Raw genomic sequence first — 70,365 nt, 5'->3', positions numbered from 1 at the left:
AGAAAATGGTCTATAACAGTCATAATGTAATTATACCAAGTCTATGATAGACACATGGTCTTAAAACAGAAACATACAGTAAGAGACCACCGCCTCACTGAGAGGTCCTTACACCCTATAGAAAGACCCTGCATTATAACCAAACTTGTGAATGAGAAGCCATCTTGATCTTTGTCAGGTTCATGTAGTTGCAGTTTCCCCATCAATGAAATTCACTACATTGTGTTGAAAGGTAATTATTTTGTATATATATCAGATGAATTGGAATAAAGGGGGAAAACACATACAGTATCAGTGTCGTTGTGACAATTGACAATAAAGTACTGTATTTCTAATTTAAGACAAGACAGTTTAGATAACCTGCAAGTGTATTGTGGTAGGCCTAAATACAGGAAGGTCTTGCAACAACTTGATGCTGTAAGTTTAGTTCTGACAATGGCCTTGACTCAAATCAATAACATGGGAGGAGGATCACTTTGATGTGAAAGAGGTGGAACAATGCATCAATATGAGAATGGCATAATAGAGCTACATGTATCTCAGGTTAAGGTCAGAGCTTTATTTGGCGTACTGGATGTGACCCATTGAAGGAGGTGCATCATGTTGGATCTAGCTCCATGTGATATTAAATTGTTTTATATCATCACATTGAAAAACACAGCAATAAAATAATACAGCATAGAAATGCAATCAAAGTACTGTGCACACACAGACATGAGCAGCGCGCGCACACACAGAGACAAACATGAGCAGCGCGCACACACACACACACAGAGGAAGGTGGTGTCAAACAGTGTTGAGGTAAATACCACACCCTTTCATGTAAGAGCCTCAGTATACAGCCATCTTCTGTCTATCTATCCTCAATCATAAGATGGCCGACACATGGATGTTTTTTCATATCCATACTGCCGAGTGGGACGTAGGCCTATTACATTGACACATTTTCATTTAAGAAGGGTTTTTGTTTCCTTAAGACTATAGGCTACTGAAAGAACTAGAACAGAGCCAGTGGATACTAGCTGACAACTCTTTGACCATAACTACAGTAACAAGCCTACAAGTCCAACCAAGTCATCTTTGGACACTCATTTTCTCTCCCCAATGAAAATGTGTTCCTGAATTCTTGCCCACTCCCAGTGTGTTCCGGTACTTTTGACGGGAAAACCAAATCAAACCCTGATAAGAATCACAAAAGTGACAAACCATCAGTCCAAAAGGCCTACAGTGAAGGATGAACAATATCACAGTGTCATCTATAGGTAGATTAACTCTTCTCACCACTGATTGAGAGGAATCACATGATGAGTCATGACTTTTGGGTGTCTTTGTCGCTCCGTGGTAAAGTTTCCCCTAGGTACAGATCTAGGATCAGCTTCCCCTACCCTTAACCATTAGTGGGGAAAATGCAAAAAATATATATATATTAAAAAAAAGTTGCCTCATAACAAATCTTGGATCAGATTACCCTACTCACAATCCTAACATAAACAATGGGTGGTAAAATAAATATCTGACCCTGTCATAGACTTTGCTATTGTCAACAGAAAACAGGCATTTGGCACATACCCCTGGAAGTAAGAAGGACAAAGCAGAGGCCATAGCCTGTTTATCAGATAGTCTCAGGTTATAGAATCCATCTTGACACTTTGTTTCTCTGAATTTTGCAAAACAATCAGAAAATTCTGTGACATTCCAACTCGGGAAGAATGAAAAACATGATATTTTCTATTGAAAAGACAGCTGATTTCATCTGATGATTGGATATGCAAAACATATTAAGCCATTTTCAAATGGGATTAGAAATTGAATAGGATATATTAGTCTCTCATAAATAAAAGCTGTGATGAAGTCAATCTCTCCTCCACTTGAAGAATATGTGACTTGCATAAGATTTGGTAGATCATTGCTTTGTGTAGAGCATCCATAATGTACAAAGCACAAACATTTGCAAAAAAAGTTGTTTTGACCCATTACCAACTTATTCTACAGAACCTACTCGCCCAAAAAGAAAGAAAAATACCACCACTTCAAGTGAAATATGTACAAATGGAACACGTAGACAGGCCTTGTTTAATTGTATAACTATAAGCTAGGCAAGTTAGTGTGAGCAAAGCTTTAACATCACACAATTACTGTATCTTATACTACATTTACCTGTACGGCCGAGTGTTCCATCGGTTCTAATATACATCTGACACAGTTGTAATATTACATTCCATAATTCCACAAAATTACATCACAACTTCTCAAAAGCCAAACCATCAATTAAATGAAAGTAAAACTTAAGGAAATTACCAAAGACTATTTCTGACTACAGATGTTTTATATATGGATTCTGTGTTCAGTGTGTGTGTGTGTGAGACTGATGTGTGTTACAGTCTTGGGAAGTTTCTGTTTGTTATTTCTGTTGCTGTCCTCTTCAGCTCCTAAAAACACATGAGAAGAGAGAGGTTACACACATAAACACATTCCAAACAGTAGCAGTATGTTCCAGTGTGGTAGTGTTTGGATCTCTAGTTTGCTCATTAATATGAGGACATCTTAAGTGACTTACTCTGATGTAACAGAAGTGCAGAGGTTTCTCAAGTTTACAGGAAACCTTGCCCAGATTTGTCCCAGTCAGTGTCGGAAGCTAAAACAGAAATAAAACACCAATGTTAGATAGCGACTGATTGAAAGATAATGAGTTCAGGTTCATTACCAAGTTCCTAATGCATGGTTCACAGTAAATAAAACCATCCATATTAACTAAGTAGCTACATCAATTAACATTAAGTTTGAACCCACATCACAATCTACAAGGAAAAGAGACAACCACATTATAAAATGGATACAATCAAACAAAACCAAAAAGTCTGATATTTTCAGAATAGTGAACAACTTACAGCTGGCTGGAACAAAGCCTGAAACAGAGATAAACGTTGTGTTAATATTGACTCTGATTTGGTGGAATATTATAAGAGAACATGTTTGACCTTATTCTGAATCCTGTATTTCTACTGTAGACATCACACAACATGAGTGACAAAGTGACTATTTACATTAAACAGGTCAATTCAAACATACTTCTACCATCACTAACTACACTGTACAATACTATTACTTGTAAACCAGTACTATGACTACTACTTCTAAAGTAAATCACAGCTGATAATGTCTAAGATGACAGTGTATCCTACATATGACAATCGAAAGAGGTCTTTCACTCCTCACACCTTTCTTGCTCTTCTTCTTCCAAATGACAACAACGACAACGACAACAACGACCAGGAGGAGAGCTACCACCCCTCCAATGATGAGGATAATGTTGGGGGCTGGGTCACCTGTAATCAGAACAGAGCATTCAGACTACAGTGCTAGATAGTACATTTTGATCTAAAATGAACTCGAAGCAACATCAATAAAAGTTCAGGAGGTCAATGAGAACATGTGGTCAGAAAGGTAGTGTTTCTGAGCAGGTGAGTAAACTTAAATTAGGAATATTTGGTAGGAGGGTTATGTATAGTGTATATAAAAACAAATCTTTCTCCCTCTTACCCCAGTTGGTCTGGATCTCAAACTCAGTCAGAACCTTGATGAAGTCCTCCTTGATACCAGTGACCTGAACCACACACTGATACTTGTTGTTCTTCCACTCCTCAGGCGTCACTGTGAGGTGGGTGCTTTTCTGGAAGGTTCCATCATCGTTCGGGAGAGTCTCTCCATTCTCCACATCTTCATGCTGTTCTTGCCCATCTTTCTGCCAGGACACCATGACTCCACTGGGGTAGAAACCTGTAGCGTGGCAGGTCACTGGAGAGGAGGGGGTCTTCTGGAGCAGAGACACTGAGGGAGGGACTGGAGAGAGAATAAAAATAGAGGGGGAAGAAGAGACATACAGGCATAGTGATGAGAAACAATTACAGGGAGCGGAACAGCAACAGATACAAATAAATAAGAAGAACTTGAATATGACGTACAGTACGGAAATGTAAATAAAAATACACAATATCATATCACTTTTCTGGCTGTAAATTCATATAATCTCCTGTGTATCTGTACCTGTCCTCTGCAGAGTAGTCTTCCCATAGTCCAGGTACTTCTTCAGCCACTTAATGCAATCCTGGGTGAGGTAGCTTTTCTTGATCTCAATGCTAGACAGGTCCATTTCCCACTTCATTTTGGAGTGGAGAGCCTGCGGGACTGAGGCAATCCATGTCGCTGTCTTCACGTCAAATGCCAGGAGGTCTTGTCCATCATATCCAATGTGGTGAAACCCTTCTGTGAATCCTGTCTCATCATCCCATGTACAGCCATACATGTCCTGGCTAATGTGCATGCCTGAGAGAGAGAGAGAGAGAGAGAGATTACATTAGAAACACTGACATGCAAACATGAACTTTCTTTACACAGCACTCACATTGAACACACACACAAAACCATACGACTTCTGCATGGAGTAATTTAAATTATATCAAAACGTAGTCACAGAATACGATCACACAGACTGGGGTCTCTGAAGCTCACCTCCTGTTTGATTGAAACGCTTCTGTGCTATCTGAATGTTGGTTTTGAAAACGCTCTCTGCACCTCTCAGGTCCTTTGTGGTGCTATCCCAATACTGCTGGTCAAAAACCGTCTCCATCCAGCTCTGCTTGGGGACCTTCCTCTTCGTGATACTGTCATAGCGGCTAATGACCTGATCATTCACCATCCCCATGTCCACAAACTCAGGGAAGGCTGGGATTTCTGAGGAGGTTGTGTAGAAGTAGCGCAGGGAATGTTTCACTGTAACAGATAAGGTGCTTTAAAGGTACTGTACATGGAACGTTAATGAGTGTGCATATGCATGTTCTCGGCTAGGCTAAGTGAACGTCTGTTACTCGCATACTCCCTTAAAAAGACCTTTGCTTGAAAAGGAAATGTGGGGGAAAAAGTGCAATAGTACATTGTCCATCTTGAGACGCCATAGCCACTATACACTTGCTCAAAATGGTCTGAATTAATCAATGATAACTCAAGAAATCTGTTGATTTTAATATTTTGCTGATGAGATCTTAAATAAAGCAATTTTACAACTAAGATGTTTGGAGCAGTATTTCTCAAGTGAAAAAAAATGTGCATGAAAACAAGTCTCATTGTTTTCATTCAAACACTTTATTGAAGAATCCCTACTGTTGACCAATCATAGACAAAAGGCCGTAGCCCTCACCTACAGAACATTGGCTTGCCTCAAACAAAATGTGTGAACATGAAGACCCGAAAAATCACTTGCCGAAGCAAAAAACATCAAGATGTCGTCATAATATATGCATAAACTTTAGGATGGGAAGCATGCAGACCGCCTTTAAGAGAAGCAATAACAATGTCAGCGCTAGCCAACCTTCATTGATATTATGGCACCACTTTAACAAACACTACAAACCCTTCCTCAATCAATCAATAATTAAAATTTAAAAAATAACAGTATTTTTGGAGTACCATCATACGCCGAAGACGTGGATGTTGAATATGGCAGCTCCCCGTACCTCTGGTTTAAATGAGGAAGACACATTTCAGTTGTACAACTGACTAGGTATCCCCCTTTCCCTTAAGTATGACATGCAAACCTATTGAGGATATATATATATATATAAAATCCTACTGTAGGTGTAGGATTTTATTCATGCATTTGATCAGAACTATACAGAACCTATAAAGAAGGGCACTCAACATGTACAGCACTGACACAAATGACAGGTGGAAAGAAATTGATAATAGAAGATTGTGGGAGCTGTACTGTTAGATTTCAGTGCAGCCTTTGATATAATGGTCGATAACCTGTTTAAAAAAAAAAAGACTTATTATGGCTTTTCAACCTCTGCTATATCGTGGATTCAGAGTCATCTAATTGAACATATATATTTTTTAATTTGTATGTAAGCTTCTCTAATGTTAAACATGTAACGTTTGGTGTACCGCAGGGCAGTGCTCTTGGCACTTTTCATATTTTGTTTACCAATGGACCTGACACTGGCATTAAAACAAAGCCTGTGTGTCGATGTATGCTGAGGATTCAACCCTATACGCGTCAGCAACCACAGCTAGTGAAGTCACTGCAACCCTAAACAAAGAGTTTGTCAGTTTTAGAATGGGTGGCCAGTAGTGCTGAATATCTAAAACTAAGAGAATTGCATTTGGTACAAATCATTGCCTAAGTTCTAGACCTCAGCTGAATCTGGTAATGAATGGTGTGGCTGTTTAGCAAGTTGAGAAGACTAAATTACTTGACAGCTTACATTCAAAGGTAACACCATGGTCAAAACATATATACACACACTGAACAAAAATATAAACCCAACATGTACAGTGATGGTCCCATGTTTCATGAGCTGAAATAAAAAGGTACCAGAAATGTTCCATATGCACAAGTGAGCATTTCCACTTTGCCCAGATAATCCATCCACCTGACAGGTGTGGCATATCAAGAAGCTGAATAAATAGCATGAGCATTACAAATGACGCCTTTTATTGTCCACAGCACAAGGTATCTAAAATGTCCAGTTGTCACACAACACAATCCCAAAGAGGTCTCAAGTTGAGGGAGCTTGCAATTGGCATGATGACTACAGGAATGTCTACCAGAAAATTTAATGTTAATTTCTCTACCACAACGTCATTAGAGAATTTGGTAGTACGTCTAACCGGCCTCACAACCGCAGACCACGTGTAACCACACCAGCCCAGGACCTCCACATGCTTCTTCACCTACGGGATCGTCCGAGACCAGCCACCCAGACAGCTGATGAAACTGGGATTGCATAACTTAAGAATTTCTGCACAAACTGTCAGAAACCGTCTCAGGGAAGCTCATCTGCGTGCTCGTCGTCCTCATCAGGGTCTTGACCTAACTGCAGTTCGGTGTCGTAACAAACTTCAGCGGGCAAATTCTCACCTTCGATGGCCACTGGCACGCTGGAGAACTGTGCTCTTCACAGATAAATCTCGGCTTCAACTGTACCGGGCAGAGTGGGCGAACGGTTTGATTATGTCAACGTTGGGAACAGAGTGCCCCATGGTGGGTTATGGTATCGGCAGGAATAAATCGACTGCAATTTGAATACACAGCGATACCGTGACGATATCCTGAGGCACACTGTCGTGTCATTCATCCGCCGACCATCACGATAATGCACAGCATCATGCCGCAAGGATCTGCACACAATTCCTGGAAGCTGAAAATGTCCCAGTTCTTCCATGTCCTGCATACTCACCAGACATGTAACACATAGCGCATTTTTGGGATGCTCTGGATCCACGTGTACGACAGCTTGTTCCAGTTCCCGCCAATATCCAGCAACTTTACACAGCCATTGAGGAGTGGGACAAGATTCCACAGGCCACAATGAACAGCCTGTCGTGCTGCATGAGGCAAATGGTGGTCACACCAGATACTGATTGGTTTTCCGATCCACGCTGCCATCTGTATTCCCAGTTATGTGAAATCAATAGATTGTGGCCTAATGAATTTTTTAATTGACTGATTTCCTTATATGAACTGTAACTCAGTAAAATCTTTTAAATTGTTGCAGTTATATTTTGGTTCAGTGTAAAATCAATGATTGTAAACATGGGGAGAGGTCCGTCTGTAATAGAGACACTACACAAAGCAAGTCCTGCAGGCATTAGTTTAATCTTATCTTGATTATTGTCCAGTCATATGGTCAAATGCTGAAAAGGACCTAGTTAAACTGCAGCTGGCCCAGAACAGAGCGACATATTTTGCTCTTCATTGTAATCAGAGGGCTAATATATCAATACCATGCATGCCAGTCTCGCTTGGCTAAGAGTTGAGGAAAGACTACGCATCACTTCTTGTTTTTATAAGGAGCAATGTGTTGAAATTTCCAAATGGTTTGCATAGTTAATTCACACAGCACTGACACACCCCACCAGGGGTCTTTTCACAGTCTCCAGGTCCAGAACCAATTCAAGGAAACATACAGTATTATACAGAGCCACGATTGCATGAAACTCCAATCTCATTAAGGCATGTGAATACCAAACCTGGTTTAAAAAATAAATAAAATAGCAACTTCACCCATGTGACCTACTTTTTCTGTGCATGTACTGACATGTGTAACACATACATTTAAAACAACATACAGTGTGGATGTAAATTGTAAAGTATTTTGTTTGTAATGTCTTTTTCGTTATGTGTCCTAATTCAATCTAAAACATCAACAACAAAAACACATTTTACAACTTTTGAAGGCCCTCGGAATCAATTACAGTGGGGTCTCAAATGACTGTTGCTTGTTCGAATAGTAGAATACACAAGGTGCAATTTCGAAATTTGGTTGTGCATCAACAGTTCTCTTGTTATGGCAGTCCCTGATAGTCACTCAATTAGCCCATGTCCAGCCCATTGATTCGTGACCACAGCAAAGTTGCCAATCCCAGGCCTATAGTAACATAGAACAGACTGCGCGTCACCAAACACCAGGGCAAACTATATACTTAAGGTTAAGATCGAAACTGATACATGCACTTCACAGCCATTATAGCATATGAGTCAACATCTCACAGTGGACAGCCTGCCTCCGCATTGTTGGACATATAATGTATTTCACGTTTCTTTACTATACTGTGTTTGTTTTATCGAGTGATGCTGTTATTCTATTCTAACGCATCTTGTTTGTTTATTCTAAGGCCGTCGGCGGACGAATTGTCATGTTTTTAATTTGAAATAAAACATCAGCGTTTAAAATGGTATGAGTCACGTGTAGATATCCTACAAAAAAATCCAACAATAATACAAATATACTAAACAATAATGTGGAAATCACTGACCTGATAAAGCTCCATGAATACAAAAGAGGATAATAAAATATGTCTTCATGGCGCCGATGAGTCTGGTTTTCATTAACGGTTTCCGAATTCGGGAACAGTTTGTAATCTAATTCAGTAATGTAAACAATTTAAACTGTATTACAATTTAAATTGCCTACATTACTGATTTGTTCCACCAAACTTCAGCACCGCTAAGGACACAACCAGTGAAAATGTGTTTCTGTTCAAGCGAGGCTCTTACGGCTCTTCTGTTTACCCTATTAATTGTAGGAACCCAATAGGAAATCAGAAAGATACTTCGTCACCAAATACCAGGAGGACAAACGTATTCAAGGTTATGGTCGAAATTGAAAGTAAAGTCATGTCACTGTTGATGTTCAAAAACGGTTGGCAAAGGGGAAAAGGACTATAGGGTGACAGATGGATGACTTAAATTAGGTTCAAAGCAAAGCCATGTTCAAATTGTACCCTACTCTGTTTCTGTTTACTTTTTGAGATAGTATAGCATATATGCCTCGTTCAAAACAACAGTGAAACCGTGATAACAGTGATATTCAGGTCTGAAAGTCAGAGTTCTAGATAGATGCTCGAGTTTCCGACTTGGAATTCAGAGTTGGATGACCGTTCAAAACGATTTTTCCCAATAGGAGCAAGTTTTCCCCCGATTTCCCTGTTGTCTTGAACACTCGAAAGTCGGCAATTTCCGAGTTTCCAGTTTTGCACGCACAAAAACACCGCTGCTGTTTCCATACACACCATGTGACCACCCTGAGAGAAATAACCAACTTCGCCATGGTGTTCGTTGGACAAAGCCTATGGGGAAAATGAATGACGTTTTTGTAAGGATAAATGCCGGAAATAAATGATGTGGTAAACACAGGCAGAGATATTACGTTTTGTTCTATGAGATTATATTTATTAACTAACATAGCCTAACTTTGTGAATTTTGAATAATTTATGTAATACAAAAAATCACACAACTGCTTCATAATTCATAAAGGTCATCTGTGTAACTGTGTAACGAGTGCGCTGAGAGTCGGGAAGCAAGTTCAGGGAGTGAAATGTTTTATTAATAAATTAACAAAACACGAAACACGAACAGCACACCGACATGAAACAGGTACAGAAACAATGACTACTGGGGAAGAAACCAAAGGTAGTGACAAACTCAGCAAAAAAAATAAACGTCCTCTCACTGTCAACTGCGTTTATTTTCAGCAAACTTAACATGTGTAAATATTTGTATGAACAAAACAAGATTCAACAACTGAGAGATAAACTGAACAAGTTCCACAGACATGTGACTAACAGAAATGGAATAATTTGTCCCTGAACAAAGAGGGGGGGGTCAAAATAAAAAATAACAGCCACTATCTGGTGTGGCTACAAGCTGAATTAAGTACTGCAGTGCATCTCCTCATGGACTGCACCAGATTTGCCAGTTCTTGCTGTGAGATGCTACCCCACTCTTCCACCAAGGCACCAGCAAGTTCCCGGACATTTCTGGGGGGCATTTCTGGGGGACATTTCTCACCCTCTGATCCAACAGGTCCCAGACATGCTCAATGGGATTGAGATCCGGGCTCTCCGCTGGCCATGGCAGAACACTGACGTTCCTGTCTTGCAGGAAATCATGCACAGAACGAGCAGTATGGCTGGTGGCATTGTCATGGTGGAGGGTCATGTCAGGTTTAGCCTGCAGGAAGGGTACCACATAAGAGAGGAGGATATGTTCCCTGTAACGCACAGTGTTGAGATTGCTTACAATGACAACAAGCTCAGTCCGATGATGCTATGACACATCGCCTCAGACCATGACGGACCCTCCACCTCCAAATCGATCCCGTTCCAGAGGACAAGCCTCGGTGTAACACTCATTCGTTCGACGATAAACGCGAATCCGACCATCACCCCATGTGAGACAAAACCGCAACTCGTCAGTGAAGAGCACTTTTTTCCAGTCCTGTCTGGTCCAGCGACGGTGAGTTTGTGCCCATATGCGACGTTGTTGCCGGTGATATCTGGTGAGTACCTGCCTTACAACGGGCCTACAAGCCATCAGTCCAGCCTCTCTCACACAAAATGGCACTGGAAGAAATGGCAGCAGTTTTACGGGCGCCCAACCAATTGTGCTATTATGTGTTTTTTTTCCCTGAGCTAAAGGGTAGAGCTGCCACTTTCAAGGTGCGGGACTCTAACCCGGAAGCTTACAAGAAATACTGCTATGCCCTGCGACGAACCATCAAACAGGCAAAGCGTCAATACAGGGCTAAGATTGAATCATACTCGTAATCATACTCATACCGACACTCGTCTCATGTGGCAGGGCTTGCAAACTATTACAGACTACAAAGGGAAGCACAGCCGCGAGCTGCCCAGTGACACGAGCCTACCAGACGAGCTAAATCACTTCTATGCTTCGAGGCAAGCAACACTGAGGCATGCATGAAAGCATCAGCTGTTCCAGGCGACTGTGTGATCACACTCTCCGTAGCCGATGTGAGTAAGACCTTTAAACAGGTCAACATACACAAGGCTGCGGGGCCAGACGTATTACCAGGACGTGTGTTCCGGGCATGTGCTAACCAACTGGCAGGTGTCTTCACTGACATTTTCAACATGTTCCTGATTAAGTCTATAATAACAACATGTTTCAAGCAGACCACCATAGTCCCTGTGCCCAAGAACACAAAGGCAACCTGCGTAAATGACTACAGACCTATAGCACTCACGTCTGTAGCCTTGAAGTGCTTTGAAAGGTTGGTAATGGCTCACATCAATACCATTATCCCATAAACCCTAGACCCACTCCAATTTGCATACCGACCAAACAGATCCACAGTTGATACAATCTCTACTGCACTCTACACTGCCCTTTCCCACCTGGATAAAAGGAACACTTACGTGAGAATGCTATTCATTGACTACAGCTTAGCATTCAATGCCATAGTACCCTCAAAGCAAATCACTAAGCTAAGGATCCTGGGACTAAACACCTCCCTCTGCAACTGGATCCTGGACTTCCTGACGGGCCCCCCCCTGGTGGTGAGGGTAGGTAGCAACACATCACATCTATAGGGAGGAAGTCAGAGACCTGGCCGCGTGGTGCCAGAATAACAACCTATCCCTCAACGTAACCAAGACTAAGGAGATTATTGTGGACTACAGGAAAAGGAGGACCGAGCACGCCCCCATTCTCATCGACGGGGCTGTAGTGGAGCAGGTTGAGAGCTTCAAGTTCCTTGGTGTCCACATCAACAACAAACTAGAATGGTTGAAACACACCAAGACAGTCGTGAAGAGGGCACGACAAAGCCTATTCCCCCTCAGGAAACTAAAAATATTTGGCATGGGTCCTGAGATCCACAAAAGGTTCTACAGCTGCAACATCGAGACTGGTTGCATCACTGCCTGGTATGGCAACTGCTCGGCCTCTGACCGCAAGGCACTACAGAGGGTAGTGCGTATGGCCCAGTACATCACTGGGGCTAAACTGCCTGCCATCCAGGACCTTACATCAGGCGGTGTCAGAGGAAGGCCCTAAAAATTGTCAAAGACCCCAGCCACCCCAGTCATAGACTGTTCTCTCTACTAACTCATGGCAAACGGTACCGGAGTGCCAAGTCTAGGACAAAAAGGCTTCTCAACAGTTTTTACCCCAAGCCATAAGACTCCTGAACAGGTAATCAAATGGTTACCCGGACTATTTGCATTGTGTGCCCCCCCCCAACCCCTATTTTTACACTGCTGCTACTCTCGGTTTATCATATATGCATAGTCACTTTAACCATACATTCATGTACATACTACCTCAATTGGGCCGACCAACCAGTGCTCCCGCACAGTGGCTATCCGGGCTATCTGCATTGTGTCCCACCCATCACCCGCCAACCCCTCTTTTATGCTACTGCTACTCTGTTCATCATATATGCATAGTCACTTTAATCATATCTACATGTACATACTACCTCAATCAGCCTGACTAACCGGTGTCTGTATGTAGCCTCGCTACTTTTATAGCCTCGCTACTGTATATAGCCTGTCTTTTTATTGTTTTATTTCTTTACGTACCATTTGTTCACCTAATACCTTTTTTGCACTATTCGTTAGAGCCTGTAAGTAAGCATTTCACTGTAAGGTCTACACCTGTTGTATTCAGCACACGTGACAAATAAACTTTGATTTGATTTAATTGCGGACAGTCTGAGCACTGATGGAGGGATTGTGCGTTTCTGGTGTAACTCGGGCAGTTGTTGTTGCCATCCTGTACTTGTTGTTGCCATCCTGTACTTGTCCCGCAGGTGTGATGTTCGGATGTACCGATCCTGTGCAGGTTTTGTTATATGTGGTCTGCCACTGCGAGGACGATCAGTTGTCCGTCCTGTCTCCCTGTAGCGCTGTCTTAATTTATTGACCTGGCCACATCTGCAGTCCTCATGCCTCCTTGCAGCATACCTAAGGCACGTTCACACAGATGAGCAGGGACCCTGTTCATCTTTCTTTTTGTGTTTTTCAGAATCAGTGGAAAGGCCTCTTTCGTGTCCTAAGTTTTCATAACTGTGACCTTAATTGCCTTTCGTCTGTAAGCCGTTAGTGTCTTAACGACTGTTCCACAGGTGCATGTTCATTAATTGTTTATGGTTCATTGAACAAGCATGCGGAAACAGTGTTAAAACCCTTTACAAGGAAGATCTGTGAAGTTATTTGGATTTTTACGAATTACCTTTGAAAGACAGGGTCCTGAAAAGGGGCCATTTTTTGTTGTTGCTGAGTTTATATAGGGCAGGTAATCAAGGAGGTGATGGAGTCCAAGTGAGTGTGACCTAGAGGCTGGAGAGGGAGCACACGTGACAAACTGACTGCTATTTTCTCATAGAACAAAACACGTAAGATCTCCTAAACCTGTGTTAATCTCAGACCTTGTTTTCTGCGTTTATTCCAAATCCCTATAATTTTTTCCCACAGGAGAGGTTTCCGAGTTCCCAATAGTTTTGAACGCAGCATCTATAAAGAGACCTGGCAGTGTGGTGCCAGGACAACAACTTCTCCCTCATCGTGAGCAAGACAAAGGAGCTGATCATGGACTACAGGAAGAGGAGGGTTGAGCATGCCTCCATTCCTATCAGGGCTATAGTGGAGAAAGTTTCATGTTCCCTGGTGTCCACATCGCTAAGAACCTATAATGGTTCAAAAACACAGACATAGTCGTGAGGAGGACACGACAACGCCTATTCCCCTAAGGAGGCTGAAGATATTTGTTATGGGGCCTCAGATCCTCAAAAAGTTCTACAGCTGCACCATCAAGAGCATCCTGGCTGGTTGCATCACAGCTTGGTATGGAAACTGCTTGGCATCTGAATGCAAGGCGCTACAGAGTGTAGAGCATACGGCCCAGTACATCACCGGGGCCGAGCTCCCTGCCACCCAGGACCTCTTTACCAGGAAGTGTCAGAGGAAGGCCCCAAAAACTGTCAAAGACTCCAGCCACCCAAGTCATAGCCTGTTCTCTCTGTATCGTGGAAATATTTGCTCAATCATATTTCTCAGATACCGGAACTTGTGAATTCAAATAAACTTTACAAAGTAACCAGACTATTACAAAGTAACCAGACGAGCTGGCCCATGGACCAACTGTCACCTTCTGACCTTAGTTCCTTTGTTTTGTCTTTTGTTTTAGTATGGTCAGGGCGTGAGTTGGGTGGGTTGTCTATGTTAGTTTTTCTATGATTTGCTATTTCCGTGTTTGGCCTGGTATGGTTCTCAATCAGAGGCAGCTGTCAATCGTTGTCCCTGATTGAGAACCATATTTAGGGAGCCTGTTTTCTATTGTGTTTTGTGCGTGGTTGTTTTCTGTTGTGTGTCTGCACCAGCCAGAACTGTTTTCGGTCGTTCTGTTTGTTATTTTTGTTATTTCCGTGTTCATTTAATAAATATGGACACATACCACGCTGCACCTTGGTCCTCCTCTTATTCCACCACCAACGACAGTTACACCAACTGCCAGACTCAGTCTCAGTCCACTCCTTTTATACAGTTTCATGCTTATACAAGTTTCATAGTCCCTCCAGGTTATGCTAATAACCATATCTCCTCGACTTTACTCCACCATTGTTTCCAAATCTAAATGATTTCCTCTAGACAGGGTTTCCCCTCCCCTCTAGTTCCTTGGTCAATTATATTGGTGGCACGCCTATAAATTATTAATAAGTACAGATTACTATAGGCAATTCTACGATTGCTACATGTGTAACGGATGTGAAACGGCTAGCTAGTTAGCGGTGGTGCGCGCTAAATAGCGTTTCAATCGGTGACATCACTTGCTCTGAGACCTTGAAGTAGTAGTTCCCCTTGCTCTGCAAGGGCCGCGGCTTTTGTGGAGCAATGGGTAACGATGCTTCGTGGGTGACTGATGTTGATGTGTGCAGAGGGTCCCTGGTTCACGCCCGGGTATGGGCGAGGGGACGGTCTAAAGACAAGCGGTACTGGAGGCTCCTTAATGACAGCTTATACCCCCAAGCCATAAGCCTGCTGAACAGTTAATCAAATGGCTACACAGACTATTTGCATTGACCCCCTTTTCTTATTATTATCATTTTTTTGCACTGACTCTCTTGCACAGGATGTACTCACTGGACTCTAACCACACACCCACTCATACTACTGGCGTAGCAGTAAGTTCGTCCTGTCGTATCGTCTCTCTGTAAATATCGTCTCTTTTTCGTTTTAGATATTTTTTTCTTCGCATATCTTTAAAAACATTTTGCTAAACCTAAGCTTCCAAATACTCTTCTGCAACCCGCCAATGTAGCTACTTTTCCTACTTTTTCTAAAGTATTTATATTTACTTCGGAACTGGACCCCCTCAACTGAAGCTAGCCAGCTAACTACCAGCTATGCTAGCGGTCTTCAGATAACCGGTCATCAACTAACCTTTAGCTCGGAAAGCTCTCGCCAGTTCGAACAACGCGACGCTAACCAGAGCATAACGGACCTATTTAATTTTTTTACCCCCGGATTCCCACCACAAACGGAACATTCTTCAGCTGGATCTTCACAACTAGCTATCGAGCTAAACAGCAACCCTGGTTGATTACTCCTGGCTAGCGTTTCCACCCCACGTAGCTTGAAGCTAGCCCGGCCAGAGCTCCTAGCATACTCCTGGGCTACAATACCTTGACTTACGACCGGTCTATCGATATCACTGCATGAAGAGGAATAAACAGACTCACCCCATCGCGACGTCCTCCAAAGGCTAACTCTCTAGCCCTCGCTATCTCCTTGCTTGCTAATTCGGCATGCTAACTGCTAGCTTGTTTAGCCCAGGTCCGCTAACTACTACCTTGTTTACCCCGGCCTGCTAATCTGTTAGCTTGTTAGCACAGGCCTGCTAACCGGCTGCATCGCCGCGTCCCAAAAACGCAGTGGTGCATATGTACTTTATCTCTTCCCGATTTAAATTTTTTTTTGTTTATACCTTCCGGAAACCTGCCTCACCCAATGTGATACGGAATCGCTATTATCTTTATTTTTAGAACACACTCAAGAACCTCTAGAAGCTAACCAGCTAGCCAGCTACAAGCTATTTAGTCATTGTTAGTTTTTTTAACCTGGATAACACTCGCCAGCCCAGCCCCCCTGCCCCATCCACCGCTGCCCCCTGGACTCTGATCACTTGGCTACATAGCTGATGCACGCTGGACTGTCCATTAATCACGGTACTCCATTCTGCTTGTTTGTTTTATCTGTCGGCCGAGTTGCCTAGTCAATGCCATTTCACCTGCTGTTGTTATGCTAGCAGATTAGCTGTTGTCTCACCCACTGTTTTAGCTAGCTTTCCCAATTCAACACCTGTGATTACTGTATGCCTCGCTGTATGTCTCTCTCAAATGTCAATATGCCTTGTATACTGTTGCTCAGGTTAGTTATCATTGTTTTAGTTCACAATGGAGCCCCTAGTCCCACTCCTCATACCCCTGATACCTCCTTTGTCCCACCTCCCACATATGCGGTGACCTCACCCATTACAACCAGCATGTCCAGAGATAAAACCTCTCTCATCATCCCCCAGTGCCTGGGCTTACCTCCGCCGTACCCGCACCCCACCATACCCCTGTCTGTGCATTATGCCCTGAATATATTCTACCATGCCCAGAAACCTGCTCCTCTTATTCTCTGTCCCCAACGCTCTAGGCGACCAGTTTTGATAGCCCTTAGCCGCACCCTCATACTACTCCTTCTCTGTTCCGCGGGTGATGTGGAGGTAAACCCAGGCCCTGCATGTCCCCAGGCACCCTCATTTGTTGACTTCTGTGATCGAAAAAGCCTTGGTTTCATGCATGTCAACATCAGAAGCCTCCTCCCTAAGTTTGTTTTACTCACTGCTTTAGCACACTCTGCTAACCCTGATGTCCTTGCCGTGTCTGAATCCTGGCTCAGGAAGGCCACCAAAAATTCAGAGATTTCCATACCCAACTATAACATCTTCCGTCAAGATAGAACTGCCAAAGGGGGAGGAGTCGCAGTCTACTGCAGAGATAGCCTGCAAAGTAATGTCATACTTTCCAGGTCCATACCCAAACAGTTCGAACTACTAATTCTGAAAATTACTCTCTCCAGAAATAAGTCTCTCACTGTTGCCGCCTGCTACCGACCCCCTCAGCTCCCAGCTGTGCCCTGACACCATTTGTGAATTGATTGCCCCCATCTAGCTTCAGAGTTTGTTCTGTTAGGTGACCTAAACTGGGATATGCTTAACACCCCGGCAGTCCTACAATCTAAGCTAGATGCCCTCAATCTCACACAAATCATCAAGGAGCCCACCAGGTACAACCCTAACTCTGTAAGCAAGGGCACCCTCATAGACGTCATCCTGACCAACTGGCCCTCCAAATACACCTCCGCTGTCTTCAACCAGGATCTCAGCGACCACTGCCTTATTGCCTGTATCCGCTACGGTGCCGCAGTCAAACGACCACCCCTCATCACTGTCAAACGCTCCCTAAAACACTTCTGTGAGCAGGCCTTTCTAAGCGACCTGGCCCGGGTATCCTGGAAGGACATTGACCTCATCCCGTCAGTTGAGGATGCCTGGTCATTCTTTAAGAGTAACTTCCTCACCATTTTAGATAAGCATGCTCCGTTCAAAAAATGCAGAACTAAGAACAGATACAGCCCTTGGTTCACTCCAGACCTGACTGCCCTCGACCAGCACAAAAACATCCTGTGGCGGACTGCAATAACATCGAACAGTCCCCGCGATATGCAACTGTTCAGGGAAGTCAGGAACCAATACACGCAGTCAGTCAGGAAAGCTAAGGCCAGCTTCTTCAGGCAGAAGTTTGCATCCTGTAGCTCCAACTCCAAAAAGTTCTGGGACACTGTGAAGTCCATGGAGAACAAGAGCACCTCCTCCCAGCTGCCCACTGCACTGAGGCTAGGGAACACGGTCACCACAGACAAATCCATGATTATCGAAAACTTCAACAAGCATTTCTCAACGGCTGGCCATGCCTTCCGCCTGGCTACTCCTACCTCGGCCAACAGCTCCGGCCCCCCGCAGCTCCTCGCCCAAGCCTCTCCAGGTTCTCCTTTACCCAAATCCAGATAGCAGATGTTCTGAAAGAGCTGCAAAACCTGGACCCGTATAAATCAGCTGGGCTTGACAATCTGGACCCTCTATTTCTGAAACTATCTGCCGCCATTGTCGCAACCCCTATTACCAGCCTGTTCAACCTCTCTTTCATATCGTCTGAGATCCCCAAGGATTGAAAGCTGCCGCAGTCATCCCCCTCTTCAAGGGGGAGACACCCTGGACCCAAACTGTTACAGACCTATATCCATTCTGCCCTGCCTATCTAAGGTCTTGAAAGCCAAGTCAACAAACAGGTCACTGACCATCTCGAATCCCACCGTACCTTCTCCGCTATGCAATCTGGTTTCCGAGCCGGTCACGGGTGCACCTCAGCCACACTCAAGGTACTAAACGACATCATAACCGCCATCGATAAAAGACAGTACTGTGCAGCCGTCTTCATCGACCTTGCCAAGGCTTTCGACTCTGTCAATCACCATATTCGTATCGGCAGACTCAGTAGCCTCGGTTTTCGGATGACTGCCTTGCCTGGTTCACCAATTACTTTGCAGACAGAGTTCAGTGTGTCAAATCGGAGGGCATGTTGTCCGGTCCTCTGGCAGTCTCTATGGGGTGCCACAGGGTTCAATTCTCGGGCCGACTCTTTTCTCTGTATATATCAATGATGTTGCTCTTGCTGCGGGCGATTCCCTGATCCACCTCTACGCAGACGACACCATTCTATACACTTTCGGCCCGTCATTGGACACTGTGCTATCTAACCTCCAATCGAGCTTCAATGCCATACAACACTCCTTCCGTGGCCTCCAACTGCTCTTAAACGCTAGTAAAACCAAATGCATGCTTTTCAACCGATCGCTGCCTGCACCCGCATGCCCGACTAGCATCACCACACTGGATGGTTCCGACCTTGAATATGTGGACACCTATAAGTACCTAGGTGTCTGGCTAGACTGCAAACTCTCCTTCCAGACCCATATCAAACATCTCCAATCGAAAATCAAATCAAGAGTCGGCTTTCTATTCCGCAACAAAGCCTCCTTCACTCACGCTGCCAAGCTTACCCTAGTAAAACTGACTATCCTACCGATCCTCGACTTCGGCGATGTCATCTACAAAATTGCTTCCAACACTCTTCTCAGCAAACTGGATGCAGTTTATCACAGTGCCATCCGTTTTGTCACTAAAGCACCTTATACTACCCACCACTGCGACTTGTATGCTCTAGTCGGCTGGCCCTCGCTACATATTCGTCGCCAGACCCACTGGCTCCAGGTCATCTACAAGGCCATGCTAGGCAAAGCTCCGCCTTATCTCAGCTCACTGGTCACGTTGGCAACACCCATCCGTAGCACGCGCTCCAGCAGGTGTATCTCATTGATCATCCCTAAAGCCAACACCTCATTTGGCCGCCTTTCGTTCCAGTACTCTGCTGCCTGTGACTGGAACGAATTGCAAAAATCGCTGAAGTTGGAGAATTTTATCTCCCTCACCAACTTTAAACATCAGCTATCTGAGCAGCTAACCGATCGCTGCAGCTGTACATAATCTATTGGTAAATAGCCCACCCATTTTCACCTACCTCATCCCCACAGTTTTTATTTATTTACTTTTCTGCTCTTTTGCACACCAATATCTCTACCTGTACATGATCATCTGATCATTTATCACTCCAGTGTTAATCTGCAATATTGTAATTATTCGCCTACCTCCTCATGCCTTTTGCACACATTGTATATAGACTCCCCTTTTTTTCTCTACTGTGTTATTGACTTGTTAATTGTTTACTCCATGTGTAACTCTGTGTTGTCTGTTCACACTGCTATGCTTTATCTTGGCCAGGTCGCAGTTGCAAATGAGAACCTGTTCTCAACTAGCCTACCTGGTTAAATAAAGGTGAAATAAAAATAAAATAAATAAAAATACTCTGACACTCACACATGCTTAAAGACGCCACACACACACATTCATATTCCTTCACACTTTACACACACTGCTGCTACTCTGTTTATTATCTATGCATAGTTACTTTACACCTACCTACATGTACATAAATTACCTCGACTACCCCGTACCCCAGCACATTGATTCGGTACCGGGACCGCTTGTATAATGTCTCTTTATTGTTATTTTTAATGTGTTACTATGTTTCCTTTAGTTTATTTAGCACATTTTTCTTACTTACTTTGAAAAAAAACCCTGCATCGTTGGTTAAGGGCTCATAAGTAAGAGTTTCCATTTCACTCTAAGGTCTACACCTGCTGTATTTGGTGCATGTGACAATCTATTCACAGAGAAGTATCAGGACCATAGACATGAATAAAGCATTTCAGTCTTTGGGTCTGAGAAAAGCCCCATAACAATGTTATGTATTATTTGACATATGAACACTGGTTATAATTACATAATTTGTGAGAAGTCAGTTGTGACAATGTATATTCAGTTTACATGAGTGTTATAACTGTCAATCAGTCAACCTGGTGCGGCAGGTAGCCTAGTGGTTAGCGTGTTGGGCCAGTAACCGAAAGGTTGCTGGATTGAATCCCGATCTGACAAGGTAAAAATCTGTTGTTCTGCCCCTGAACAATGCAGTCATTGTAGGCTGTCAATGTAAATAAGAATTTGTTCTTAACTGACTTGCCTAGTTAAATAAAGTTTTTTTTTAAAGATACAAAAAGACAAACATTTAACTAATCAGTCAGCCCTATCTGTCTTGACATCTCCCTTCCTTTCTCTCGCTCTCCCCCAAGATGTCCAAGTGCATTTGAAAGACAGACTTATTTAAAAGTGTATAAATGTTTCTTAGAATGGAAAAGGTAAGACATGTACCGTGCCATTCAAGAGAACGGTCTTTGGAACAGTATTTGTGAGTGCATTATCCCAAATAACCACCAGGGGTAGCTATCAGACAGCTATTTGCAAGGGAAATCGAAGTTGCTTCTTCACATATCCGGCGAAAAGTGAGAAAGATGGCTACAAAGAGATTCCAAACCTGTCGTCTTTGATTAATGATTGTCATTCTGGATGGAATATAGCGATAGTATCACCCCCTCAAAAATACATCGTGACGGAAAATAACCCTGTCCCAGAGGTGGTCATAGTGGTACGAGCTTGAAAGTCTCGTTACAATCTAGTCCATAGCAAGCTAGCTAACGTTAGTTGTGCCACACCGGCCAGCTGTCCTTCAAATTCCTTGGTAAGTAGCAACTAGCTAGGGTAGCTAGTCCCACTAACTAGCTCGACAGCAAGTCACCTTTTTTGTACGCTAGCTACACGGATAGCATGACAATAGTGTGACATTACGATTCTACCGGAGTCTGACAGTTTGCTCAATGATGTATATCATTGTGAAAAAAATAAGTTTAGAAAAGTAGTTCGCTAGTTACGATACAACAAAGGAAGACGTCAATATGCATGAAATGTCAAGGAGAGTGTAATGAGATGTACCTATGTTTGCAACTGCGTTGCTTTGACATGTCCCTGATTTTAGAACTAGCTAGCTATCCCAAAACATCTTCCCTTGTGTTTTTACTGCATAATTATTACCACCTGTGCGCCCAAAGACTTGTCTCATTCTTCACTTGTCTTTAACAGCTGTCAAACTGGGTTGCTCAGTTGTAATGCAATCGACTGCAATCTAACCTATACACAGATCTTCTCACAGTCTATGTAGGCCTAATTACCTAAAACTAAATGTAATGCGTGTAACATTTCTCGTCATCTTGCATGCGTTTCTATAGATAGGGGTTTTTAAAACAGAAAATGGTGACTCCAGTCAACATCCAAAACCCCAGTAAGACGTGGGAGCTGAGCTTGTATGAGCTGCACAGGAGCCCACAGGTAATGACAATCACGTTCCACATAGAAATACTTACAAATGCATCTAGGTGAGAAGTGATATAACAGCATTGTATTGCATTCACAAAAACAGTTCGGTCCTTTTTATAGTTTCTCAGTTAACAAACATTGGTGTGAGGAACAGTGGAATCATTGATCTCACCTACTTGTGAAATTTCCATGGAAAGGAAGGATGCTTTTTTTGTGCACTTGAAACCAGGCCATGGTCAATCAGTTTAAAGCTGACCCTTGAAGGACATAGATGACCCATAGTTACCTGTATTGCCTGACACATTCCCCTCCCTGCCTGTAGGAGGCGATCATGGACAGCACAGAGATAGCAGTGTCCCCCAGGAGCCTCCACAGTGAGCTGATGTGCCCCATCTGTCTGGACATGCTGAAGAACACCATGACCACCAAGGAGTGCCTGCACCGCTTCTGCTCCGACTGCATCGTCACTGCACTCCGATCAGGGTGAGGGACACACACACAGCTGTGACGATTTGAGGATGACCCTTCATTCTCTCTACTCTGGAGTGTGCGCCAGTTTAAATCTGAAGAGAACCCCCATATTAAAAGGTTATCAAATGAAAGCTTATCTTTAACTCTCTCTCATTCCTCTCCTCAGGAACAAGGAATGCCCCACGTGCCGAAAGAAGCTGGTGTCGAGGCGCTCATTGCGCCGTGACTCCAACTTCGACGCCCTCATCTCAAAGATCTACCCCAGCCGGGACGAGTATGAGGCCCACCAGGACCGGGTGCTGGAGAGACTCAACCGACTGCACAACAATCGGATACTCAGCTCCAGCATCGAGGAGGGGCTACGCATGCAGGCACTTCACAGGTAGGATGAGAGGGGATGGGGAGTAGGGTTTATAGGTTTCACAGAAATCTCAGCGGAAAGATTCTTGGAATCAGGAGTTGTCAGACCTAGTATGTAGACAAACGAACAGCACTGCACAAGTCAGGGAAAGTCCCTCCTTTATTGAGTATTGGAAGTGTAAAATGGCCTCTCGCACTCTGCTCACCCTTGATCCCCTAGAGCCCAGCGAGTGCGCAAACCGGCGCAGGAGAGTGACAACACAACCTTCAGTGGTGGCGAGGACAACGGGGACACACGGTCACACCTCTCCCATGACTCCGCTCCCTCCCATGTGGTCCTCCCCCCGAGCCACACCCCCCCTGAGGCCGGGCACACCCGGAACCCCAAGCGGCCCAGAGAATCGGACGGGTCGGTCCCGGAGGTGGATGGGGGCAGCCCCGCGCCACCAGTCCGCCGCCACAAAGAGAGCCCCGGCTCTGAGATTGAGCTGGTGTTCCGCCCACATCCCCTGCTGGTTAACACACAGGACTACAGCCAGACCAGGTGAGGGTTCTGTGGGGAGGTGTTGTTTCACTTCTCAAATGATGGAAATTTCAATTCGGAATGTATTCTTGAACGGTTTTTGGTTTTTATTGACACCCATTCCTCTCAGATATGTGAAGACCACAGCCAATGCAACAGTGGACCACCTGTCTAAGTACCTGGCTCTGCGTATCGCTCTGGAGGACAGACAAAGAGACAGCCAATCAGATGCAGAGAAAGAGGGGGGTGCTAAAGGAGGGGACGCAGCAGCAGAAGGGGCCAGCCTGAAGAATATCAGTGAAAAACAATACACCATCTACATTCCCACATCAGGGGGCCAGTTCTCTGTGAGTACACAAGCTTATCAGTCATCTTTTTTTCAGGGTGGTGGGAGCTATTATCAGTGAATTAATTTAAATGCACCCCTCATCTGTCCTTTTTATCTCCTGTTATACTTTCATCCGCATCCATTGCTTTGACTTGTACCTCTGGCTCACGTTTCTTTTGTTCTCTCTACCTCAGACTCTCAACGGCTCCCTGACTCTGGAGCTGGTAAATGAGAAGTACTGGAAGGTCAGAAAGCCTCTGGAGCTCTACTATGCCCCCACCAAGGACCAACAGCCTCAACCATCACAGCCAAAGTCCCCACAGCCCAAAGAGGTGTGAGGAGCCCCCCCTCTTCAGCCTTTATTACTCCCTCTGACCATGTATCAGACTAAGAGTTGTGTGCTGTGTGTAGCTGCTTCGAAGGTAGTCATTGGGAACATTCCTTAAATTGCCGGGCTCAACATTCTATTTTCCGTAGCTTCAAATCAAACGAGTGTAAAGTTTAGAATTCCTACAAAGCAGATCTGATTAATTGTTGACTTGGACTGGCACACACACCAGACAACATACGTAATCCGGCCTTAAGTATTGATGCTTGGCATTGCACCAAAACGGTTGGTACAATGAAAAATAACACGGTTCTGAAATGTAAGATTAACCTTGAGACTTGGGATGACCAGAGGTCATGAAGGATGGATTATTATGCAAGAATACTGCAGTATAGCATCAAGACCTTTCTATATGGAAATTTAATGTCAAGTAGTAACTGTATCCTTAACATACGACCATAGGGCTAGTTAAATAACTTACCTGATTGATGCACTTTTCTTCTGACATGGGTTGTCTTTGTACAATTAAAGCAATATCCCACTTAGCACTTTTACTCAGTTTATATTGCAATCACTCTTGATGTTTCAGCCTTAAGATCAAGTCAGCACAATGATTACATTGGTATGAAATTGGTACTGTGGTGTCACAGGATTGAGTCAATGAAACCTGGGGCCTGTTGCACAAAAGTAGAATTAAGACATCCGGGATAAATGACTCAGCTGAGCTCAATGAAGCCAAAACATGTGCGTCCAGGCTTAATTGGTTGCACAAAGACCAAGCCAGGATGAGCAGACACGGATTCATTAAGCCAGGTGAAACCAATCCTGGATAGGTGCGCGCTCACGGCTCACTCAAATAGACCCCGCCACAGATCACAGATTAACTGATTTACCATGGCAACTAGAGCCGCGTACTTTTCCCCGTCGGAAGCACAAATCCTCATGGAGGCATACGAGGAGGTAAAAGATATAATTAAGAAGAAAGGCAACACCGCCACAGTGATAAAGCAAAGAGAAAAAGCGTGGCAAAGTATTGCAGACCGCCTGAATGCGTAAGTAGTGCACAATTACACACTCACCGCTCCGCTGAAACATCACAATTACAATTCAAATATTTAATTCACATCTCCAAAAATGCAGTTGTACTGTAATTATGAAACGGTTAAATTTTTAATTGAAATGCACTGCAGATATGAGTGAAATTGTGTAAAGTAACTCCATCACACTGTATAAAGCTATGATACATTTTTTGATATTTTTACTGAAAACAAGACAAAAATACCAAGTAATTTTTTGCAGTGTGACTCCATTAAATGTGTGTGTGTGTGTGTGTGTGTGTGTGTGTAGATTAAACATGAACGGGCCAAAACGGACATGGCAGCAGGTCAAAATCAAATACAAGAACATTCTGCAGAATGGTATGGTCCCTGACTAATATTTAACAAAGCACAAGCATATATTGTACCCAGAAGGTGCCTGCTCACACATTGTCTGTACTGTTTTAGCAGTGAAAAAGAATACCCACAGACAAGGCACGGGTGGTGGGTCACCAAAGGCTGACCTTACCCCAGCAGAGGACATGGCCTTGGAGCTAAATAAAGGCAGGCCCGTCTTAGAGGGGATCCCTGGGGGGAAAGAGACGAGCATAGGTTCCTCCCAAGATGCCACCCGCTTCATTCAAGGTATGTCCTTCCATCTCTACATGGGATACAACCACATTCATATTGAATCAATTTGGACTGTCTGACTTTGGTTTACCTATTGCCTTGCAGTGCCTGGCAGCACTGTGTTCCTGTTAGAGCCACCAGCACAAGCACTAGACGATGCTGATCCAGTGAGTACTCCATCAAAGGCATACTGTAGGCCTGGCATGTCTTGTCTACTAGCTTCAATATGAATCCGATTAAATGTGATAGGGTGAAGGCCCCAGTGCAGCAGCAACAGCACATGATGGAGACGATGATGAGGAGGAGACCATCTCTCTGGATTCCAGAAGGCATGAGGTATCATGTTAAGACTGTGAAAGTACTATTTACTCTACAATGGTGAGGAGTCCTCATCAAAATCAAAAAATCTAATTTCTTTTACAGGACCCAGATGCTATACAGTGGGAAAACCAGCCTGGCAACATAGTGCGTATTAATAAAAGGACACTACATCCTGCCAAATTCCAGCTGCGCTAATTGTATTGTGTTCACAGAGCTCACAAGCTATCAGAAAGTTGTATGGCAACCACCTCCGGCGCCAAATAGAACTGGCAGACATAGACATTCAGTACAAGAAGAAAAAGATGGAAAATCTTGCACTGGAGTCCGAAATAAAAAAGAGGACAATTAGGAAACTGGACCTTGAAATAAAAAAACTTGAGAGGGAGGTGAGATATGCCTTCACTGTATGCTAACTGTAACACAAATGTATTAATCATTATTTTTCTTTCCTCCCCCAGCTCCAAGAAGATGACACAGCTCAAAATAAAAATTAGGTATATTCTCGTAAAGTCAAGTGAGCCATGACATATGAGCTCTTATTGTGAGCACACAGGACGGTGGCATCTTTCTAAGGTTTTTTTTATTTTCCCAGCAATCAGTACAACCAAGTCATCGTTATAAGGCATCGCCCTCTTTTGCCCACCCCCCCAGCACCAGGTGTGGCCACTAGCCTATATGAAGGCCCAAAATTGTGTGTTCCTTTCTGCTCTGACAATGGCATGCCCATTCGTGCGAGATGTGGTGGATGAAGAAGCACTTGTGCTGAGAGCCTTCAGGCGAGAAAGGGTCTTCAGGGACCGGTTGGACCCACTGGCCTTCCCTGATGACCATCTATATGAAAGATACAGGTTTTCTGCAGATGACATCAGGTATCTATGCAGACTACTGGGTCCCAGGATTAAGCACCGCACTGCACGGAGCCATGCACTGAGTGTGGAGCAAATGGTTTGTGTGGCCTTGCGCTTTTTTGCTAGTGGAGCCTTCCTGTACTCAGTGGGGGATGCAGAACAGCTGAACAAGGCCACAATTTGCCGCACAATAAGGAGTGTGTGTCTGGCTATCAAAGCATTAGCAGATGTCTTCATCTCCTTCCCTGGCCACAGAAGACTCTGTGACATCAAAGAGGAGTTCTATAGGATTGCAGGTAAGAGGATCTACAAATTACAGGACAACTGTTAACACATAGTAGGATACTCATTACTTTGTGTGACAGGTTTCCCCAATGTCATTGGTGCAGTGGACTGCACACACAAGGATAAAAGCCCCTCAGGTGCCCATGAGGCCGATTTTGTGAATAGGAAATCCTTTCACAGCATTAATGTTCAGGTGAACATAACTTTTTGATATTGTCCATTGACGAACACTCTGCATTGCCAGTGATGTGCATTGATTGGTGTAATATTCCTCATCTTATGATTTCAGATGGTCTGCAATGCTGACTGTGTGATCAGCAATGTTGTGGCAAAATGGCCTGGCTCAGTCCATGACTCCAGAATCTTTCGGGCCTCTGAAATCTATCAGTGCCTATCACAAGGTAAGCCACACAACCCCTATTTATAACCATCATGGCTGTGTCAAGAATATCACTGTGTTTATGAGGTAGTAATGATGAGATTTTGTGTTGACAGGTGAATTCTCTGGTGTGTTGCTGGGAGACAGGGGGTATGGCTGCCAGCCTTTTCTCCTGACACCTTTCACAGACCCCCAGGAAGCACAGCAGGCCTACAACCATGCCCATGCCAGGACCAGAGTTGAAATGACCTTTGGCCTCCTGAAGGCACGCTTTCACTGCCTTCACAAATTAAGGGTCAGCCCTGTTAGGGCATGTGATATTACTGTGGCCTGCCTGAGGAAGGAGAGGGCCCCCAGAGTGCCACCAGCCATGGACTGGGACAATCCGGCTGCTGAGGGACCAATATGTGTTGAATTATTTTAGTTAGTATGTGTGCTTTCAATTTTGGTTAAATATGTCCTGCGGTGGCAGAGGAATTTGGGTTTTTTTGGGTTCGTTTTTTGACGAATTTGGCCTCTTATGATGTTTGTGCGGTATACTGTGTGTAATACAAGGCTGCAGGGAGGCTACTGCATCCATTCATTTGTCTGTTCAGTTGATGTGTATGGATTTGTCCTGCATTTATTTTAGTGTGCAGACATGCAGGGTGTGTTATATACAGACCTTTGAATGTGTATGTATCATTTTGTATAATATGCTTGGATTCTGTGCTTTCCATCTTGTAGAGTCACTGTGACTTCAGTTTTGAAAGGAGCTGATGGTTTACCTGCTTTGTTTTGTCCTTATTCAATAAAGGAACATAATGTTACACATTGTGTTTTTATATTCATATGGAATGTGTATTTGTTTATATGACGGAGTACTAGGGCCACACTGAAGAAAAAGGATAAAGTCATAAATTTATGAGGCTGGTTCTTTCTGCAGAAAAGCTACATATTGTTTTTACAGTTTTGATACTTATGACAATGTGATACTTAATATTCTGGCACATCAGCATGTCTTTGTTTATGAAACCATACTGAAGTACAAGTTCACGAAATGCCCCACATCTGTCATTTTAACAACTGTCCTCCTTTAAAACAACTGGTTACAATATTATGACTTGTGTTTTTTTCCCCTCTGTGGCCCTAATATTCTATCATTTTATATATAGCCTTATAGTCTATGGGAAACTAAATTATCTAATGATAGCAACATCTAAACATCATTTTTTTATCCAAAATCATTGAAATTAATGATCACAAACGTTTAAATAATAACAGTGGGTCTAGTTATATGTGATAACAATGTATAGTGAGCAGTGAAATAACTATTGGTTTCCATTTGTGGTGACTGCTGACTGACATTAGGGATGAGATTAAATAGATCCTGGAATTTAGCCTGGTCTGGAGCAGGCTAGCTCCACAGAATAAATCTCCATGGTAATTTATACCATAACATATCCTCCTGCCCCCTATCCATCTTTAGTGCAACCGGATTACAGATCAATTGAGCCAGGATCACCAAGATATCCTGGCTTAATCCCTTATCCTAGTTTTGTGCAACAGGCCCCTGGTTGCATGTTGAGGGTGAACAGTGTAGCACGCTTTTCTACATGCAACCTGTAATTTTAAAAGTAACTTAACTTGAGCTCCTCCTAGGACTCATGACCAATTCTTCAAAATCATACCACAATGTATATGAACAGGTATAGTACACTTTAAAGTTTACCCTGGTTTCTCCCCAATTTCGAGGTATCCAATTGTTTTTAGTAGCTACTATCTTGTCTCAATGCTACAACTCCCGTACGGGCTCGGGAGAGACAAAGGTTGAAAGTCATGCGTCCTCCGATACACAACCCATCCAAGCCGCACTGCTTCTTAACACAGCGCATATCCAACCCGGAAGCCAGCCGCACCAATGTGTCAGAGGAAACACCATGCACCTGGCAACCTTGGTTAGCGCGCACTGCGCCCGGCCTGCCACTGGAGTCCCCTCCCTAACCCGGATGCTAGGCCAATTGTGCATCGCCCCACGGACCTCCCGGTGGCGGCCGGTTACGACAGAGCCTGGGCGCGAACCCAGAGTCTCTGGTGGCACAGCTGGCGCTGTACACACACTTTCAAATCCTGGAATTGGTCTGTTTACAGTGCTCATTCCGTCCCCTCTTAAGAGATCCATTCAGACTTGGGCACAACATTGCGGGACATTTAGAGGCATGTCAATTGATCTGACATGGTAAAATAAAGAGTCAAATTCCTTTCATGACATTACCACAACCTTTTCCTAAAGAATGCAGCCCGGGTGAGTGAAATCTCTGGCCAATAAGTTACAACTACCTACAAGGGAGCAAAGAAAGCCTAAAGTGCTGCTGAACTCGAGGCCCTGATCTGAGTAGACTACGCAACAACCGCACCAAAACAACTCAGTATGAAGAGATGAGCAAACAATCAAATATGAACTGTGCATTTATTGACACATGGGGAGCAGGGAGACTTTACTTCTTCTTGGACACACCAACAGTGCGACCACGACGACCGGTGGTCTTCGTGTGCTGGCCACGCACGCGCAGACTGAAATAGGGGCAGGAAAAAGTCATTAAATGTATCCAGAATGTCAACATGTAAGACAAATCCCATCCTAATGGAATTTAGTAGTCGTCATAGGACAAAATGATTTGATCACACTGACAGCAGATATTGACAAATGTGCTGACCATTATATCATAATTGGTATGCTTACAATCACTTAAGGAACTTGTGCTACAGAGTTACTGCAATTGACTACAAAATAAGTTGCTTAAATGTCTCCTTGATACACCTCAGCAGTACGGAGATCAAGCTAAGCATAGTTTAGGATCAGCTTTTACATAGAACATATTCAAAGCCTATTCTCTAGTGAAAGTGCTTTAGTCCAGTATGCACAAAATGTTAGGAAACTACTGTCCAAATACAGGAATTGAACTCAGCCAACAAACTTGTTTTCATGTGCCTTCAAAACAACTCAGAACTAAGCAGTGTGCATCTGGAAACAGGCCTTTGGCAGAGCATTGGGATTTGCCCATAAAATATTTAGTCATTAAAATACAGAAAACAGCCATGCAATATAGCTGGACATCAGAAAAGCACTTACCCCCAGAAGTGCCTGAGTCCACGGTGAGCCCTTATCTTCTTCAGCCTCTCAAGATCCTCTCTCAGCTTGTTGTCCAGACCGTTAGCAAGGACCTATAAACATACAAAGACCATTGTAAGGTTGGATTATTGGGAGACAATTGTACATTTAGCTTTCAGAAATATGACTTAATTTGTATTAACTGCACCACGAAGACAAAGGGTTACTTTAACTAGCCAATATCAATGCGACGGCAACACAAGCTCAAGTAGTTTAGTTCCAATTTTGGAAAGAAGTCAGACGTCTCAAGTCTGCTGCAGTTACGTACCTGGCTGTACTTGCCATCCTTTACGTCCTTCTGTCTGTTGAGAAACCAGTCGGGGATTTTGTATTGGCGAGGATTCTGCATAATTGTCACCACCCTCTCAACCTGGGGACAAATACATCCACTCAGATGTAATGTAGGCAGAGTTCACAGATGACTGGGCCACACCACCATAACTCATTGAGTGACGCAAGGAGATTCATGAAAGGAGTGTAAGGCCAGGATTCAAATCCAACACCCTGTGATTTATTTGAATTCCGGCCTCAGCCCCTCTGGCTGAGTTTATACAGGCAGTTAAATTCTGACCTTTGATTGCTAACCGATCTTTTGACCAATCAGGTCAGCTTGGAAAAATATCTGATGTGATTGGTCAAAAGACCACCGAAAAAAAATCATCAAGGTTGGGCTTCCGGTCTAAACACAGCCTATGATGCATCCAGCTTTCATGTTTAGGTAAATGATATGTCCACAACTGCCCCATACAGTCCTCTCACCTCATCATCAGTAAGTTCTCCAGCCCTCTTGCTGAGGTCGATATCAGCCTTCCTCAGGACAACATGGGCATATCGCCTGCCAACACCCTGTGAATGAAATATACATTAACCTTTACTGTAGGTCTTAGTCCCACATTAGCCAACTGTGTAGTCATCTCTACATAGCCCTGAGAAAGTAATTCTTAACAAGCATAGCTACCTTGATGGCTGTGATGGCGAAGGCAATCTTCCTCCTACCATCAATGTTCGTGTTGAGAACACGAAGAATGTGCTGGAACTTCTCAGGAATGACCAGAGACTGCAGAGAAAAGACAAAACAGGGTCAATAGCGATTCAATTAGCTATGTAACGTTAGCAAGTTAGCTACATCGTTGCCTCATGAGGCCTGGCAGTGGCCTTTCTTGCCAGCCAGCAAACAGTGTGACTGTACTAACAATTTGTATTTCCACAACTAAGGCCGTGAATTAACACCTAGTTTCAAAATCTTGAGTTCAAATATCAGTCGCCACCTGGTCAGCTTGCTACCGTAGTGACGAGGACTGACGTTAACTCGGTAGCATTAGACAACGTTAGCAGCAATGAGACCAGCTTACCATGGACGGTTAAAAACAATATAGCTTATAACAACCACCAGCCAAAGTACGTGAAACGGAGGTTTACAACAACCTATTACGAAAACACATAAAGCCTATATTGACAAAAGCTGTACTTCCCTGCAGCGTAGTGTCGGCGCGAAATAGGTATTTCAGCATAGGGAGTTAGCTGAACATTTGCGTCAATCTATGCAACTTCAATATGATAAATAAAGGATAAAAGTTCTCAAACACAATGATAGCAATAGTATCATAGTCGTCCTATTTTCAGAATGTCCTTAACAGTGACGATGAATGCAGATATTGACAATAATTTTGGTAACCCAATTCGGCACTTACCATCTTGGAAGCAGGTTCCGTTCAAAGAGGAAATTCCGAGACTCTCGCGATGGCTTTTGCCTTCGCTTCGCGAGTTCCCTGAGGAAGTGATGACGTCGGAATAACTTGTTCGTCTAGGAACATGAACCGACATTAAATAGCTTTTTAAACAATTTACAAATGAATACAATATACATTACATTTAAAACAGTCTATATTTGTATAGTAATTGTGTTCGACATATACATACATTTATTTTAAACAGATTTCTAAATGATCTTTTCTAATCGTTTTTACTCAGGTATCCCGGGGACATTAGGAAATAGCACACTACGTTTGTGTCTATTTTTAAAATTATTTTTAGGCTATGGTGGAGGGAGCAGTGACTATAGCTGTGTTCGATGTAAACATAGCTGGCAACTCGACGGCGAATGTCATGTCATATTTACAAGATGAGGTGACGTTCGATAATGTTTCTGGAATAGCAGATATATTTATGATATCTTGAATGTTCTGACTTCTGTTGCTCTCTGTGTTCTGCTCTCTGTGTTCTTTACATCGACAACAACAGTATAATTTAACGTTAGTTAGCCAGCTAGCTTGATCTTCCGACATCCTGGCCATCTGATCTGTCTAGCTATGGAATCTAGCTACCGTTATCCATCTCTAATCAGCTATATTTCAGATGATTTAGATTAACTTTAGTATTTGTTTTCGTTTTGCCTTATTGTTGTGTTTGTATCAGATGCAAGGCTAGCTAGCCAGAGTCACTGATTGCTTGTTAGCAAGTTAAAAGCTCTGGTCGATTGCGTTGTTCCTGCACCACAACTAGCATGGTCCCTGCTAAGGTGACTCACACCTCAGAAGTCCCCTCTGGCCCCAAATCAGAGTAGGTCAGAGTCCGATACTTTTTTTGGGGCCAGGCCTCAGAGGTGGGAACATAAAAAGCACCTGTCTAAAACCTGCAATGGAAAAGGCCTATTTAATTCTTTACTCCCATGAATGGAGTCAGTTAGCTAACTAATTGAATTGTTATATCTTCTTTTACATAGTACACCAAAGCCATGTTGACTTACTGTCATTCTGCAACAGATGCAGCCTGACACAGATGCCATGGCCCCTCTCACCCTGGGGGACTTGGACTTGACCACAGACGAGTTCATCTTGGATGAAGTGGATAGTAAGTCCTTCAGCAATATTGTATTTTGAATGAAGTATTGGTCCTATCATAAGGTCAAATTGGTTCATCACCAAATAGTAATTTAGCTGATTAGTTCAGTGTTTTGGATAAATGTAAGAACCAACCTTTATGGGGATTAAACTAGCTACCCCCCCCCCCCCCCAGTTCACATACAAGCTAATCTGGAAGATGACTTGGTGAAGGAGGCACTGAAAACGGTAAGACCATGATACCATGGCTGCACTATGCATGTCCCTAAACATCAACACATTTACAGTTTCAATTTTATTTCCTGTTAGTTTTCATTTTATATATTGTATATAAGGCTACATTCCTGCAACTGATGGCTTCCTTTCATCTGAATCTCTGTTTCTTTCAGGGTGTTGACCTCAGGCATTACTCTAAACAGGTGGAAGGTGAACTCCCAACGAATTGAACAAGCTTCCATCAAAGACTGTATCCATTCATGTATTAATGTTTTGAATGGTTGTGTGAAAGAATTAGTGCATTATTTATGGTAATTCCTGATAGCTTCAGTAGTTCAACCTGATAGGTAATCCTTGACCAAGCTTGTGTCAGATATCAAGGAAAGCCAGAACATTGCCTCTCTGCACAACCAGATCACAGCCTGTGACTCCATACTGGAGGTGAGTGGATGATGCCCTCAATCAAAAGTATCAAGTGGCTTCATAAGTCCATTCTAAATGGATCCTCATTTTTGCATGTGCAGGGTCTGAAAGAATGCTTTTACAATTTTCTATGTAAAAATATACAATGAAGCCAATGATAAATCTCTTTCCTCCCCTCTCTCTCACCCCCCCTCACTCTATCCTCCCCTCTCTCTTTCTTCAGCGAATGGAGGGCATGCTGAGTGGCTTCCAGAGTGACCTCTCGTCCATCAGCAGTGAGATCCAGACTCTGCAGCAGCAGTCGGTCAGCATGAGCGTGCGGCTGAAGAACAGGCAGGCCGTACACAGCCACCTCAGCCAACTGGTGGATGAGCTGGTGGTGCCCGGAGCTATGATCCAGTAAGGGCGTGTGTGTTTGTGTTGTATGCAGATTTGTAATCTGATAGATATGGATAGAAAGAGGTTAGGGAGCACATGTCATATTGATTTCTGTTATGAGAAATGTACTTGACAGAGTCTCTATGATGTTGTAAGTGGTCCTATGGGGAAGCATGTATTCTAATAATTGTTCCCGACATTCTGTCCGCCTGCAGGGTAATCGTGGATAGCCCGGATGAGGAGCAGGAGTTCCTTGAGCAGCTCCATGAGCTAAACAACCAAATCAATTTTAACCAAAGAGCTCAGCTTCAGGGAGACTTTGGCCTGCTCTGACATCCAGGACATCGTGGACCACCTCAAAATCAAGGTGAAGATACACGGAGGAAGAGAGAGAGAATGGGATAGGAGAAGGAGAAATAAGTGAGGAATAATTGTGTGGAAGGTAATTGAGCAAAGGTATTGTGTATAAAATGGTCTTATTTTGTTCCACAGGCTGTCACAAAGATCAGAGAATTTATCCTGCAGAAGATTTATTCCTTCAGAAAGCCCATGACCAACTATCAAATCCCCCAGAACACTCTCCTTAAGTACAGGTAATAATATAGGCATATAACGGGCTGATTCCTTGTTTCAAAACCATCCACATGTTTGGATACTGTAAAACAGACTAAAAAGCACCACCACAATCATGTATCTACAAAAATCAAACTTTTTTTCTTCGTACTTTAGGTTTTTCTATCAGTTCCTCTTGGCAAATGAAAGGACAGTAGCTAAGGAGATCAGGGATGTGTACGTGGACACCATGAGTAAGATCTATTACAGCTACTTCAAGTCCTACAGCGGCAGGCTGCTCAAAGTACAGGTGAGTGAATGACAAGGTGCTAAATCAAAACAAATGTTATTGGTCGTGCCTACCTATTTTGCAGATGTTATTGCAGGTGCAGCGAAATTATTATGTTTCTAACTCCAACAGTGCAGCAATTCCTAACAATACACACAAATCCCCCAAAATAAAATACAGATATTAAGAAATATCAGAATGAGCAATGTCAAAGTCTGAAGGAGAAAAGGAGTAAAAAAAGACGTCTCTTGGTTTATAGGCTCAATATAACTTAATTCAGGTTGTTACTTTAAATTGTTCTGGAAAAGAATCCTGTTTCAAAATGTCACTATAACTTACAGTAGGGGGGGCTATGTTGTGTTTGATGGTACAACAATTTCAACGGTGTTTGATGATCAAATCAGTGAATTAGCAGATAATATTTAATACTGTTCTCGTAATATCTTTCTTTGTCTCTTTCTGTTGACAAGTATGAGGAGGTGGCAGACAAAGATGACCTGATGGGAGTGGAAGACACGGCCAAGAAAGGTTTCTTCTCCAAGCCCTCCCTGAAGAGCAGGAACACCATCTTCACCCTGGGCCAGCGAGGGGCCGTGCTGAGCCCTGCCGAGCTGGAGGGGCCCATCCTTATCCCCCACACTGCCCAGAGAGGGGACTGCAGGGTGAGGCCACTGGCAGTGTTGTACAACCTAAATCAGACCACCCAAGCTATACCATATACTACCGCACAAGTGTAACAGACATTTTGAATTAAATTATCCTACCTTATTATAAGAAATCCTACCTTTGAAATCTATTTGAACATGCAGAGTGTACGGTTGTGAGGCAAGACACCAAGCCAACTGTAAACGTGTAGATATCGTTAAGCTGTACTGCTCCAATACACCAGTGCTTCTCTCACTACCTCCTTGTCACCACACTCATCTCAGAGGAATGTACAGAGGCAGTTATAATATTAACATTCATGTAGATTATCAAGTCACCCAACCAACCTTCTTCCTCCTCTCTCAGTATCCCTATGAGACGCTGTTCCGCAGTCAGCACTACGCCCTCTTGGACAACGGCTGTCGAGAGTTCCTCTTCCTGTCTGACTTCTTCATGGTGGCTGGAAACTCTGCGCTGGACCTCTTCAACAGCGTCATGGGAAAGACTCTCAGCTTGTTCCTGGTACGATAATACTTCTCATACATTGCTGTAAAAAAATAAATGGTAAAGGCATAACCCAGCAGGTAACAGTGGAGTCCTTCTTTTTGGAAAATGATGGTCTCTAATTATGATATGACTCTTTCTCTATCATGCCTATACCCACCTCTCTCTCCCTCCTTTCCTTCCATCCTCCCTCCCTCCTTTCCCCTGCAGAAGAGCATGTCCACCTATGTATCGGATTGCTACGACAGCATCGCTGTGTTTCTGTGTATCCACATCATCCTGCGTTTCAGAGCCATCACAACCAAGAGGGCCATCCCAGCCCTGGACAAGTCAGTAACAATCTCTGTGCAAATACTCCATGACACTCCATAAATTTTTAACTCTGAGCATAATGCTATATATGACATCCTATTTCCTGCCGTATGCTATACACTCATCGGCAAGTTTATTAAGTACACCACACAATTCACGAAAATGGATCGCTCCTACAGACAGTGAGTCACGTGGCTTGCTATATAATGCAGGCAGACAGGCATTGAGGCATTCAGTTACTGTTTGATTGAGTGTTAGAATGGGCAAAACGAGTGACCTAAGCGACTTTGAGCGGGGTGTGATTGTCGGTGCCAGGCGCACCGGTTCCAGTATCTCAGAAACGGCCGCCCTCCTGGGCTTCTCACGCACAACAGTGTCTATCTAGTGTTTACCGAGAATGGTGCGACAAACAAAAAACATCCAGTCAGCGGCAGCCCTGTGGGTGAAAACATGTCGTTGATGAGAGGTCGAAGGAGAATGGCAAGAATCGTGCAAGCTAACAGGCGGGCCACAAACAGACAAATAACGGCACAGTACAACGTTGGTGTGCAGAACGGCATCTCAGAACTCACAACTCGTCGGTCCTTTTCACGGATAAGCTATTGCAGCGGATGACAACACCGGGTTCCACTCCTATCAGCTACAAAACAACAAGAAGAAGCGGCTCTAGTGGGCACGCAATCAACAACACTAAACAATTTGAGGAGTAGAAAAACATTGCCTGGTCCAACGAATCCCAGTTCCTGTTGCGTCATGCTGATGGCAGTCACGATTTCGCTAAGGAGCATGGGTCTATGGACCCATCTTGCCTGATACAGGCTGGTGGTGTACTGGTGTGGGGAATGTTTTCCTGGCACACATTAAGTCCCTTGTTGCCAATTGAGCAACGAATGTTTCCAACACCTTGTAGAATCCAGGCTGTTCTGGAGGCAAATGGGGGTCCAACCCGGTACTGTCTGTAGAGTGTATATTCTATATGTAAAGGGAGTCCGTTGATTGTTAAAACCTATGATACAGTAGTCTTTTTACTGTATGTTCTGTGAAATAGAATGTTTGATGCCTGACAGACATACTAATGTAATTTGTTTAATGAAAATCAAATATTCATGTCAATGTATTTGGTACAGATTTGTTAAAAGAAAACAACCTCACTAGGGTAGGGGGCACTATTTTCACCTCCGGATGAAAAGCGTGCCCAAAGTAAACTGCCTGTTACTCAGGCCCAGAAGCTAGGATATGTATATAATTGGTAGATTTGGATAGAAAACACTCTAATGTTCCCAAAACTGTGAAAATAATGTCTGAGTATAATAGAACTGATATGGCAGGTGAAAACCTAAGAAAAATCCATCCAGGAAGTGGGATTTTTTAAATGTTTGTAGTTATCCATTGACTGCCTATAGAGTATCCAATGACTTAGGACTCAGATTGCACTTTCTATGGCTTCCACTAGATGTCAACAGTCTTTAGAAATGGTTTCAGGCTTGTATTCTGAAAAACGAGGGAGTAAGACCACTGAGTGAGTGGACCCTGGTAAGTCCCAGAGCTGTTTCTGTGTGCGACCGAGAAAGCGCCTTTCTTGTTTTTCTTTTATATTGACGAAGCTATTGTCCAGTTGAAATATAATTGATTATTATGACTAAAAACAACCAGAGGATTGATTATAAACATCGTTTGACATGTTTCTAAGAACTTTACTGATACTTTTTGGATTTTTCGTCTGCCTGTTGTGACTGCCTTTGAGCCAATGGATTACTGAACAAAACGTGCCAACAACACGGAGGTTTTTGGATATAAAGAGGGACTTTATTGAACAAAATGAACATTTATTGTGTAACTGGGAGTCTTGTGAGTGCAACCATATGAAGATGATCAAAGGTAAGTGATTACTTTTATTGCTATTTCTGACTTTTGTTACTCCTCTACTTGGCTGGTAACTGTTTAATGTTTTGTGTGCTGGGCGCTGTCCTCAGATAATCGCATGGTATGCTTTCGCCATAAAGCCTTTTTGAAATCTGACACAACGGTTGGATTAACAAGAAGGTTATCTTTAAGCCGATGTATAACACTTGTATGTTTTATGAATTGTTATTATGAGTATTTCTGTTTTTTCACCGGATGTTGGCCAGGTGGGACGGTAGTGTCCCACATACCCTAGAGAGGTTAAAAGAAAACACATCTTAACTCAGAATCGACCCTTGATGCACATTTTCATAGGTCTATTATGTATTTGTTTCTCCATGGGGTGCCAGGTACTGGGAGGCGGTGCTGGAGCTCCTGTGGCTCAGGTTTGAGCTCATCCTGGAGATGAACATTCAGAGCATCCGCAACACGGACCCCCAGAAACTGGGCGTGTTGGACACCAGACCACACTATGTATGAACACAGACACGTTTTTGACGTATTTCATGTATCAGTGTCCAATAATACCAGACAGTTGTTGACACCAGTTGTGTTCATGTTTCAGATCACACGTAGATACGCAGAGTTCTCTTCTGCCATCGTTAGCATTAACCAGACATTCACCAGCGAGCGAACCCACACCCTCCTTGGCCAACTGCAGGTACACAACTAAACAACAATAAAAACCGTAAAATTGTATAAATAGTGGGGATCCTACAATTAGCATGAACTTAGTGGTTTGTGTGATTGATATAGCTACCACTGGTATTTTCAGGTTGAAGTGGAGAACTTTGTCCTGAAGATGGCTGCAGAGTTCCCTTCACGCAGGGACCAGCTCATCTTCCTCATCAACAACTACGACATGATGCTCAATGTCCTCATGGTGAGAATAACCAGTGTAAAACATGAACATGAACGATTAACTTATTACCCACCTGAAATGACTCCTTTGTTCAGTTATTTACATTTAAGTCATTTAGTAGACGCTCTTATCCAAAGCGACTTACATGAGCAATTATGGTTAAGTGCTGTCAAGAGATGTTTCACCTAGTCGGCTCGGATTCGAACCAGGTACCTTTTGGTTCCTGGCCCAACGCTCTTAACCGCTAGGCTAAGTCTTCTGTATATACAGAATTAGAAGATGTCATGCTGTTTTCCTCTCTATGTCATAGGAGAGGGCAGCCGATGACAGTAAAGAGGTTGAGGGCTTCCAGCAGCTCCTCCAGGTCAGGAGCCAGGTAAAAATGCACAGGGATTCTGGGAAATGTAGTTTTGTCATGTGTGCCAGATTCACAGATAATCAGGGTTTACTCAAATTAAACATTCCCGTCTTTCTTTTTCCTTTCATCAGGAGTTTATTGAGGAGATTCTGTCCTCCCCCTTTGGTGGCATGATAGCGTTTGTGAAGGCGAGCGAGGCGTTGATAGAGAAAGGCCAGCTGGATAGAGGGAAGAATGATGAAGGTGAGTAGGGAGAAAATATTCAGACCTTTTGATCATTTAATTGTTTTCAGAATGTGCCCTTGTCTTTTTCACTGTAACCTTCTTTCTCCTACTTTCTTCCTGTCCTGACTTGTTCTTTATTTACAGCTACTGTTTGGACCGTTTGTTTCTACTCTCCTGTGACATCTCTCGTTGTTTGACTTTTTACCCTAACGATTGTCTTTCATTGCTCCCACACATTTTCACACCCTTCTTCCCCTCTCTTCTTGCATCCGCTCTCACCTACCTCCCATCCCTAAACTCATATTGTTCTCTTCTTCGCTCAAACCCTCTTTTTCTTTCTTCTCTCTCAGCCCATATCACCCAGCTAATCAGGGGGTTTTCCAGCACATGGAAACAGTCTGTGGAAGCTCTGAGTCAGGATGTCATGAGATACGGCACTGGTATCATTCAGGTACTGCCTTCCTCTATGCTTTTCTAACAGATGCATTTCATCTAAACAATGAATATTAATGTACAGTATGTAGTTAGAGTATACAGAAGTTTTGCCTCAAGGGGTGCTCTTGAGCCAAAAGGGGTCCCTTAAATTGACATAAATATTTTTCATTTTAAGATGTATCAACTATGAGCCATGGGCTGTTATGAGTTCATTTTTCCTTCTGAAGCTTTTCATTCAACTTGAGATTTTCTATTCCTGTCCTCCTATCCTCCAGGGGGCACTCACCCAGCTCATCCAGTACTACCATGGCTTCCACAAGGTGCTGTCCCAGCCCACCTTCTGCAGCCTGGCCGTGCGCTCGGAGCTCATCAACCTGCACCACCTCATGGTCGAGGTCAAGAAACACAAGCCCAACTTCTAACTGGACACTTCCAAGGGTAGAGACTGGGGATGTGATGGATTAAATGAAGATGCTCAAAATCAGACATGGCCTGATTGGAAACAAGTAGAAGAGTATATCCCTTTGCTTGTGACATCGCTCCACTGATTAAGGACAGTGTATTGCACGTGGGATCCTGTCGTTTGTGATTTGACATTGTATCAATGTCAATAGGTAAGGTCTTGTGTGAAAGTGCTACTTTTTTTTCATGGGTGCTGGGTTCTTTGCTTTCAGGGAGGGGATATGGGGATGAAGAGACAGAAATGGGATATGGGAAGGTTCAGTGGTTATATGGATTGACAGGAGAGATCACAGAAATCAAAGGCTGTAAGAAGAAATATAGTAGATGGTCTATTCCAGACAGGGCTGCACAACTCAGGCCCTCAAGTTGGTGCTGGTATTCATTTCTCCCTAGCACATAACTGATCAATTACTTTCCCAGGTAGAATCCAGTCTTGGGATTCACAGTCACACCCACAGTCTTATGATTGTGAGAGGGAGGAGCAAGAGGTAGAGGTATCATTGCAGTTCAGTGTGAAAAGGAAAAGAGTGGTATCTCCCAGGCCCTTGTTCTGTGTTCTCATACATGTACACTGAACAAAAATATAAACGCTACATGTAAAGTGTTGGTCCCAAGTTTCATGAGCTGAAATAAAAAAATCTATTAATTTACCATACGCACAAAAAGCTTTTTTCTCAAGTGTTGTGCTCAAATGGACTTGCATCCCTGTTAGTGAGCATTTCTCCTTTGCCAATAAGCTGAATAAACAGCATGATCCTTACACAGGTGTGTGCACCTTGTGATGGGACAATAAAAGGCTGCACTAAAATGTGCAGTTGTCACAACACAATGCCACAGATGTCTCAAGTTTTGCAGGAGCGTGCAATGGGCATACTGACTGTAGGAATATCCACCAGAGCTGTTGCCAGAGAATTTCATGTTAATTTCTCTAACATAAGCCGCCTCCAAAGTTGTTTTCGAGAATTTGGCAGAACGTCCAACGAGCCTCAACTGCAGACTGCTTGTATGGCGTTATGTGGGTGAGCAGTTTGCTGTTGTCAGCTTTTTGAACAGAGCGCCCCATGGTGGCTGTGGGGTTATAGTATGGGCAGGCATTACCTATGGACAACAAACACAATTGCATTTTATCGATGGCAATTTGAATGCACAGAGATACCGTGATGAGATCCTGAGGTCCACTGTCATGCCAGTGGACCTCAGCATCCTCACCAGACATGTCACCCATTGAGCATGTTTTGGATGCTCTGGATTGATGTATACGACAGCTTGTTCCAGTTCCCCCCAATATCCAGCAACTTCGCACAGCCATTGAAGAGGAGTGGGACAACATTCCACAGGCCACAATCAACAGCCTAATTAACTATGCGAAGGAGATAAGCGCAGCATGAGGCAAATGGTGGTCACACCAGATACTGACTGGTTTTCTAATCCGTGCCCCTACCATTTTTTTAAAAGGTATCTTTGACCAACAGATGAATGTATGTATTCCCAATCATGTGAAATCCATAGATAAGCCTAATGAATGTATTTAAATTGACTGATTTCCTTATGAACTGTAACTCAGTAATATCTTTGAAATTGTTGCATTTATATTGTTGCATTTTGCTACACTCACATTAACATCTGCTAACCATGTATATAACCAATATATATATATATATATATATATATATATATATATATATATATTGTCGTGGTAATGTCCTCTATTTACCAAATCATGGGAGCAAACCACACACACACGTCAGAGTTAGTTCTAAAAGTCCATCTTTAATTATATGAGCTCTTATCACAATCCTGTGACTCTCAGATAAATTCAGTGTCTCCCAGTGGATTCTCTGAGAGCCCCCTTACAATGCAACTGAGTTCCTTTTAATAGCAAAGACACCCATAGTCAGACAGCATAGACATAATTCATCGTTCAGCTTTGTCTCCTTTCCCAAACCCCAGAACCATAAACCAAATCCTCCATATCAACAGGCATATATCAAATTGTCATTTAGATACAACCCACTCAAAATACACACTCCTGGACAAACTCACGGAGAGGGGTGAGGCTATAGGTTAAGATAGAAACAACATAAGAGGGAGCATAGAATGATTCCAGACACTGCAACCCCTCCTTTCCCCACTGGGAAAGGTAGGGAGTAAAAGATATGTTTACACATGATGACACTTTGACCTCTCCCCTCTCAGCGGCCCATGCAACTTAGTCCTGACATAGAACAGATAACTGCCAATGGCCACCACTATAGTACAACAAAATACATTCTCATGAGAAGTAACTTACACACATTTGATGAATATTAAACATCTTACAAATGTTACCAACAAATTCTGATCTTTCCACGACAATATATACACACACATACATACAATATAGTGGCACTGTAAATGAAGTCATTCCAATATGTTATAATCTACGTTTAATATAATCACAAGGCTGTAAATCATTCAGTGGTTTATTTAAGGAAGGCGAGGTCAGTACAGGTGCATCAAAGCTGGGACCGAGAGACTGAAAAACAGCTTCTATCTCAAGGCCATCAGACTGTTAAACAGCCACCACTAACATTGAGTGGCTGCTGCAAACACACTGACTCAACTCCAGCCACTTTAATAATGTTAATTGATGGGAAATGAATATATCACTAGCCACTTTAAACAATGCTACCTAATATAATGTTCCCTACATTATTCATCTCATATGTATACGTATATACTGTACTCTATATCATCTACTGCATCCTTATGTAATACATGTATCACTAGCCACTTTAACTATGCCACTTTGTTTACATACTCATCTCATATGTATATACTGCACTCAATACCATCTACTGTATCTTGCCTATGCCGCTCTGTACCATCACTCATTCATATATCTTTATGTACATATTCTTTATCCCCTTACACTTGTGTCTATAAGGTAGTAGTTTTGGAATTGTTAGCTAGATTACTTGTTGGTTATTACTGCATTGTCGGAACTAGAAGCACAAGCATTTCGCTACTCTCGCACTAACATCTGCTAAACATGTGTATGTGACAAATACAATTTGATTTGATTTAATATACATTAAAGACTACATTGCTGTAATAAAATTGAACAACAATCACATTTTCATTCAATTGTATAATATATTACTATTATGAGTAGTGCGTAATAATCAAAATCTCTGAACTTCCAAACTAAACATGAGCTCAGATTTTCATATCAATAACAGACTTGCAAACATGCCCGCATTTTGCGTACCAACTACGCAATTTTCTGTCCATGTACGCGGGGACGAGATCAGAGACAAAAGTAGGCAGAAATGAATGGTTTATTTTTTACATACATCCACGGAGTAAATCTAACATCCCGATTGTCGAGCTGCAACACAGACATGTACGGCGTTTGTGTCAACGGGCATGGAGATGAATACATCATGATTCGAGGTAGATATCCCGTGTCTGCCACTCCTGTTTTTTGTGATGCTGATTTTGCCGACTGTCAGCTGTACGTGAACACATGGACAAATCCCTTTTCGACTCCGTGTGTTGTGGAATCACTCATTGTTTCAAACTAATGTTAGCGAACATAAGGTAGACATTCAGTGGGCTCTAAAGTGCCAGCAGTTCACTCGCATTTGCTAGTGAAAGAAATGAAATGCAAATACGAAAAACAACCGGCCACATTTGTGCGAGTGTGATATACATTTAATTATGCGTCCCATTAGTTCTATTTTCCACGTAACATTACGAGGATCACGCAATCTGATAGACTAACTGTAATTATGATCCACGTCACAAAAAGCTCCCTCGGTACAGATATTCCGAGTGCCCTCGTTGCCAAGAAGGTTTCAGTGACTGCCAGAGGAACTGTTTGCCGCGAGAAGTCTACCCTGATGCGTAAAGCTAAATCTGATAGCTACCAGGCAAATCTGTCTAGGAAATGATTTTAATCTCCAGAAGATTTGTTCTCATCCACTGTTTCCTGTCATAGCTTTTGTCGTTTTTATTATGGTTAACATGTTTGAGACTGATGCTCTGCTTCAAACATTTGTTCTTATCATTCGAGTTTAATCGTGAATAAGACGTTTGTACATTTTCTCCCTAAATAAACAACTTATTTGTTTTATAGAATGTACAAATTTAAAAAACTCCAAGAATAAAGGCCCTTTGTGCGTTCTTTCTAATTAGATATTGTTAGTGACTTTTACCATATGTGTAAATGGAATGCTGTCAAGAAAGTATTCCAGCCTAATAAAGACTTGATTTGGTACAATTCTATAATTGCGATCAGACACACAAACGGTGCGCGCACGAGCGTGCAGGGGGAAAGAAACCCCTTGAATCTCCAATTTGCCGTTCGCGTCTGGTACTCTAAAAAGCTGGACATGGTTGGCAGGTCTGCAATTAATGATGTAAATTGAACAAACAAAACTAAGTCTACTTAACTTGTTAACTTTGTTACAGAATTGGAATGACCCAAACTCTGTATAATATATGGCCAGTAAGCTATAGACCTACACTACTGACAGTAGCAGAGAAAGTGGAATCATACTGAATAATGGGATTTAATTTTCTTGACACAGATGAATTCTAGTCCTGGCCTAGAAAGCAGTTTTCAATGGATATTCTCTATTGAGCTCACTATTTAGTCCATTGGGAATAGTGTTAATCTGATCCTGGAAACTGGCTCAATCTTTATTTTTTATAATTTTATTAGATATTAGATTCCCTGGGAACATTGCCCAGACAACAACCAACATATGTTTTGCATTTTTATTAATTTCTCTTTTCTTGAATTTTCCAATTTCACTGTCAATATTTCCAGACAGTCTGGGAAACCAGCCAAATAGGTTTAAACCTTGCTTACATGACAGATCGTTGTTAGAGGAGATGTTGAATCAGGGGACTGAACAGCAGGACAAATAACATAAGCAGAGAGGAGGACCTGTTATATGTTGATTTACCTGGAGAGAGAAGATTGAAACAACTTGTTCAGACCTGTCCATCACTCTGCAGTATCATCAATTTGGTATGCTTTCCTTGCAATAAGTATCTTGAATGAACTGCATTCTAACCTCTGTGTCTTACCGATAAGTGCTTGTTTGCCCTGGATCTCATGGAATTTTTGAGTTTCATCAACCTGATATGCTAAGGGAGAAAAAATGTAGTAGTTAGAAATCCCAAACATTACTTATATTATTAACCAAGTTCTTCATAAGTATACCCAGAGAGGGCGATCTGTTGCCACCATGGCTCAGGTATGTTACCTTCCACTGTAAGATGAACCGTGCTAACCGGCAGCCCGTGGGAATCCAACACGGTATATGTCCCACAGTCGTCTATCTTCAACCCTTTGAGGACCACAAACCCTTTGACCTCCTTAAGACGACCACTGTTGACTTCCTCTTCACCCCTCATCCACAGGACTGTCATCTCTGTGCTGTTCCTCCCCTGGAAGACCACTTTCTTGGCCTGGGGAGTGTGGAGCTTCAGGTCCAGGGTTTCACCCACCCTCAAGGACTCCTCGGATGTGTGGTCTGGAGAGAATTACAGAAGAAATGAGGTAAGAGATCGTGAGGAAAGTGGAATGCTGGACCAATCTAAAAAGGTCACTTCTGCACTTTTCAGGTGGTCTAAATGAGGTGCAGAGCCATGAAGTTAACTTCTGATCACTTTCACCTGGCCTTATAGCCCCGCCTTGTAGTAAAGATAGTTCTACCCTTACCATGGACTGAGAGCTGGACACTCTGGATGAACACCCGTCTCTTATTACGTGCCCTGTCAACCACCATGAAGCTCTCGTAAAGCCCCACATCCCCAAACTGCACGTCATGCAAGATCAGAGAGCAGTCTCCCCCCCACAGCTTTTCCTCAGGTACCTCCACCCGCCCCTCAAACTCGGTTGCCTGCCACCGTTGCGCCCCCATCTGTTCAAACACTGTCTCATCAGGTGTCTGCCACTGGACATGGCAAACTGGGATTTTGTCTAGCTGGGACTTCCACTTGCAGGGAAGGATGGCTTGGCTTCCCACATTGCAAGAGACGGAGACAGGAATGGAATGCAGGGGGGAGGAGGCTGTAGGAGAGAGTTGGAACCAATGATTGGCAAAAAAAACTACAAGTCCATGATTTTCCAATGTTAATTAGAACATGAACACGGTGTGGTTTATGGCCAATATACTACGCTAAGGGCTGTTCTTATGCATGACGCAACACGGAGTGTCTGGATACAGCCCTTCGCCATTGGGGCGGCAGGGTAGCCTAGTGGTTAGAGCGTTGGACTAGTAACTGAAAGGTTGCAAGTTCAAATCCCCAAGCTGACAAGGTACAAATCGGTCGTTCTGCCCCTGAACAGGCAGTTAACCCACTGTTCCTAGGCCGTCATTGAAAATAAGAATTTGTTCTTAACTGACTTGCCTAGTTAAATAAAGGTTAAAAAAATGTAATAATAAAATGGTATATTGGCAATATACCACCAACCCCGAGGTGCCTTATTGCTATTATAAATTGGTTACCAATGTAATTAGAGCAGTAAAATTACATGTTGTCATACCCATGGTATATGTTCTGATGTACCACGGCTTTCAGCCAATCAGTATTCAGGGCTTGAACCATCCAGTTTAATTGTGGATAGAGTTCATTTATACTCACCAACATAGCCGACAATCCACAGACAATGAAGATGTATGAAATGTCTAAAAAAAGAAAAGGAAGAAGAAGCAGGATAAGAGGAAAGCATATGTGTGTGTATATATATATGCTATTGATGCAAAGCATAATGTCCCTCGCTACATAGTCGTCAGACCCACTGGCTCCAGGTCATCTATAAGTCTTTGCTAGGTAAAGCTCCGCCTTTCTCTGCTCACTGGTCACGATAACAACACCCACCCGTAGCACGCACTCCAGCAGGTATATCTCACTGGTCATCCCCAAAGCCAACACCTCCTTTGGCCGCCTTTCCTTCCTGTCCTGCTGCCAATGACTGGAACGAATTGCAAAAATCACAGATTTTTGTTTCCCTCGCCAACTTTAAAACATCAGCTATCTGAGCAGCTAACCGATCGCTGCAGCTGTACATAGCCCACCTGTAAATAGCCCACCCAACCTACCTACCTCATCCCAATATTGTTTTATTTACTTTTCTGCTCTTTTGCACACCAGTATTTCTACTTGCACATCATCATCTGCTCATCTATCACTCCAGTGTTCATTTGCTAAATTGTAATTACTCTGCTACTATGGCCTATTCATTGCCTTACCTCCTCACGCCATTTGCACACACTCTATATAGACTTATTTTTTTCCATTATGTTATTAACTGTACGCTTGTTTATTCCATGAGTAACTCTGCGTTGTTTGTGTCGCACTGCTTTGCTTTATCTTGGCCAGGTCGCAGTTGTAAATGAGAACTTGTTCTCAACTAGCTAATCTGGTTAAATAAAGGTGAAATAAAAAATAAAATGTAAAAACTGTTGTCAAACCAGTCATAATTAGAGAAAAATAATACAATTTGTTTTACTTTCATATACAGCAAAATGATCTCAAATAATTTAAAAGTTTGAAACATCACTAGCATATCTGACACTAATTGATATTATTGCTTTAAAATATAAAGATTTTGTCAACGGCAATAGATCCGTTTCGTTTCTCCAAACCAGTTAGGTTTCTAAATGTAAAGATGTTGTGAACGGCAATAGATCAGTTTCGTTTCTCCAAACCAGTTAGGTTTCTATTGAGTTTCTTTAAAGCGGCTGGCTGTGTGCCCTTCTCTGAAAACGAAATTTAAGAATATTGCGTTCCAAATGCACGCCATGCATCTAATTTAGTAAACAAACTTGTCCATACATGATGTCATCCACCAAGAAATGCGTACATCTATCTACTCGTTTAAATTAGTTGCCCGATGTGAGCGCTTAGCCTAGTGATGCACAATAGGAAACAAGCATTTTATCTGGGCAGATACAACAACAAAAAAATCTCTATTTGACTCTAAGAACTGTTTAAATCATTTGCTAATTAAAATAAATACATGCGTGTCGCTTACCGGTTAGACAGGGCTATGCCATACATTTTCATTGTAAATGAACATGCGAGTAGGTTGACTCCTCGAACTTGCAACAAACTGACAGTAGGCTGTGTCCTAGAAAGTTATGATGGAGCAGTGGCAGCAAGCAAAGTAGTACAAGCCTCTCGAGCGTCAGCTGAGTTACCAGAAACGAAACCTGGAGGGGGAGTCCTGCCTACTAATTAGAGATTAATTTCATTTTAAGGACGGGGAACTTCGCAGCAAACAACCAGCCACACACTGCAAGCTACATTGTCTCAAAATCGCAGCTCAGCTTTTGCACAACAAATGTGGTGGTCTCTCTCAGGTCCATAAGTACCGCAGTCATTCAGGGCAGGTGCACCTGTTTTGAGTCTCACATTTTTAGCCCAAAAATATATATAATTGAGTTAATAAAGCCGCATACAAACATGGTCTCTTTTTTGTTTTCCTGGGTAAGGCAGCTCCAAAATGCAGGTGTTTCAGCATAGCTCATACTTTGGACGTAAACCTCTTGGAGAACTTCTCAGCTACGTTAATGTCCGGTGTTGAGTACACTCCTCTTCCGACAGTAGCACCATCTCCATCTCCATCATTCCTGATGATGCCCTGGGATCCGTCCATAGCAGGTCCGTGGTAGGACACTGGCCAGGCCTCGTCTCCGGTCCCCAACCATCCATCTCCATCCCTGTATTTGTTCAACACCTTCAGGGCAATGCGGTTCCAGCCACAGGGTCGGACGTACTGCTCCTTTCCCCGAGTAAACACTGCTTCACCATCCTTAACATTTGTAAAGTCGTAGTCATACCGAGAATCAAGGAACTCATTCACGTTCACAGAAACAGTGGTTTGTGGAATGGATGTGGCGGATGGGGCATCAGGTAAAGCTAAGGCACCTTTTAAAGACAATGTCCCCAAACTTGGGTACTCCAACTCTAGAATGCCCTCTTGTACGTAGAACTCCTTTAGTGCGACCACATTGACAAAGTCCTGTGGGGTTAGTGAAAGTGTTCCCGCGGTGGCTGATTCCACTTTGCAACCTGAGACAGCAGACAGAGCCTCCAAGATTAGATTTACGTTTGGCATGGTGAGAGTTAGAAATCTCGAAAACATTTACGGTAAGAAGACTTCACAGAGAGCAGAAAAATCCTTCCTGTGTGTGATCCGACACGAAGGCGTCTGCTCTTGTAATTTCACCTATACATAGACTGTGTTGTGAAATGTAATTCTTACTTTCACTTTCTGTTGCAGTGACTGGATAAACAAGATGGTGTACGGTAAAAGTACACTGATTGTACATAACATTGGGAACACCTTCCTAATAATGACTTGCATCCCCTTTTGCCCTCAGAACAGCTTCAATTTTTTTGGGATGTGGAATCTACAAGGTGTCGGTAGCCTTCCACTGGGATGCTGACCCATGTTGACTCCAATGCTTCCCACAGTTGTGTCAAGTTGGCTAGATGTCCTTTGGGTGGTGGACTATTCCTGATACACTCAGGAAACTATTGAGCGTGAAACACCCAGCAGAGTCTCAGTTCTTGACACAAACCGGTGCGTCTGGCACCCACTGCCATAACCCGTTCAAAGGCAGTTAAATATTTTGTCCTGTCCATTCACATTCTGAACGGCACACATACACAATCCATGTCTCAATTGTCTCAAGGCTTAGAAGTCCTTCTTTAACCTGTCTCTTCCCCTTCATATACACTGATTGGAGTGGATTTAACAGGTGATCGCAATAAGGGATCATAGTGTTCACCTGGATTCACCTGGTCAGATTATGGCATGGATAGAGCAGGTGTTATAATGTTTTGTGTACTCGTAGATATAGTGAACAAATCTTGATCTTCCCCATTATTGTTATGGTTGAATGGTAGCAGCAAAAACAGAAGGGAATGTAAACGCATAAGACGTGTAAATAGTTTACTTAAAGGGACATTACAAAATAAAAGTTTCTCTTTGCAAATCTGCAGTTTTTACATAAATGTTTTTGACTTCAAGTAATTACATATACCCATGGATTCTTGAACAATATAACTTATAAATACTTCATGAGCTTAGTTGAACTGTCTTACCCGATCAAAACCCCAATTATAACCCCAATCATAATCTTGTTTTTATATTCTCAAAACATTTTAATCAATATCCGCGCTTATTCACCCAAGATCATTACAACATGATTAAAGCTATCATTTTGATCTCATGGATGGTCAGTCCTTGCATCAATAGCGCTGTCTATGAGTTTGAGAGTGGTTCTATTTCTTCAGCCCCATTGGTCAGCTATTTACTAAAACAATGGCGGGATAACCCATTTGTTATTGTTTGAACTGCAGATTGCCTCTATGAATTGTTTCATCTTTCAGGTACAACAACATATTTGTGTAGCACCTGTGTGAACAGGAATTCAAGTCTCAAGGTAAAAGTACTTCTGTTAGTCAGAATCGTTAGGACTAAAACTTGTCTAACTGTAAATCTATGCCTGAGAGGTTTGGATGGCATGAAGTCAATATTTAATCCCTAACACTGACATGTGTATATTTCATAAGGAAGTGAGTCTGCACTATGCTAGTATGAAGCACACTGGTAAGGCCCGCCCCATTGCTTAGGAGTGCCAGGATTGGCCCAGGGAGATGTTATCTATGCAACAGTGGCCTAATGTGCTCATTCAGGCGTATGGTGCATCTGCTGACATTGTTCTTTAAATATCCGTTCTTGATGGAAATAGGATTGTATTTTGACTTGTGCATGTATGAGTGTTTCTGTAAATGTTGAAAAGGCTAATGTAATAATAGTTTTTTTAATCCAAAGAATCTCAATATAATTGTTTTAAGCCAACAGGATATAGAATTAGTTGGATAAAAGAATATTATCTTGAAAGACTCAAATACATTTATTATAAGATTAAAGAGCAACCTTTGCAAAATGTACTCATACTGTAATACAAAGAGGTAAAATACGAACTGTTTTGTGAAGGAGTCAATCAGTCAAATCAATGTGTTATTCTCTCCAAACCCTGGAATGCTGGTCTAGCAGTGACCACAGTGGAATAGGTAACATGATGCTGGTCTCCCTGTACCTTCAATCTTTCCCTCCAGTTCTGCCGACCCAGAGATACATACTGAACCTCAGTCTCTTCCACATGAGAAGGGCTCTGAGACACAAACGGAAACATACAAATATTTAAATTGACATTTTAGCAATGTTTTTATTGAGGGATATTCATTTGTACTCACTTCTTCCCCATCACTTTGTGTGATATCAGACCGTATAATAGTTTTTTATATATTGTTTTCAATGATAGCAATACTTGTTGGGAGAATGCACACATTTTACACAAATCAATTACCATATACCCAGTGGCGACCCATCATTCAGGGCAGGTGCACCTGTTTTGAGCCCCACATTTTTAGCATAAAATGTATATCATTGAGTTAATAAAGCCACATACAAACAGTCTCTTTTTTGTTTCCTGAGTAAGGCAGCTCCAAAATGCAGGTGTTTCAGTCTAGCTCAGTGCTTTCTGTGGTGGTGGGGCAAGCCAGCAGAAAATATGGAGTGTTAAGCCTTGATTGGCTCAGTGTTCTGTCACTCATGGGGACACTTAAGTCACCGCGAAGTCTAAGGGGAGACCTCAAAAATTCTAGCCCTTTGGGTGCTGCCATGGAGTTACATTAGAAGTGCCCATCTAAGAAGGCTCAAGGTCATTGGACACAAATAACATTATGTCAAATCATGTTATTCGTACAGTAGCTTTGATTGGACTGATCATGTCAACATCATCCTTTCAAAATCTAAGCAGTCATTATCATGAATCAAGTCGGCAATCTACTGGCAAATCTGTTTCTGTGTGCGACCGATTTGATTATTGTGACTAAAAACAACCAGAGGATTGATTATAAACATCGTTTGACATGTTTCTAAGAACTTTACTGATACTTTTTGGATTTTTCGTCTGCCTGTTGTGACTGCCTTTGAGCCAATGGATTACTGAACAAAACGTGCCAACAACACGGAGGTTTTTGGATATAAAGAGGGACTTTATTGAACAAAATGAACATTTATTGTGTAACTGGGAGTCTTGTGAGTGCAACCATATGAAGATGATCAAAGGTAAGTGATTACTTTTATTGCTATTTCTGACTTTTGTTACTCCTCTACTTGGCTGGTAACTGTTTAATGTTTTGTGTGCTGGGCGCTGTCCTCAGATAATCGCATGGTATGCTTTCGCCATAAAGCCTTTTTGAAATCTGACACAACGGTTGGATTAACAAGAAGGTTATCTTTAAGCCGATGTATAACACTTGTATGTTTTATGAATTGTTATTATGAGTATTTCTGTTTTTCACCGGATGTTGGCCAGGTGGGACGGTAGTGTCCCACATACCCTAGAGAGGTTAAAAGAAAACACATCTTAACTCAGAATCGACCCTTGATGCACATTTTCATAGGTCTATTATGTATTTGTTTCTCCATGGGGTGCCAGGTACTGGGAGGCGGTGCTGGAGCTCCTGTGGCCCAGGTTTGAGCTCATCCTGGAGATGAACATTCAGAGCATCCGCAACACGGACCCCCAGAAACTGGGCGTGTTGGACACCAGACCACACTATGTATGAACACAGACACGTTTTTGACGTATTTCATGTATCAGTGTCCAATAATACCAGACAGTTGTTGACACCAGTTGTGTTCATGTTTCAGATCACACGTAGATACGCAGAGTTCTCTTCTGCCATCGTTAGCATTAACCAGACATTCACCAGCGAGCGAACCCACACCCTCCTTGGCCAACTGCAGGTACACAACTAAACAACAATAAAAACCGTAAAATTGTATAAATAGTGGGGATCCTACAATTAGCATGAACTTAGTGGTTTGTGTGATTGATATAGCTACCACTGGTATTTTCAGGTTGAAGTGGAGAACTTTGTCCTGAAGATGGCTGCAGAGTTCCCTTCACGCAGGGACCAGCTCATCTTCCTCATCAACAACTACGACATGATGCTCAATGTCCTCATGGTGAGAATAACCAGTGTAAAACATGAACATGAACGATTAACTTATTACCCACCTGAAATGACTCCTTTGTTCAGTTATTTACATTTAAGTCATTTAGTAGACGCTCTTATCCAAAGCGACTTACATGAGCAATTATGGTTAAGTGCTGTCAAGAGATGTTTCACCTAGTCGGCTCGGATTCGAACCAGGTACCTTTTGGTTCCTGGCCCAACGCTCTTAACCGCTAGGCTAAGTCTTCTGTATATACAGAATTAGAAGATGTCATGCTGTTTTCCTCTCTATGTCATAGGAGAGGGCAGCCGATGACAGTAAAGAGGTTGAGGGCTTCCAGCAGCTCCTCCAGGTCAGGAGCCAGGTAAAAATGCACAGGGATTCTGGGAAATGTAGTTTTGTCATGTGTGCCAGATTCACAGATAATCAGGGTTTACTCAAATTAAACATTCCCGTCTTTCTTTTTCCTTTCATCAGGAGTTTATTGAGGAGATTCTGTCCTCCCCCTTTGGTGGCATGATAGCGTTTGTGAAGGCGAGCGAGGCGTTGATAGAGAAAGGCCAGCTGGATAGAGGGAAGAATGATGAAGGTGAGTAGGGAGAAAATATTCAGACCTTTTGATCATTTAATTGTTTTCAGAATGTGCCCTTGTCTTTTTCACTGTAACCTTCTTTCTCCTACTTTCTTCCTGTCCTGACTTGTTCTTTATTTACAGCTACTGTTTGGACCGTTTGTTTCTACTCTCCTGTGACATCTCTCGTTGTTTGACTTTTTACCCTAACGATTGTCTTTCATTGCTCCCACACATTTTCACACCCTTCTTCCCCTCTCTTCTTGCATCCGCTCTCACCTACCTCCCATCCCTAAACTCATATTGTTCTCTTCTTCGCTCAAACCCTCTTTTCTTTCTTCTCTCTCAGCCCATATCACCCAGCTAATCAGGGGGTTTTCCAGCACATGGAAACAGTCTGTGGAAGCTCTGAGTCAGGATGTCATGAGATACGGCACTGGTATCATTCAGGTACTGCCTTCCTCTATGCTTTTCTAACAGATGCATTTCATCTAAACAATGAATATTAATGTACAGTATGTAGTTAGAGTATACAGAAGTTTTGCCTCAAGGGGTGCTCTTGAGCCAAAGGGGTCCCTTAAATTGACATAAATATTTTTCATTTTAAGATGTATCAACTATGAGCCATGGGCTGTTATGAGTTCATTTTTCCTTCTGAAGCTTTTCATTCAACTTGAGATTTTCTATTCCTGTCCTCCTATCCTCCAGGGGGCACTCACCCAGCTCATCCAGTACTACCATGGCTTCCACAAGGTGCTGTCCCAGCCCACCTTCTGCAGCCTGGCCGTGCGCTCGGAGCTCATCAACCTGCACCACCTCATGGTCGAGGTCAAGAAACACAAGCCCAACTTCTAACTGGACACTTCCAAGGGTAGAGACTGGGGATGTGATGGATTAAATGAAGATGCTCAAAATCAGACATGGCCTGATTGGAAACAAGTAGAAGAGTATATCCCTTTGCTTGTGACATCGCTCCACTGATTAAGGACAGTGTATTGCACGTGGGATCCTGTCGTTTGTGATTTGACATTGTATCAATGTCAATAGGTAAGGTCTTGTGTGAAAGTGCTACTTTTTTTTCATGGGTGCTGGGTTCTTTGCTTTCAGGGAGGGGATATGGGGATGAAGAGACAGAAATGGGATATGGGAAGGTTCAGTGGTTATATGGATTGACAGGAGAGATCACAGAAATCAAAGGCTGTAAGAAGAAATATAGTAGATGGTCTATTCCAGACAGGGCTGCACAACTCAGGCCCTCAAGTTGGTGCTGGTATTCATTTCTCCCTAGCACATAACTGATCAATTACTTTCCCAGGTAGAATCCAGTCTTGGGATTCACAGTCACACCCACAGTCTTATGATTGTGAGAGGGAGGAGCAAGAGGTAGAGGTATCATTGCAGTTCAGTGTGAAAAGGAAAAGAGTGGTATCTCCCAGGCCCTTGTTCTGTGTTCTCATACATGTACACTGAACAAAAATATAAACGCTACATGTAAAGTGTTGGTCCCAAGTTTCATGAGCTGAAATAAAAAAAATCTATTAATTTACCATACGCACAAAAAGCTTTTTTCTCAAGTGTTGTGCTCAAATGGACTTGCATCCCTGTTAGTGAGCATTTCTCCTTTGCCAATAAGCTGAATAAACAGCATGATCCTTACACAGGTGTGTGCACCTTGTGATGGGACAATAAAAGGCTGCACTAAAATGTGCAGTTGTCACAACACAATGCCACAGATGTCTCAAGTTTTGCAGGAGCGTGCAATGGGCATACTGACTGTAGGAATATCCACCAGAGCTGTTGCCAGAGAATTTCATGTTAATTTCTCTAACATAAGCCGCCTCCAAAGTTGTTTTCGAGAATTTGGCAGAACGTCCAACGAGCCTCAACTGCAGACTGCTTGTATGGCGTTATGTGGGTGAGCAGTTTGCTGTTGTCAGCTTTTTGAACAGAGCGCCCCATGGTGGCTGTGGGGTTATAGTATGGGCAGGCATTACCTATGGACAACAAACACAATTGCATTTTATCGATGGCAATTTGAATGCACAGAGATACCGTGATGAGATCCTGAGGTCCACTGTCATGCCAGTGGACCTCAGCATCCTCACCAGACATGTCACCCATTGAGCATGTTTTGGATGCTCTGGATTGATGTATACGACAGCTTGTTCCAGTTCCCCCCAATATCCAGCAACTTCGCACAGCCATTGAAGAGGAGTGGGACAACATTCCACAGGCCACAATCAACAGCCTAATTAACTATGCGAAGGAGATAAGCGCAGCATGAGGCAAATGGTGGTCACACCAGATACTGACTGGTTTTCTAATCCGTGCCCCTACCATTTTTTTAAAAGGTATCTTTGACCAACAGATGAATGTATGTATTCCCAATCATGTGAAATCCATAGATAAGCCTAATGAATGTATTTAAATTGACTGATTTCCTTATGAACTGTAACTCAGTAATATCTTTGAAATTGTTGCATTTATATTGTTGCATTTTGCTACACTCACATTAACATCTGCTAACCATGTATATAACCAATATATATATATATATATATATATATATATATATATATTGTCGTGGTAATGTCCTCTATTTACCAAATCATGGGAGCAAACCACACACACACGTCAGAGTTAGTTCTAAAAGTCCATCTTTAATTATATGAGCTCTTATCACAATCCTGTGACTCTCAGATAAATTCAGTGTCTCCCAGTGGATTCTCTGAGAGCCCCCTTACAATGCAACTGAGTTCCTTTTAATAGCAAAGACACCCATAGTCAGACAGCATAGACATAATTCATCGTTCAGCTTTGTCTCCTTTCCCAAACCCCAGAACCATAAACCAAATCCTCCATATCAACAGGCATATATCAAATTGTCATTTAGATACAACCCACTCAAAATACACACTCCTGGACAAACTCACGGAGAGGGGGTGAGGCTATAGGTTAAGATAGAAACAACATAAGAGGGAGCATAGAATGATTCCAGACACTGCAACCCCTCCTTTCCCCACTGGGAAAGGTAGGGAGTAAAAGATATGTTTACACATGATGACACTTTGACCTCTCCCCTCTCAGCGGCCCATGCAACTTAGTCCTGACATAGAACAGATAACTGCCAATGGCCACCACTATAGTACAACAAAATACATTCTCATGAGAAGTAACTTACACACATTTGATGAATATTAAACATCTTACAAATGTTACCAACAAATTCTGATCTTTCCACGACAATATATACACACACATACATACAATATAGTGGCACTGTAAATGAAGTCATTCCAATATGTTATAATCTACGTTTAATATAATCACAAGGCTGTAAATCATTCAGTGGTTTATTTAAGGAAGGCGAGGTCAGTACAGGTGCATCAAAGCTGGGACCGAGAGACAGAAGCTGTTTTTCAATCTCAAGGCCATCAGACTGTTAAACAGCCACCACTAACATTGAGTGGCTGCTGCAAACACACTGACTCAACTCCAGCCACTTTAATAATGTTAATTGATGGGAAATGAATATATCACTAGCCACTTTAAACAATGCTACCTAATATAATGTTCCCTACATTATTCATCTCATATGTATACGTATATACTGTACTCTATATCATCTACTGCATCCTTATGTAATACATGTATCACTAGCCACTTTAACTATGCCACTTTGTTTACATACTCATCTCATATGTATATACTGCACTCAATACCATCTACTGTATCTTGCCTATGCCGCTCTGTACCATCACTCATTCATATATCTTTATGTACATATTCTTTATCCCCTTACACTTGTGTCTATAAGGTAGTAGTTTTGGAATTGTTAGCTAGATTACTTGTTGGTTATTACTGCATTGTCGGAACTAGAAGCACAAGCATTTCGCTACTCTCGCACTAACATCTGCTAACCATGTGTATGTGACAAATACAATTTGATTTGATTTAATATACATTAAAGACTACATTGCTGTAATAAAATTGAACAACAATCACATTTTCATTCAATTGTATAATATATTACTATTATGAGTAGTGCGTAATAATCAAAATCTCTGAACTTCCAAACTAAACATGAGCTCAGGTTTTCATATCAATAACAGACTTGCAAACATGCCCGCATTTTGCGTACCAACTACGCAATTTTCTGTCCATGTACGCGGGGACGAGATCAGAGACAAAAGTAGGCAGAAATGAATGGTTTATTTTTTACATACATCCACGGAGTAAATCTAACATCCCGATTGTCGAGCTGCAACACAGACATGTACGGCGTTTGTGTCAACGGGCATGGAGATGAATACATCATGATTCGAGGTAGATATCCCGTGTCTGCCACTCCTGTTTTTTGTGATGCTGATTTTGCCGACTGTCAGCTGTACGTGAACACATGGACAAATCCCTTTTCGACTCCGTGTGTTGTGGAATCACTCATTGTTTCAAACTAATGTTAGCGAACATAAGGTAGACATTCAGTGGGCTCTAAAGTGCCAGCAGTTCACTCGCATTTGCTAGTGAAAGAAATGAAATGCAAATACGAAAAACAACCGGCCACATTTGTGCGAGTGTGATATACATTTAATTATGCGTCCCATTAGTTCTATTTTCCACGTAACATTACGAGGATCACGCAATCTGATAGACTAACTGTAATTATGATCCACGTCACAAAAAGCTCCCTCGGTACAGATATTCCGAGTGCCCTCGTTGCCAAGAAGGTTTCAGTGACTGCCAGAGGAACTGTTTGCCGCGAGAAGTCTACCCTGATGCGTAAAGCTAAATCTGATAGCTACCAGGCAAATCTGTCTAGGAAATGATTTTAATCTCCAGAAGATTTGTTCTCATCCACTGTTTCCTGTCATAGCTTTTGTCGTTTTTATTATGGTTAACATGTTTGAGACTGATGCTCTGCTTCAAACATTTGTTCTTATCATTCGAGTTTAATCGTGAATAAGACGTTTGTACATTTTCTCCCTAAATAAACAACTTATTTGTTTTATAGAATGTACAAATTTAAAAAACTCCAAGAATAAAGGCCCTTTGTGCGTTCTTTCTAATTAGATATTGTTAGTGACTTTTACCATATGTGTAAATGGAATGCTGTCAAGAAAGTATTCCAGCCTAATAAAGACTTGATTTGGTACAATTCTATAATTGCGATCAGACACACAAACGGTGCGCGCACGAGCGTGCAGGGGGAAAGAAACCCCTTGAATCTCCAATTTGCCGTTCGCGTCTGGTACTCTAAAAAGCTGGACATGGTTGGCAGGTCTGCAATTAATGATGTAAATTGAACAAACAAAACTAAGTCTACTTAACTTGTTAACTTTGTTACAGAATTGGAATGACCCAAACTCTGTATAATATATGGCCAGTAAGCTATAGACCTACACTACTGACAGTAGCAGAGAAAGTGGAATCATACTGAATAATGGGATTTAATTTTCTTGACACAGATGAATTCTAGTCCTGGCCTAGAAAGCAGTTTTCAATGGATATTCTCTATTGAGCTCACTATTTAGTCCATTGGGAATAGTGTTAATCTGATCCTGGAAACTGGCTCAATCTTTATTTTTTATAATTTTATTAGATATTAGATTCCCTGGGAACATTGCCCAGACAACAACCAACATATGTTTTGCATTTTTATTAATTTCTCTTTTCTTGAATTTTCCAATTTCACTGTCAATATTTCCAGACAGTCTGGGAAACCAGCCAAATAGGTTTAAACCTTGCTTACATGACAGATCGTTGTTAGAGGAGATGTTGAATCAGGGGACTGAACAGCAGGACAAATAACATAAGCAGAGAGGAGGACCTGTTATATGTTGATTTACCTGGAGAGAGAAGATTGAAACAACTTGTTCAGACCTGTCCATCACTCTGCAGTATCATCAATTTGGTATGCTTTCCTTGCAATAAGTATCTTGAATGAACTGCATTCTAACCTCTGTGTCTTACCGATAAGTGCTTGTTTGCCCTGGATCTCATGGAATTTTTGAGTTTCATCAACCTGATATGCTAAGGGAGAAAAAATGTAGTAGTTAGAAATCCCAAACATTACTTATATTATTAACCAAGTTCTTCATAAGTATACCCAGAGAGGGCGATCTGTTGCCACCATGGCTCAGGTATGTTACCTTCCACTGTAAGATGAACCGTGCTAACCGGCAGCCCGTGGGAATCCAACACGGTATATGTCCCACAGTCGTCTATCTTCAACCCTTTGAGGACCACAAACCCTTTGACCTCCTTAAGACGACCACTGTTGACTTCCTCTTCACCCCTCATCCACAGGACTGTCATCTCTGTGCTGTTCCTCCCCTGGAAGACCACTTTCTTGGCCTGGGGAGTGTGGAGCTTCAGGTCCAGGGTTTCACCCACCCTCAAGGACTCCTCGGATGTGTGGTCTGGAGAGAATTACAGAAGAAATGAGGTAAGAGATCGTGAGGAAAGTGGAATGCTGGACCAATCTAAAAGGTCACTTCTGCACTTTTCAGGTGGTCTAAATGAGGTGCAGAGCCATGAAGTTAACTTCTGATCACTTTCACCTGGCCTTATAGCCCCGCCTTGTAGTAAAGATAGTTCTACCCTTACCATGGACTGAGAGCTGGACACTCTGGATGAACACCCGTCTCTTATTACGTGCCCTGTCAACCACCATGAAGCTCTCGTAAAGCCCCACATCCCCAAACTGCACGTCATGCAAGATCAGAGAGCAGTCTCCCCCCCCCACAGCTTTTCCTCAGGTACCTCCACCCGCCCCTCAAACTCGGTTGCCTGCCACCGTTGCGCCCCCATCTGTTCAAACACTGTCTCATCAGGTGTCTGCCACTGGACATGGCAAACTGGGATTTTGTCTAGCTGGGACTTCCACTTGCAGGGAAGGATGGCTTGGCTTCCCACATTGCAAGAGACGGAGACAGGAATGGAATGCAGGGGGGAGGAGGCTGTAGGAGAGAGTTGGAACCAATGATTGGCAAAAAAAACTACAAGTCCATGATTTTCCAATGTTAATTAGAACATGAACACGGTGTGGTTTATGGCCAATATACTACGCTAAGGGCTGTTCTTATGCATGACGCAACACGGAGTGTCTGGATACAGCCCTTCGCCATTGGGGCGGCAGGGTAGCCTAGTGGTTAGAGCGTTGGACTAGTAACTGAAAGGTTGCAAGTTCAAATCCCCAAGCTGACAAGGTACAAATCGGTCGTTCTGCCCCTGAACAGGCAGTTAACCCACTGTTCCTAGGCCGTCATTGAAAATAAGAATTTGTTCTTAACTGACTTGCCTAGTTAAATAAAGGTTAAAAAAATGTAATAATAAAATGGTATATTGGCAATATACCACCAACCCCGAGTGCCTTATTGCTATTATAAATTGGTTACCAATGTAATTAGAGCAGTAAAATTACATGTTGTCATACCCATGGTATATGTTCTGATGTACCACGGCTTTCAGCCAATCAGTATTCAGGGCTTGAACCATCCAGTTTAATTGTGGATAGAGTTCATTTATACTCACCAACATAGCCGACAATCCACAGACAATGAAGATGTATGAAATGTCTAAAAAAAGAAAAGGAAGAAGAAGCAGGATAAGAGGAAAGCATATGTGTGTGTATATATATATGCTATTGATGCAAAGCATAATGTCCCTCGCTACATAGTCGTCAGACCCACTGGCTCCAGGTCATCTATAAGTCTTTGCTAGGTAAAGCTCCGCCTTTCTCTGCTCACTGGTCACGATAACAACACCCACCCGTAGCACGCACTCCAGCAGGTATATCTCACTGGTCATCCCCAAAGCCAACACCTCCTTTGGCCGCCTTTCCTTCCTGTCCTGCTGCCAATGACTGGAACGAATTGCAAAAATCACAGATTTTTGTTTCCCTCGCCAACTTTAAAACATCAGCTATCTGAGCAGCTAACCGATCGCTGCAGCTGTACATAGCCCACCTGTAAATAGCCCACCCAACCTACCTACCTCATCCCAATATTGTTTTATTTACTTTTCTGCTCTTTTGCACACCAGTATTTCTACTTGCACATCATCATCTGCTCATCTATCACTCCAGTGTTCATTTGCTAAATTGTAATTACTCTGCTACTATGGCCTATTCATTGCCTTACCTCCTCACGCCATTTGCACACACTCTATATAGACTTATTTTTTTCCATTATGTTATTAACTGTACGCTTGTTTATTCCATGAGTAACTCTGCGTTGTTTGTGTCGCACTGCTTTGCTTTATCTTGGCCAGGTCGCAGTTGTAAATGAGAACTTGTTCTCAACTAGCTAATCTGGTTAAATAAAGGTGAAATAAAAAATAAAATGTAAAAACTGTTGTCAAACCAGTCATAATTAGAGAAAAATAATACAATTTGTTTTACTTTCATATACAGCAAAATGATCTCAAATAATTTAAAAGTTTGAAACATCACTAGCATATCTGACACTAATTGATATTATTGCTTTAAAATATAAAGATTTTGTCAACGGCAATAGATCCGTTTCGTTTCTCCAAACCAGTTAGGTTTCTAAATGTAAAGATGTTGTGAACGGCAATAGATCAGTTTCGTTTCTCCAAACCAGTTAGGTTTCTATTGAGTTTCTTTAAAGCGGCTGGCTGTGTGCCCTTCTCTGAAAACGAAATTTAAGAATATTGCGTTCCAAATGCACGCCATGCATCTAATTTAGTAAACAAACTTGTCCATACATGATGTCATCCACCAAGAAATGCGTACATCTATCTACTCGTTTAAATTAGTTGCCCGATGTGAGCGCTTAGCCTAGTGATGCACAATAGGAAACAAGCATTTTATCTGGGCAGATACAACAACAAAAAATCTCTATTTGACTCTAAGAACTGTTTAAATCATTTGCTAATTAAAATAAATACATGCGTGTCGCTTACCGGTTAGACAGGGCTATGCCATACATTTTCATTGTAAATGAACATGCGAGTAGGTTGACTCCTCGAACTTGCAACAAACTGACAGTAGGCTGTGTCCTAGAAAGTTATGATGGAGCAGTGGCAGCAAGCAAAGTAGTACAAGCCTCTCGAGCGTCAGCTGAGTTACCAGAAACGAAACCTGGAGGGGGAGTCCTGCCTACTAATTAGAGATTAATTTCATTTTAAGGACGGGGAACTTCGCAGCAAACAACCAGCCACACACTGCAAGCTACATTGTCTCAAAATCGCAGCTCAGCTTTTGCACAACAAATGTGGTGGTCTCTCTCAGGTCCATAAGTACCGCAGTCATTCAGGGCAGGTGCACCTGTTTTGAGTCTCACATTTTTAGCCCAAAAATATATATAATTGAGTTAATAAAGCCGCATACAAACATGGTCTCTTTTTTGTTTTCCTGGGTAAGGCAGCTCCAAAATGCAGGTGTTTCAGCATAGCTCAGCGCTTTCTGTGGTGGTGGGGAAAGCCAGCAGAAAATATGGAGTGTTTCGCCGTGATTGGCTCAGTGTTCTGTCACTCATGGGGACACTAAATCACCGCGAAGTCTAAGGGGAGACCTCGAAAATTCTAGCCCTTTGGGTGCTGCCATGGAGTTACATTAGAAGTGCCCATCTAAAGAGGCTCAAGGTTATTGACCAAAGAAAATATTATGTCAAATCACATTATACGTACAGTAGCTTTGATTGGACTGATCATGTCAACATCATCCTTTCAAAATCTTAGCAGTCATTATCATGAATCAAGTCAACAATCGACTGGCAAATCCTTTTCAATCCTTGTCATATGAAGAGAAATAATGAAGAGAAATTATAGATAAAATGTATCGGTGCTCATCGGCTATTGGACATAAACATTTCACAAGTTGGAAATCACAAATTCAACAATGAGTGGTTTGGAAGGAAGTAAGCACAGCACAACAAGGTGAGTCAAAAAAATTATTGTATGCCTCTGCGTAAATTATGTAATATGCCAGGCAAATATATATATATATATATATATACTACAGCTAAAAAATGAATACTAAGTGTATGTTGTGTAGTAAACTGTTAGTAGCCCATTTGCCTCATGGTCCCCTTTCCCCTCTTAATTTCACCTACTGTTCTGACTTGGCACATGTAGCCTATAGCCTGTTTAAGAGAAATGTAATCATCAAATATTGTAAGAGCTTTCATTGTCTGTGTCACGGCCGTCTGCCTGGAAGGAATAAGTGGACCAAAGCACAGCGTGGTGAGCTTACATATTCCTTTTTTTATTTTTATGACGCCAACAAACGAAGACACAACCGTGTAGCTTACAGGGCTTTAGTGCCACAAACAAAGTTAACTACCCACACTGCAAGGAGGGGAAAAAGGGCTACCTAAGTATGATTCCCAATCAGAGACAACGATAGACAGCTGTCCCTGATTGAGAACCATACCCGGCCAAAACATAGAAATAAAGAAAAATAGAAAACAAAACATAGAATGTCCACCCCACATCACACCCTGACCTACATTTACATTACATTTAAGTCATTTAGCAGACGCTCTTATCCAGAGCGACTTACAAATTGGTGCGTTCACCTTAAGACATCCAGTGGAACAGCCACTTTACAATAGTGCATCTAAATATTTTAAGGGGGGGTGAGAAGGATTACTTTATCCTATCCTAGGTATTCCTGAAAGAGGTGGGGTTTCAGGTGTCTCCGGAAGGTGGTGATTGACTCCGCTGTCCTGGCGTCGTGAGGGAGTTTGTTCCACCATTGGGGGGCCAGAGCAGCGAACAGTTTTGACTGGGCTGCGCGGGAACTGTACTTCCTCAGTGGTAGGGAGGCGAGCAGGCCAGAGGTGGATGAACGCAGTGCCCTTGTTTAGGTGTAGGGCCTGATCAGAGCCTGGAGGTACTGAGGTGCCGTTCCCCTCACAGCTCCGTAGGCAAGCACCATGGTCTTGTAGCGGATGCGAGCTTCAACTGGAAGCCAGTGGAGAGAGCGGAGGAGCGGGGTGACGTGAGAGAACTTGGGAAGGTTGAACACCAGACGGGCTGCGGCGTTCTGGATGAGTTGTAGGGGTTTAATGGCACAGGCAGGGAGCCCAGCCAACAGCGAGTTGCAGTAATCCAGACGGGAGATGACAAGTGCCTGGATTAGGACCTGCGCTGCTTCCTGTGTGAGGCAGGGTCGTACTCTGCGTATCTCTCTGTATTGATACTGTGACTACAGTTTTTCATTCAGCGTCGTCAAAACTACAATTTTGGAGTTATATGTACATAGAAAGCACTCTTTTCCCAAAACAACTGGTTGAAAATATGTGGTTAGATGAGGCGGGTCACTGGAAATAAAGTACAATGTAAATAAACAATGCACACTTATTTCAAGTCATTGTATTACCTTTGAACACATCCATATTAGTAGCCTATCAGGTAAAGGCTACATTTACACTGCAAAAATCTCAAGCAATCGTATGCTAATCCTATGACTATAACAAATGAACCTTATTACTTAGTTGATTTAGAATGGTATTGATCTGATGTTACATCTCTTCATTTTCTGATCATACTGAGTATGATTAAGGCACACCTATTTACTTATCTATCAAACATTGTCTGCCTTGATTACAACACTTCCTTAAGCAGCAGACCATAAGGACGGATGGAGTTCTCCACAATAGCTCTCTCTTGAACAGGAGATGATCCCTCAGGCACATAAACCAGCCAGTAACTCTCTCTCCGACACTGTTGCCTTTTCTGGGGGTTGATCCTATTCTGTAGCACCACCTTGTAGGTTTTGTTATCTACTTTGGACGTAAACCTCTTGGAGAACTTCTCAGCTACGTTAATGTCCGGTGTTGAGTACACTCCTCTTCCGACAGTAGCACCATCTCCATCTCCATCATTCCTGATGATGCCCTGGGATCCGTCCATAGCAGGTCCGTGGTAGGACACTGGCCAGGCCTCGTCTCCAGTCCCCAACCATCCATCTCCATCCCTGTATTTGTTCAACACCTTCAGGGCAATGCGGTTCCAGCCACAGGGTCGGAAGTACTGCTCCTTTCCCCGAGTAAACACTGCTTCACCATCCTTAACATTTGTAAAGTCGTAGTCATACCGAGAATCAAGGAACTCATTCACGTTCACAGAAACAGTGGTTTGTGGAATGGATGCGGCGGATGGGGCATCAGGTAAAGCTAAGGCACCTTTTAAAGACAATGTCCCCAAACTTGGGTACTCCAACTCTAGAAGGCCCTCTTGTACGTAGAACTCCTTTAGTGCGACCACATTGACAAAGTCCTGTGGGGTTAGTGAAAGTGTTCCCGCGGTGGCTGATTCCACTTTGCAACCTGAGACAGCAGACAGAGCCTCCAAGATTAGATTTACGTTTGGCATGGTGAGAGTTAGAAATCTCGAAAACATTTACGGTAAGAAGACTTCACAGAGAGCAGAAAAATCCTTCCTGTGTGTGATCCGACACGAAGGCGTCTGCTCTTGTAATTTCACCTATACATAGACTGTGTTGTGAAATGTAATTCTTACTTTCACTTTCTGTTGCAGTGACTGGATAAACAAGATGGTGTACGGTAAAAGTACACTGATTGTACATAACATTGGGAACACCTTCCTAATAATGACTTGCATCCCCTTTTGCCCTCAGAACAGCTTCAATTTTTTGGGATGTGGAATCTACAAGGTGTCGGTAGCCTTCCACTGGGATGCTGACCCATGTTGACTCCAATGCTTCCCACAGTTGTGTCAAGTTGGCTAGATGTCCTTTGGGTGGTGGACTATTCCTGATACACTCAGGAAACTATTGAGCGTGAAACACCCAGCAGAGTCTCAGTTCTTGACACAAACCGGTGCGTCTGGCACCCACTGCCATAACCCGTTCAAAGGCAGTTAAATATTTTGTCCTGTCCATTCACATTCTGAACGGCACACATACACAATCCATGTCTCAATTGTCTCAAGGCTTAGAAGTCCTTCTTTAACCTGTCTCTTCCCCTTCATATACACTGATTGGAGTGGATTTAACAGGTGATCGCAATAAGGGATCATAGTGTTCACCTGGATTCACCTGGTCAGATTATGGCATGGATAGAGCAGGTGTTATAATGTTTTGTGTACTCGTAGATATAGTGAACAAATCTTGATCTTCCCCATTATTGTTATGGTTGAATGGTAGCAGCAAAAACAGAAGGGAATGTAAACGCATAAGACGTGTAAATAGTTTACTTAAAGGGACATTACAAAATAAAAGTTTCTCTTTTGCAAATCTGCAGTTTTTACATAAATGTTTTTGACTTCAAGTAATTACATATACCCATGGATTCTTGAACAATATAACTTATAAATACTTCATGAGCTTAGTTGAACTGTCTTACCCGATCAAAACCCCAATTATAACCCCAATCATAATCTTGTTTTTATATTCTCAAAACATTTTAATCAATATCCGCGCTTATTCACCCAAGATCATTACAACATGATTAAAGCTATCATTTTGATCTCATGGATGGTCAGTCCTTGCATCAATAGCGCTGTCTATGAGTTTGAGAGTGGTTCTATTTCTTCAGCCCCATTGGTCAGCTATTTACTAAAACAATGGCGGGATAACCCATTTGTTATTGTTTGAACTGCAGATTGCCTCTATGAATTGTTTCATCTTTCAGGTACAACAACATATTTGTGTAGCACCTGTGTGAACAGGAATTCAAGTCTCAAGGTAAAAGTACTTCTGTTAGTCAGAATCGTTAGGACTAAAACTTGTCTAACTGTAAATCTATGCCTGAGAGGTTTGGATGGCATGAAGTCAATATTTAATCCCTAACACTGACATGTGTATATTTCATAAGGAAGTGAGTCTGCACTATGCTAGTATGAAGCACACTGGTAAGGCCCGCCCCATTGCTTAGGGAGTGCCAGGATTGGCCCAGGGAGATGTTATCTATGCAACAGTGGCCTAATGTGCTCATTCAGGCGTATGGTGCATCTGCTGACATTGTTCTTTAAATATCCGTTCTTGATGGAAATAGGATTGTATTTTGACTTGTGCATGTATGAGTGTTTCTGTAAATGTTGAAAAGGCTAATGTAATAATAGTTTTTTTAATCCAAAGAATCTCAATATAATTGTTTTAAGCCAACAGGATATAGAATTAGTTGGATAAAAGAATATTATCTTGAAAGACTCAAATACATTTATTATAAGATTAAAGAGCAACCTTTGCAAAATGTACTCATACTGTAATACAAAGAGGTAAAATACGAACTGTTTTGTGAAGGAGTCAATCAGTCAAATCAATGTGTTATTCTCTCCAAACCCTGGAATGCTGGTCTAGCAGTGACCACAGTGGAATAGGTAACATGATGCTGGTCTCCCTGTACCTTCAATCTTTCCCTCCAGTTCTGCCGACCCAGAGATACATACTGAACCTCAGTCTCTTCCACATGAGAAGGGCTCTGAGACACAAACGGAAACATACAAATATTTAAATTGACATTTTAGCAATGTTTTTATTGAGGGATATTCATTTGTACTCACTTCTTCCCCATCACTTTGTGTGATATCAGACCGTATAATAGTTTTTATATATTGTTTTCAATGATAGCAATACTTGTTGGGAGAATGCACACATTTTACACAAATCAATTACCATATACCCAGTGGCGACCCATCATTCAGGGCAGGTGCACCTGTTTTGAGCCCCACATTTTTAGCATAAAATGTATATCATTGAGTTAATAAAGCCACATACAAACAGTCTCTTTTTTGTTTCCTGAGTAAGGCAGCTCCAAAATGCAGGTGTTTCAGTCTAGCTCAGTGCTTTCTGTGGTGGTGGGGCAAGCCAGCAGAAAATATGGAGTGTTAAGCCTTGATTGGCTCAGTGTTCTGTCACTCATGGGGACACTTAAGTCACCGCGAAGTCTAAGGGGAGACCTCAAAAATTCTAGCCCTTTGGGTGCTGCCATGGAGTTACATTAGAAGTGCCCATCTAAGAAGGCTCAAGGTCATTGGACACAAATAACATTATGTCAAATCATGTTATTCGTACAGTAGCTTTGATTGGACTGATCATGTCAACATCATCCTTTCAAAATCTAAGCAGTCATTATCATGAATCAAGTCGGCAATCTACTGGCAAATCCTTTTCAATCCTTGTCATATGAAGAGAAATAATGAAGAGAAATTATAGATAAAATGCATCGGTGCTCATCGGCTATTGGACATAAACATTTCACAACAAGTTGGAAATCGCAAATTCAACAATGAGTGGTTTGGAAGGAAGTAAGCACAGCACAACAAGGTGAGTCCAAAAATGTCTTGTATGCCTCTGTGTAAATGATGTAATATGCCAGGGAAATATATATATACTACAGCTAAAAAAGTAATACAAAGTGTATGTTGTGTAGTAAGCTGTTAGTAGCCCATGTGCCTCATGCTAATAATTTGGTCCCCTTTCCGATCTTAATTTCACCTACTGTTCTGACTTGGCACATG

At 42.5% G+C, this 70,365-nt stretch overlaps 6 protein-coding genes and 2 pseudogenes across 9 annotated transcripts in view; 4 read left to right on the top strand and 4 right to left on the bottom strand.

The window, feature by feature from the left end:
- LOC115131604 (class I histocompatibility antigen, F10 alpha chain-like) overlaps window positions 1–9,046 on the bottom strand; it is a 9,077-nt gene extending 31 nt beyond the window's left edge. Inside the window, exons 1-9 of one of the 2 annotated variants that reach the window (XR_003863980.2) lie at window positions 8,815–9,046; window positions 4,510–4,770; window positions 4,045–4,323; window positions 3,541–3,840; window positions 3,219–3,326; window positions 2,889–2,906; window positions 2,558–2,635; window positions 1,282–2,429; window positions 1–1,179 (exon numbers count right to left, since the gene is read on the bottom strand). The exon at window positions 1–1,179 is cut by the window's left edge and continues 31 nt beyond it. Coding sequence is in view for 1 of the 2 variants with exons in the window: in XM_029663436.2 (XP_029519296.2) it covers window positions 2,592–2,635; window positions 2,889–2,906; window positions 3,219–3,326; window positions 3,541–3,840; window positions 4,045–4,323; window positions 4,510–4,770; window positions 8,815–8,887 (1,083 nt within the window). In the remaining variant the exon portion in view is untranslated. Of the gene's footprint in view, window positions 2,430–2,557; window positions 2,636–2,888; window positions 2,907–3,218; window positions 3,327–3,540; window positions 3,841–4,044; window positions 4,324–4,509; window positions 4,771–8,814 lie in introns of both variants that reach the window. The other variant, XM_029663436.2, reaches the window with a different exon arrangement.
- Window positions 9,047–21,339: 12,293 nt separating this feature from the next.
- Window positions 21,340–24,790, top strand: LOC115132741 (E3 ubiquitin-protein ligase RING2-A-like). 2 transcript variants are annotated; one of them, XM_029665471.2, is made up of 7 exons: window positions 21,340–21,603; window positions 22,148–22,247; window positions 22,558–22,718; window positions 22,873–23,088; window positions 23,287–23,610; window positions 23,720–23,936; window positions 24,112–24,790. In XM_029665471.2, exons 2-7 carry the CDS (start codon window positions 22,170–22,172, stop codon window positions 24,253–24,255), a joined length of 1,140 nt encoding a protein of 379 aa, XP_029521331.1. In that variant the 5' UTR covers window positions 21,340–21,603; window positions 22,148–22,169; the 3' UTR covers window positions 24,256–24,790. The 2 variants fall into 2 exon arrangements, with proteins under 2 accessions (XP_029521331.1, XP_064876558.1); XM_065020486.1 differs by lacking the exon at window positions 22,148–22,247.
- Window positions 24,791–24,894: 104 nt separating this feature from the next.
- On the top strand, window positions 24,895–28,575 carry LOC135572475 (putative nuclease HARBI1). Its single transcript, XM_065020487.1, has 8 exons — window positions 24,895–25,663; window positions 25,751–25,927; window positions 26,018–26,079; window positions 26,162–26,248; window positions 26,336–27,377; window positions 27,447–27,559; window positions 27,656–27,767; window positions 27,862–28,575. The coding sequence occupies exons 5-8, from the start codon at window positions 26,909–26,911 to the stop codon at window positions 28,167–28,169; spliced, it is 1,002 nt and encodes a 333-aa protein (XP_064876559.1). The 5' UTR covers window positions 24,895–25,663; window positions 25,751–25,927; window positions 26,018–26,079; window positions 26,162–26,248; window positions 26,336–26,908; the 3' UTR covers window positions 28,170–28,575.
- A 1,605-nt stretch (window positions 28,576–30,180) lies between these two features.
- LOC115131603 (small ribosomal subunit protein uS13) lies at window positions 30,181–32,694 on the bottom strand. Its single transcript, XM_029663435.2, has 6 exons — window positions 32,588–32,694; window positions 31,855–31,953; window positions 31,656–31,742; window positions 31,165–31,266; window positions 30,858–30,949; window positions 30,181–30,298 (listed from the first exon to the last, which is right to left on the bottom strand). Exons 1-6 carry the CDS (start codon window positions 32,588–32,590, stop codon window positions 30,223–30,225), a joined length of 459 nt encoding a protein of 152 aa, XP_029519295.1. The 5' UTR covers window positions 32,591–32,694; the 3' UTR covers window positions 30,181–30,222.
- On the top strand, window positions 32,685–41,944 carry LOC115131602 (vacuolar protein sorting-associated protein 52 homolog; annotated as a pseudogene).
- Window positions 41,945–43,049: 1,105 nt separating this feature from the next.
- Window positions 43,050–49,538, bottom strand: LOC115131601 (uncharacterized). Of its 2 annotated transcripts, XM_029663434.2 has the most exons (6): window positions 49,335–49,538; window positions 47,942–47,985; window positions 47,016–47,366; window positions 46,558–46,827; window positions 46,379–46,438; window positions 43,050–46,254 (listed from the first exon to the last, which is right to left on the bottom strand). In XM_029663434.2, the coding sequence occupies exons 1-6, from the start codon at window positions 49,364–49,366 to the stop codon at window positions 46,172–46,174; spliced, it is 840 nt and encodes a 279-aa protein (XP_029519294.1). In that variant the 5' UTR covers window positions 49,367–49,538; the 3' UTR covers window positions 43,050–46,171. The 2 variants fall into 2 exon arrangements, with proteins under 2 accessions (XP_029519294.1, XP_064876560.1); XM_065020488.1 differs by lacking the exons at window positions 47,942–47,985; window positions 49,335–49,538 and adding an exon at window positions 47,844–47,919.
- A 3,660-nt stretch (window positions 49,539–53,198) lies between these two features.
- LOC135572477 (vacuolar protein sorting-associated protein 52 homolog) lies at window positions 53,199–56,462 on the top strand. The gene is made up of 7 exons (XM_065020489.1): window positions 53,199–53,944; window positions 54,036–54,131; window positions 54,246–54,353; window positions 54,643–54,708; window positions 54,822–54,933; window positions 55,265–55,365; window positions 55,624–56,462. Exons 1-7 carry the CDS (start codon window positions 53,876–53,878, stop codon window positions 55,768–55,770), a joined length of 699 nt encoding a protein of 232 aa, XP_064876561.1. The 5' UTR covers window positions 53,199–53,875; the 3' UTR covers window positions 55,771–56,462.
- Window positions 56,463–57,555: 1,093 nt separating this feature from the next.
- Window positions 57,556–64,047, bottom strand: LOC135572476 (uncharacterized; annotated as a pseudogene).
- Window positions 64,048–70,365: the final 6,318 nt, after the last annotated feature.

The sequence above is a fragment of the Oncorhynchus nerka genome, linkage group LG7, assembly GCF_034236695.1.
Source record: "Oncorhynchus nerka isolate Pitt River linkage group LG7, Oner_Uvic_2.0, whole genome shotgun sequence".
Classification (NCBI taxonomy): Eukaryota; Metazoa; Chordata; class Actinopteri; order Salmoniformes; family Salmonidae; genus Oncorhynchus; species Oncorhynchus nerka.
Note: the sequence above shows the minus strand (reverse complement) of the source record. Positions and strands in the feature narration are given on the sequence as shown.

Excerpts from the sequence above, each read along its gene's own strand:
- LOC115132741 (XM_029665471.2), top strand. The coding sequence starts at position 22,170 with ATGGTGACTCCAGTCAACATCCAAAACCCCAGTAAGACGTGGGAGCTG. Across the intron at positions 22,719-22,872 it reads GTCACTGCACTCCGATCAGG|GAACAAGGAATGCCCCACGT; the intron begins GTGAGGGACACA and ends TCCTCTCCTCAG. Across the intron at positions 23,937-24,111 it reads CATCAGGGGGCCAGTTCTCT|ACTCTCAACGGCTCCCTGAC; the intron begins GTGAGTACACAA and ends TCTCTACCTCAG.
- LOC135572475 (XM_065020487.1), top strand. The coding sequence starts at position 26,909 with ATGAAGGCCCAAAATTGTGTGTTCCTTTCTGCTCTGACAATGGCATGC. Across the intron at positions 27,560-27,655 it reads TTCACAGCATTAATGTTCAG|ATGGTCTGCAATGCTGACTG; the intron begins GTGAACATAACT and ends TTATGATTTCAG. Across the intron at positions 27,768-27,861 it reads CTATCAGTGCCTATCACAAG|GTGAATTCTCTGGTGTGTTG; the intron begins GTAAGCCACACA and ends TTGTGTTGACAG.
- LOC115131603 (XM_029663435.2), bottom strand. Across the intron at positions 31,743-31,854 it reads TCGCCATCACAGCCATCAAG|GGTGTTGGCAGGCGATATGC; the intron begins GTAGCTATGCTT and ends TTTCATTCACAG. Across the intron at positions 30,299-30,857 it reads GGACTCAGGCACTTCTGGGG|TCTGCGCGTGCGTGGCCAGC; the intron begins GTAAGTGCTTTT and ends CCCCTATTTCAG.
- LOC115131601 (XM_029663434.2), bottom strand. The coding sequence starts at position 49,366 with ATGAAAATGTATGGCATAGCCCTGTCTAACCG. Across the intron at positions 46,439-46,557 it reads GGTTCATCTTACAGTGGAAG|CATATCAGGTTGATGAAACT; the intron begins GTAACATACCTG and ends TTTCTCCCTTAG. Across the intron at positions 46,255-46,378 it reads GGGCAAACAAGCACTTATCG|GTAAATCAACATATAACAGG; the intron begins GTAAGACACAGA and ends TTCTCTCTCCAG.
- LOC135572477 (XM_065020489.1), top strand. The coding sequence starts at position 53,876 with ATGAACATTCAGAGCATCCGCAACACGGACCCCCAGAAACTGGGCGTG. Across the intron at positions 54,132-54,245 it reads CCCTCCTTGGCCAACTGCAG|GTTGAAGTGGAGAACTTTGT; the intron begins GTACACAACTAA and ends TGGTATTTTCAG. Across the intron at positions 54,709-54,821 it reads TCCTCCAGGTCAGGAGCCAG|GAGTTTATTGAGGAGATTCT; the intron begins GTAAAAATGCAC and ends TCCTTTCATCAG.